This window comes from Nesoenas mayeri (assembly GCF_963082525.1).
Source record: "Nesoenas mayeri genome assembly, chromosome: 26".
Lineage (NCBI taxonomy): Eukaryota > Metazoa > Chordata > Aves > Columbiformes > Columbidae > Nesoenas > Nesoenas mayeri.
In genome coordinates, this window is record NC_137552.1 from 4,729,528 (window position 1) to 4,797,953 (window position 68,426).

At 44.7% G+C, this 68,426-nt stretch overlaps 6 protein-coding genes across 9 annotated transcripts; 1 reads left to right on the forward strand and 5 right to left on the reverse strand.

Moving 5' to 3' along the window:
• Positions 1-4,006: 4,006 nt before the first annotated feature.
• On the reverse strand, positions 4,007-19,646 carry SMARCE1 (SWI/SNF related BAF chromatin remodeling complex subunit E1). 4 transcript variants are annotated; one of them, XM_080359564.1, is made up of 12 exons: positions 19,586-19,646; positions 18,691-18,741; positions 18,132-18,175; positions 15,015-15,119; positions 11,869-11,949; positions 10,644-10,775; positions 8,934-9,105; positions 7,308-7,480; positions 6,560-6,661; positions 5,944-6,151; positions 5,345-5,571; positions 4,007-4,096 (listed from the first exon to the last, which is right to left on the reverse strand). In XM_080359564.1, the coding sequence occupies exons 2-11, from the start codon at positions 18,695-18,697 to the stop codon at positions 5,360-5,362; spliced, it is 1,236 nt and encodes a 411-aa protein (XP_080215690.1). In that variant the 5' UTR covers positions 18,698-18,741; positions 19,586-19,646; the 3' UTR covers positions 4,007-4,096; positions 5,345-5,359. The 4 variants fall into 4 exon arrangements, with proteins under 4 accessions (XP_080215690.1, XP_080215689.1, XP_080215691.1 ...); XM_080359563.1 differs by lacking the exon at positions 4,007-4,096 and having other exon boundaries at positions 5,324-5,571; XM_080359565.1 differs by lacking the exons at positions 4,007-4,096; positions 19,586-19,646 and adding an exon at positions 19,146-19,235 and having other exon boundaries at positions 5,324-5,571.
• A 2,397-nt stretch (positions 19,647-22,043) lies between these two features.
• LOC308049747 (keratin, type I cytoskeletal 12-like) lies at positions 22,044-25,937 on the forward strand (the record flags this gene model as incomplete). Its single annotated transcript, XM_080359562.1, has 8 exons — positions 22,044-22,685; positions 23,256-23,338; positions 23,554-23,710; positions 23,946-24,107; positions 24,199-24,324; positions 24,545-24,762; positions 25,011-25,093; positions 25,840-25,937. 8 exons carry the CDS (start codon positions 22,044-22,046, stop codon positions 25,935-25,937), a joined length of 1,569 nt encoding a protein of 522 aa, XP_080215688.1.
• A 3,104-nt stretch (positions 25,938-29,041) lies between these two features.
• Positions 29,042-33,195, reverse strand: KRT222 (keratin 222; the record flags this gene model as incomplete). The annotated part of the gene is made up of 6 exons (XM_080359568.1): positions 29,042-29,255; positions 30,516-30,621; positions 30,789-30,865; positions 30,950-31,170; positions 31,914-32,042; positions 33,103-33,195. The coding sequence occupies 6 exons, from the start codon at positions 33,193-33,195 to the stop codon at positions 29,042-29,044; spliced, it is 840 nt and encodes a 279-aa protein (XP_080215694.1).
• Positions 33,196-35,141: 1,946 nt separating this feature from the next.
• On the reverse strand, positions 35,142-38,045 carry LOC308049871 (keratin, type I cytoskeletal 20-like; the record flags this gene model as incomplete). The annotated part of the gene is made up of 8 exons (XM_080359741.1): positions 35,142-35,239; positions 35,339-35,379; positions 35,562-35,782; positions 35,931-36,056; positions 36,139-36,300; positions 36,450-36,606; positions 36,821-36,903; positions 37,623-38,045. 8 exons carry the CDS (start codon positions 38,043-38,045, stop codon positions 35,142-35,144), a joined length of 1,311 nt encoding a protein of 436 aa, XP_080215867.1.
• Positions 38,046-47,192: 9,147 nt separating this feature from the next.
• LOC308049753 (keratin, type I cytoskeletal 23-like) lies at positions 47,193-56,989 on the reverse strand (the record flags this gene model as incomplete). Its single annotated transcript, XM_080359571.1, has 8 exons — positions 56,431-56,989; positions 53,743-53,825; positions 52,220-52,376; positions 50,507-50,668; positions 50,290-50,415; positions 49,328-49,548; positions 47,951-47,982; positions 47,193-47,296 (listed from the first exon to the last, which is right to left on the reverse strand). Exons 1-8 carry the CDS (start codon positions 56,803-56,805, stop codon positions 47,193-47,195), a joined length of 1,260 nt encoding a protein of 419 aa, XP_080215697.1. The 5' UTR covers positions 56,806-56,989.
• Positions 56,990-60,269: 3,280 nt separating this feature from the next.
• Positions 60,270-64,755, reverse strand: LOC308049872 (keratin, type I cytoskeletal 15-like; the record flags this gene model as incomplete). Its single annotated transcript, XM_080359742.1, has 8 exons — positions 60,270-60,358; positions 60,812-60,837; positions 61,362-61,582; positions 61,718-61,843; positions 61,995-62,156; positions 62,432-62,588; positions 63,444-63,526; positions 64,228-64,755. The coding sequence occupies 8 exons, from the start codon at positions 64,753-64,755 to the stop codon at positions 60,270-60,272; spliced, it is 1,392 nt and encodes a 463-aa protein (XP_080215868.1).
• Between the last annotated feature and the right edge of the window lie 3,671 nt (positions 64,756-68,426).

The following is a 68,426-nucleotide window of genomic DNA, read 5'->3' on the forward strand; positions in this document are numbered from 1 at the left end:
TTCAGGTAGTTCTAGAGAGTGCTGAGCTCAGCTCTGAGCCTCCTCTTCTCCAGACTGAACAAGCCCAGCTCCCTCAGCCTCTCCCCATAGGGCTTGTGTTCAGGTCCCTTCCCCAGTCTTGTTGCTCTTGTATATAGAGGGGCCTGCAATGAACAAACCGACCCCTCCTGCCCTGAATGAACATGGAAGAGCCAGTGGTCACCCCAGAAGAGCAGGTGGGGAAAGGAGAGGAGATAAAAAATACAAAGAGAAGCTCCTGACATGTTATAGGAACCACAGATCATATCTAGAGAGGGTTTTGACACCTCCTGGCGCTTTGTTCCCGCACAGGTGGGCAGACGGCTGGGAAGTTCCCACAGGACACCACACATTAGGGAGAAATGAATTGTTCAGGGACATAAAGAAACAGCGTTTTGGCTCCTGAAAGAATTGAGGGTTCCGGCGTCTGCCGAACGCACCGCAAACGTCCTCCCGTGAGCCCTCGTCGTCGTATTCAGAACATGCAAGACGTAACACCCATCCCTTGTGGTCGTTGAAACAAGGCTGGGTATAGAAGTGGAATAATCCCATCAGTGGTTTTGCCAGGAGCTCATCCAGTCCTGTCTATGACAAACCTGTTGTTCTTCAACCCTGGGCTTAAGAAATGATATATAGTGATTTTTCACTTGTTTGCCATTGTTACTGTCTCTCTTGCTGGTTTGGCTTCTCCCCCACCCCCCCTAGAATGGGCACCAGGATTGAAATGGCTTTTTCTTGCCTTTTTAATAGAATTGAGTGAAAAAGGTAAATTGAAACTACCTGTTTACAGAAACTATAGACTTCTGTAAGTCACCAGTGAAGCCATACGTGATAACTCACAACAAAATAACACACCAGCCCAATAACTGCAAAACCACTTCAAAAAAAAACCCTTGAAGGCCGGGGCGGGGGGGAAAGAAGCATCAAAGTGAAAGAAGGGAACTGAGAACAAAAACAGCGAGACACAGACCCGAGCAGAGCGCATCCCTGCTCAAAGGGCTCTCGATCTCCGCTTGGTTATCACCAAAATCGCACTGGGGAGAGATTTACAAGAATCACCATCACTAATACTGTGTGTACACAGGGGAGGCTGCGGATCCAGGAGTCAAAGCACTCGATTAAGCGTTGAAAACCTCCAGCAAGTGTCGCAGGTTCCTTAGGGCACAAAGTCGCGGCTGCGATGGGTCTGGGGTGGGACTGGGGCTTGCGGGGGGAATGGGAGGGAATTACGGCTCCGTGTGTCTGATGTGATTAAACACAGCGCAATTAAACACTCCGCAAAACTGCGGTTTATATCTGGGAGAGCTTAAAGCTGGAGGCAGAGCACCCACAGCTGCGTTTCTGTCTGGGTTGGAGTCAGTGAGGACAGACAGACAGACAGCACAGTCGAGGGGCCAATTCAGAGCCAGCGCGGTTCCTGGCAGCGCTGGGTTGTTGAATGACAATCTCTCCAATGTCTCAACAGGGTTTGAGGGACTCCTGGTGGCAGCGCCGGCGCCAGCTCACGCGCCTCCGCGAGCGCAGACCCGCGCCCCTTCTCATCCCGAAGCCGCCGCGAGGGGGGTTTTGCTCAATATTCCAGCAATCGGGAGTGCTGGGAACGCTTGTGGGAGGGTGGAAGGAGGGGGAGCAACGACAGTTTTAGTGGCGCTGTGTCAGCACAAGGTCTGTAGCTCGATGGCCAATCTGGAGGCATCGTCAAGTGGCTTTTGATAAACTGAGACAAAAAAACCCCAAATAGGTTTAAAACCAAAAGGCAAAGCCGCCTAGGAAGACACCGCACTCATCACCACGTCCCCTCTGAGCCTCCCCCCCCCAGCTTTCCTGCCACCCAAACGTGTGTGTCCAGGGGTCCCTCCCTGGGCTCCGGACCCGCTCCCCTGACCCCCAAATCAGCGCAGGCTCCCTCCCTCTGCTCTGCTGGGCGTCAGCACAACACGACGCTCTGAACCTGTTCAGGTTCTCCAAAAGCTTTTATTTTATTGTTAAGTTTAAGCTGCCGCACAAACACACAATGTAGGGGCAGCAGACCCGTCCCATCCTTGGCTTAGTCCCCTCAAAGGGTATCGAGGAGCATAAAGTTCCTAAGAGGCAAAGAGCAGCGGTTTCACTGGGAGTGAAGCACTTTGCCGGTTGAATTACTCATGAACAATCTCACAAGGTGCCCAGTTTATATTTTAACACCTTCAGGCCTGCTCCATGTACCTGTTACTGTATTTCAGTTTTGTAGGTCAGGGGTGATAAAATCTGTTAATTATATTAATGCGAAAAAATATCCAAAAAAGCTTTAAGAGCAGTTTTTTAACCCAGGCTTCTTCATAACTCCTACTATTTTTGTGGTGAGATAAAAGCATATTTTTGAGAACCACCCCATAGAGAAGGGAACCTTTGCCTGCTTGATTTTTACCTAAAGAACAACCCAAGCGGCGCTGGAGATGTCAGAGCTCACAGAGCATGAGTCAGACTCTCAAAAAAAGCCTCTTTTTCTCTCAAAGGGAAAAACAAACCAAAGAAAACAACTCCCTTACCGCAATGCCATGATTTGGATTCGCCTCTTCATTTCCTCGTTGATCCTTTGTGTGTGTGAAGGACCCACTGGCTCTGACACCCCAGTGTCCCCACAACCAGGGGACACTCAGCACAGCCAGGGGAAGATGGAACCCCAAGAACTTGCACCCACCTTCCAGACAAAGCCCCCAGCAGACACAGAGCTGGCTCCTGCTGGAGCTGGTGAGCTCTATCTGCTCCACCTTCCTGTGGGAGGTTTCCTGTCGTGCTCAGGATGTCCAGGTGGGCATGTGGCTCCAATTAACAGCTCCATCAGAGCCTGGTAGATCATCAGCTGGAGGCCTCACCAGGCTGAGATCACACAGAGTGAGGTTCTGGGGGGGTCCATTGGGGATCCCTGATGCTCGTGCCCCCCGTGGGCACCACAGGGGTGGGTCAGGGGCTCACATGTTGCCCACTGGGCTTTTCGGGAGGTTCTCACGTGCTTGGAGAAGCTGTTTCACCCTTGGAGATCACACCTACCCACACGGGTACACACCCCGCGCTGCAACACACCCCGGCTTTGCCAATAATTACTGTTATTTACATATAAATCGAGAATATGGAGCAGATGAAAAGCACAAACGGCCGTTAAAACCCCCGGCCATTGCACAGATAAAGCTGTTGCACAGATAAAAGCTGTTGCACAGATAAAGCTGTTGCACAGATAGAAGCTGTTGCACAGATAAAGCTGTTGCACAAGCACTGCAGCAGCCAAGGTTTGGCTTCTCCTGTTGCACCCGAGTGCAAGAGCCTGTACTCTAGGTGAAGAAAACTCAGCGCTGGTTATTAAATAAAGCCCTTGTGGGGAGGGTTTCAGGAGAAATGGGAATTCAGGTCTCTCTATGAAGGGCTGTGCGAGTTTTTTCTCCAGTTTTGAAGCTCTGAAAGTGTTAATTATTGGCAAAGCCACCTCGTTCCTGCAACAAGTGTCTAAGTGTCTGCTCCCCGGGTTCTCTTTTACCCCGATCTCTAACCGAAGGAACTTGCACATCTCAATTTTCACGTTGTATTTCAACCAGCATCTGTTGGTTTTGGTGATGCGCGTTTCCTCAGAGCGAGTTCGCAGAACAACCAACCCTCCTTTTTAATTACGAGCTTTTTGGCGCACTTAATTACGAGCTGTAAAACCAAAGTGGGTCACTAGGTGACTCCCCCCCTTGTAAGCGCCTCAAGATGCGTTTTTCTGAAACCAATTATTTTAATTGCTGGAAGCAGAAGCTCCTAAAGCGCAATTGAAGTACAACTGCAAGTGCTTGAGCAACTTGCCCGCTCTTCAAGAAACTGGAATTTAGAATCTGAATTGAATTTTTAGGCGGGTTTCACTGCTTCAAATGCTTCAAACTCACATGAAGCAGCAGCCATGGTTTCCATTTCCCCCTAAGAGTATTCGGGTCATGTCCAGCTTCTCCAAAACTCACATTAGCATCAGAGCTCCTACTTTTCCTTCAAAGATGAGGAGAATACATGTTTTATCCTTCTCTGCGCTTGGGAAAGCTGATGAAAGCTCTGAATCGCATCCCGGCGGTACCTTAAAAGACAAGAACCAGACCACTGTCAGCTTACAAAACCAAAATGTGTTGGGTTTTATTAGTTTTAGACCATTTTTAAAAAAAAAAAGACCAAAAGGATTTAAAAAACGTTACCATCCGATATAGCCACTGTTCCCTAAAAACATCCTGGTTCATTGAAGCACCTGCATCATGTGTTCTCCTAGAGCTGTGAAGTCATGGGACGGCTTGTATCTCTTGTTGTAACTCAATGTGTTTTACTCCAGGAGGGCAAAATGGGGCATTTTCGGTACATCTGTAGAGCTCCCAGGGGTTTGAAAGGTCATGGGGAGCAAAACTGCTCTTTTTTACCATTTGTGCCTTATTTGTGACTGTTCAGAGCACACGTACGTGTGTGAACGCTCCCCTGCTCTGTATTTGCCATTTCTCTGGCTGAGGTTGTACCGGGATGCCTTGGCAGCAAATTAATTAGTTAATTGGTAAAGAACAGCAAAGAGTTGGTGAGAAGAATCCCACAGCACAGAAATAAGCCCTCAGATAAATCATTTAGTTCCAACCTACGCTCAGCCCTTTGGAAACGGAGCTCCTGCAACACTGCACATGGAACATGAACTTAACAGCTGCTCTATAAGAGAAAAAGATGACGCCAAACCAGCCCAAAGCTGTGGCTTTCAGCCCCATTTTGGAGCGGTTATCTTTAAACACCAAGAACTGGGCATCTGCAGGGGCCGTGTGGGAAGAGCTGGCGCAGCAGGGACAGCACAAAGGCTCCCAGGGTTTGGTTTGGGTTGCTCAGGGTTGGCCCCAGGACACCTCGGTGACACCCCGGCCTCTCTACAAAGCGAGTGCTCTTATATTAACTCCATTTCCTCAGCCTCATGTCACTCCCTGGTAGCAGATGTCACGTTCTGCAGAGCTGGGACAGAGGGGACACACGTCTGTCCCTCACCAGCCACAAAGGAACAAGGACCTTTGGGGAAGACGCTGTCACTGCAGCCACGGAACCAGAGGAAAGGGAAAAGGCACAATTTCTGATATAAAACCCCAAACCGATGCTTTTCTAGAGAAGGAATCCCAAGCAATACGATCTCTACATCTTGTTTTTCCTGTCTGGTGTCAGATCCTTTTCCCCTACAGACCCTTTGCTGACACCTGACAAGTTATTAAACCCAATATCCTTTGGAGACGAGTGATACAGTCGAGGGAGATACAAAAACCGCGTAGCACATTTGAAATCAAACCGGTACTTCATTAAAAAAGAGACACACGAAACGAGTCAGTATTTATTCTTTCTTCTCGCCGTCCTCCGTGCCGGGGTCTGCGGGCGGCTCCTCCACGGTCGCGCTGTTGCTCTCGGAGCCGGTGTTGCTGTCGCTGGTTCCCTCCTCGGCGGTGCTGTCCCCCCCTTCCTGGCCGCTCTCCTTGTCATCGGGGGTGGATGTTCCTTCTTCGCCGTTCTGCTGGGTTTCTGTGCTCTCTTCTGGGTGCGGCTCTTCTGCAAGAGATTTCTCAGTGTCATTGACATTTATTTAGGTTGTGCGATTACAAATTCAGAAGAAAAAGACGCACAGCAGCACGGGAAGATGTGTTGTTCTATCATCCTTGCCAGACGCAAACCCGTCATCCCTCCCAGTTGCAAGGTGAGTGATGTTTAGGAAACATATTTTTCCCCATGAGCAGATCACATACGAAGCATCACACGGGGCTTTGTGATATCTTTTCCATTTACCGCAAAGACCTGATGGAGTTCACGATTCTGAACGTTGTTCTTAAGCCTTTCTTCCTACTAACAGCAAAAAAGGGGCATCCCACTGAGTGCGGCCACCACAGAGATGCGGCAGCACCGACCCCGGTGTTCGACACTCACCCGTCTCCACGGGCGCGCTCTCCTCCTCCTTCTTCTCCTCCGCCTTGCTGGCCGCCTGCTCCTCCTCGGCCGCCGCGTTCTGGCTGCGCTCGGCCTGCTCCGCCGCTTCTTTCTCCCTCTCCTCCTGCCTCTTGCGAGCCTGCTCCTCGGCTTGGGCGATTTCAGCCACGATCTTTTCCATGTCCACTTCCACCTTCAAACTGCATAACTAGCAATTCAAAACAACGGGAAAGCTTTTACTGCTCAGTTAGGGAGATACAAGCACATTAAAGAAAAAAAAAGGGGTAAAGAAGCAACCTAAATGTTGTAACACGAAGCAGGACAGAGCAGTGTCGTCTCTGCCATCCTGGAGCTGGTCTCGAGTGAGCTCAACCAGTCCAGCCTGAGGCACTTTTGGAACCGCACGGGCTGAACGTCACCACTAAAGGTCACTGAAGGAGCGTGAAATAGCACAAACGCTCCGTGGTTTAGGACACTGCATGCTAGGACAATGCATCGTCAGGCACGTAATTACGATTAACGGAGCGCAGAACCAAACGGAAGCGGTTAAAGCGCTTGTACAAACGGGAAACTGGTGGATTCCGCGCAGTAAATGGAGGAAACGTGGGAGTTTTACCCTTTTAAGCTCGTTGTTAAAGGATTCTGTGCTTTCCAAGAACTTCCTCTTCTTCTCCTGGTGACGCTCCTCGATTTGCAGCAGCTCCGCTTCCAGTTTACGCTGGAAATGAATCAAATGGCAAGAACATTACTATGGAGTCATGGGAAGAAGCGGACAAGGTTTACAGCTACACACAAAAATACTTTGACCGATACTGAAAAATATACCCATATAGTATATAAACACCCTTATGCTTCCCTTGCTCTAGTACCCAAGAGCTCAGAGGCTCATCCTGCAAAGTATGAACAATAAATGAGTGTCTGCAGTAGGTCAGGATTGCACAGGCATGTTACAAACGGTCTGTGCTTGAAGTGAGTCTTCCAGCATAAAATAGGCATTTTGTTTCATATGATACACCCCATAGGTACATATACACACACATTAATTAATGCAGGAAGATAACAATTCAAAGGAAAGACGGGGATACCACCCCCTCCCTCAAATCTTCTTCTGTTAATTAAAAAACCCCACAAATGTTGAGCTCGTGACCTCATGAGTTTAACACGATTCTCAATTTAAAAAAAACAGCACAAAAGGCGAAGTCTCACGTCTTGCAACTTCCAAGAAAACCCAGAGCTGAGCTACTGGAGCGCACAGAACGTTGACACCCAACAAGAACAGTCATGTAGGTGATCAAACGATCCGAGACCTGGTGCGCAGCCCAACCCCGTTACAGTTTAGCTGCCCTCGTAGCGTTTATCTTTACCTGATGAACCATTAAAGACTGAACCTGGCGTTTCAGAACTTGCATTCTGGCCGTAGTGACGACGGAGCGGACGTCGGGCACCACGCTCTCACTCAGGATCTCGCTGATGAGACGGTGGTTCCTCTGGAAACGAGCTGTGGCCGTGTGCTTCATGGAAAATCCATCGTCGTAGTCTGGAACAAGAGTCCAGAGCACAACCGCTTTAATACCACAAAATGACCAATGACACTGTTACCACTAATGAAAAATAACATAAAAACCCTAAGGCCCGTTGCTGTCACGTTGCAAAGTTCATACGGACAAATATAGAACCAGGAAATCGGAAATAAAAGACAAGTTCCCCTGGCACAGCTCTGACATGGGGACAGACACATCTGTGTCACTCTGGTCTGTCCCGGAAGGGAACAACGCAGCTCAGGGCCCAGAGCAGCTGGTTCTGCCCGAGCTCACTCGACCCAGGAGGACTTTGCAGTCCCAAAACGCCAGTTAATGGAACATTACACCTATTTACACACATGTTGCAGTTACCTCGCACTGTTTGGCGTGAGCTTTATCTCAAGGGTGTGCTGTACAAGGGGGAATTAAAAAAAAAGGGTGTAACTCCAAACATTTTCCACCCTCAGGTTTCAACAGGTATTTGGTTGTGAATTTAAAAGCAGACATGAGTTTTCCCACTGGGTGGGGAGCGTTTCCTCGCACTCCAATAAACTGGCAGAATTTTCTCAACACCAAGGTTAACTTATTCTCTAAAGAATCTCAAATGACAGTTGTTGAACGTATTTGAAGTTCAGGTGCCCTTAATTGCACCAGAACTCTGCCTGTCAGAATTATGCGCTTCTAGTAATAAACCACAAGATTCTATTCAAGCTGGATTAAATCGGGCATCTAAGCCTTTTGTAACGCATGTGTTCTAGCCATTATGGTGCTGTTTGCACACTGATTTGCTCTGAACCCATTACTTCACACATAATTAAGGGCTGGAATAACTTTTGCCACCGGCTTATCACCTTAGCTTGTGGAAACAAGGCAAAGTCAGCTGTTTGCCGTACAAAATAACACGTGATCTGGATGGACTGGAAAAATGGGCTGATTCCAATGGGGTGAAGCTCAATAAGGCCAAGTGGCGGCACTCTGGCCACAATAACCCCCTGCAGCGCTCCAGGCTGGGCAGAGTGGCTGGAGAGCAGCCAGGCAGAAAGGGACCTGGGGGACTAATGGACAGGAAACTCAACATGAGCCAACAGTGTGCCCAGGTGGCCAAGGAGGCCAATGGTGTCCTGTCCTGTATCCAAAATAGCGTGGTCAGCAGGACAAGGGCAGTGATCCTTCCCCTGTGCTCTGCATTGGGGAGGCCACACTTGGAGTATTGAGTTCCATTCTGGTGCCGTGATCTAGTAAACAGACTGGAGTTGGACCAAGGGTTGGACTTGATGATCTCTGAGGTCTTTTCCAACCCAGTCCATTCTGTGATCATGAAAAATCGGTATTAAAGGCACCAAACCAGAAAGGAAATCACATTAAAACGTTGTGCAAGTTGCACGCTGGTATTTTCCACGTCCGGCTGCTGTTTCTCTATCGTGTTGGTCCTGTAACGAGACCGTCTCACGCAAATCCCTCTGTGCTTACCGTCGGGATCTTCGGCCGGCTGGATGCTCATGTAGGGCTCGCCCTTCTCCATGCGCGACTGTCTCTGCCGGCTTTCTTCTTCCAAGGCGGCCTCGGCGCGACTTTTGGCGTTGATGTAGGCGAGGTACGCGGGAGAGTTATGGTAGGCCTTCATGGACTCGTTGTACTCGATCTGAAACATGACCAACACGGTTTGATTGCACCACTGGACCATTTCGGACTCCACAAAACCGCAGGCGGTGTAACTCCGAGTGCAGTTACACAGCCAACGCTCTTGGGAATCATCGGGCTGATACACAAATATTCCCTCAGGGTTTCTTTTTACGAATGAGAACTTCTCCCAGAGTCACTCATGTTTTACAACCACTAGCTGGGCTTTGAGGTACATTTCAGCTGTAATACCTCAAAAGTCTTACAATAGCTTTGGTTTTTGAGATTTAAAAACCAAACACCTCAGAACGAGGCAGTTATCAAACTAACTTTGATAATTTATTAAAACGAGTTAACTTCAAATATTCTCTATAATCCTCTGGAGTTCTAACTAGATCTTTGCTTCTGATTTCTTCTCGTTCCTTAGTCCAGTGTGTCATGAACCAGTTTTCAAAATAACTTATGCTTTTTCCGTTCTCTGCTGCGTCCCCCACTGGGCTGACCCAGAATGCTGCAGCCAGACCAGCGTTTCCTCTGGTACGGCGACCGCATCACTATTTTCACCTTCTTTGAAGTATTTTCCCCTTCGAATCGCTTGCTTTAATCTCGCTTTTAAAACCTGCCAACTCTAGATTTTGTATAGTGATTTAAGATACTTCCAGTGAAAAATAAGGTATTATCTACAATATTGTCAAAAGTATCTAAACAGCTTGTTTGCTTTATGATCAGAACTGGGATCCTTCCACCTAGACACTGTAAAATATCAACAGGATGGCCCCTGCCCCAAGGAGCTTACAATCTAAACAGCGTTACCAAGTTAAATAGAATTCCTTGATTATTTTTGGTTTTTCCCAACTAAGAGCGTCCAGCTTTGCAGAACTTCTCTATTGCCTTGGAATAAAACCAGCTTAGACGTGAGCAGGTTGTACTGAGCCTCGGGTGCCTGCCGGGTTTAAGCACAACACAGCAGCCGGACAACTCTCCGCTTGTACCTTAAAATCACAATAAGTGTCTTGTAAAGGTCCTCAGCACTTACCAACCGAGACACACGGGGGAGCCGTCATCTTGTCACGAAGGTCAATAAAACCCAAACAAACCCACAAGAAAACCCTAAAAGCGGTAGTTTTGCTATTAAGAAACAAAACACTATATGCCATAGCGTGGAGTTACACCAGATTACACCATGAAAACCAAACCCTACGTGACTGGAAGTCTCTTACGAACACGTTCATGACAACAGCAGTAGTTGCAGAGCACCAGTTTTGAAAGAGGATTTTGGGTGTTGAGACAATCTTTTCAATACTGATGTTGTACAATCAAATCCATTCATTAAACAGTTAAAATCGACACTCAATTAATAAATACTTCATTTTGAATTAGGTCTAAAAACTGACCAGTCACAGTTGATGTACAGTTATTTAGGACATACTTCCATTTAAGTTACATACAGGCTCTCGTCAATGCCTCATACACCACTGCATGGGTAAGATGAATTTTTCTTCTCAGACCAGTTCCTAGAAGAATCAGCTGTAATAAACATCCCAGATTTCTTCCATTTACCTTTTCAGCTTCATATTCATTCAAATACTCTTGCTTCTCTTCATCAGTGAGATCTCGCCACATTCCTCCAATAATCTTGCCAATTTCCCATAACTTCAAATCAGGATTGGACGCCTTCACTTGGTCCCAGACCTTAACAGAAACAGCTGGAGCTTTACTAATGATATCTAAATACTTCCAAATTAAACATTTTATATTGTCATCTCAGAGTTCTTTCTGGAATCACCATGAAAAACAGGATTAAGTTAGGAATGAGCCTGGCTAAACTATCTGGATTATTTTCTGGGGCAGGAAGTCAGCAGGAAGCCATCTACTGAAACGGCTTTGGTTTCATGAGAATATTGCCTTTAACCCTCATAATTCTCTTCTTAAATGCACATCGCTGCATCTCGGGGAAAAAAAAAATGGCTACTGAGTACACACATCCAGCAGTAGATTACGATAAAGAGCACTGAGCTTTTCAGATCAGAATGGAACATTGCAAAATACTTTTCAGTCTTGCTGATCAATTTGAGTTCCAACAAGTTCTGACTCCACCAAAAAAAGTTCCTAACTTTATAGGGAAAAAAAAAAACACCAAAGGAGAGAGCTGCCAGTGTTATTTCTTGCTGCGCCACTTGACTTGATGGTTTTTTGCCTAAGACAGACAGGCTGGTAAAGATACTGTACCAGAAGTGGAAGAATCTCCTTCTGGCTCCCCCGCTTCAGACAGGCTGACATGCCCTCCCCATGCCCCATCAGATTCCAGACTCCACAAGAGTCTCCTACTTTCTGTCAACCAGTTCACAGAATAGCGAAGCAAACGTTGCCACAGGCTAGGGTGGTGAAGAACATGCAAAGTCCACTCATCGCTACTCTTCAGTCCAGCTACAGCACTGTACCAAGCCCAGTATACCGCAAGGAATACTTCCTTTATATTAAAAAGTTGTGGCAGTAAGTCACAGGCACTTCTGAATGTGGCAGGGTGGATCCTTGTCAGCAGAGACAGCGGTAGGAATTATCATTTTAGAGAAAACTTTTCCCCCCAGAAATTGGCAACTGTCTGAACAGACTACCGCTGCCTTTATTCTGCAGGGCAATGCATCTGTACTTTACAGTTCCCTTAAAGAATGTGCAGGCTGTTAGAAGTAAAAGTTTAGAAGCTGAAACTAAGATAATAGCAATTAATTGTTAGCACATAGGAACACTAGCTTTTGTTATTACTTGTTTGACACTGTATACCCACCTTCCGGCTGTACCTCATGTAGGGCATCAGGGGCTTGTCTGGGGGTTTGGGGGGCTTTGGAATGGTAATACCAGAGGAAGCCTATAAAAGAACCGAATAAATCCAGTTGTTAATATGATCACTAGACAGTTTTAACACACACGACTTTTGGAAAACACTCAGTCTTGTGCCATTAACACAAACCAACCACACACACCCCAAGAGAAGCAAGCAACATCACCCCAAATTACCCAAGCTGTGAACAGGCACTAACTACAGCTGGTCCTCGCAGTATTATTTTTCCAATTAAAAGTTTGTCCTTTTATCTGCAAGTTCACAGAGCAGTAACTAGAGAAATCTTCAAAAGGGCTCCATATTCTTAAAACTGAAATACCCAGCTTAGAAATCGACAGGGAAACTCCAATTACAGCATCTTGTTTTCTCCCGTCTGATGAGCAATTCATTTTACCTGTTTTGACAAATTTAATGCGGCTACTCTACAGGTGAAAAAGGAGAAAGTTTAAGATCATAAGGTTAGAGACGTATTTTCACTTTCAAATCATTTTAGCAAGATACTTGTCTGCAAAATTTGGAGCCAATTAAACTACTAATTGTAAAAAGAAAACGACCCTATGCAACTGATCTGCCAAAGTGGGCATTATTGGTACCCAAGCTGCACTTAATTGTACCAATTAGCCTATAATATCCTTCTGTGCCCTGATATTGCACGTTGCTCACACTGAACAAGAGGACACTGAGCACCAACTGTTGCTGATGGGAAGTTGCTGCATCCCCTCAGTCTACAAAACACCCATCAGGGTTTTGTCCCAAAACCCTGCGGTGACGTTACAGTCCCCGTAAACTGCAGGTTCCGAAAACCTCCGCTCTTCAAGCACTTACACATGTGAGCAGCTCCGTTAGATTAATCTGGAGTATTGTCACATAAAGCAGGTCCAAGATTTGTCAAGACTGGGGCCATAGATAAACAAATACTTTGATTTGACCAAGAAGACTCATGTTCAATATTCAGCTTTCAAATTTTTCCTCGATACTTTTTGTTTTGCTGAATTTATGGAGCTCCATGAAACAATGCATACAGAATTGTGTATATGTACATGAGGCATATGCATTACCAAAATGTATACAGATATACACATACAGATGGATTTGAAAACATTAACGGAAGTTGTTTAATGCTTTTAAATTAAGAGGAATTTAAAGACACCATACATATATTGATATATGCATGGCAGAGAAGGCTGTGTATGCTTATGACATACAGAAACAATGAAAGTTCTCAGACAAAAATCTAACTTGTATAAGGAAAAAAGTATACGTTCTGTCAAGTTCCAGCTTGTCTAGGGAAGGTCTTTTCTAGAAGCATTTTAACAAACCAGATGAACTTCTTTCAAATAACTGTGTATTTGTTCCTTGTGAAATCCTGATATCTTGATCTTGTGCCCAGTAGAAACAGTCCCTGGACACTAACCAACTATCTTGGGCCCCTTTACCTTCAAGCAGCCTTGCCCATGGCATTTCCCCCAGCAATTGCCTGAAAAGGCCAAAGTTTGCCTTGCTGAAATCCAGGGTTGCAATTCTGCTTGCTATCCCGCTCCTGCCACAGGAGATCCTGAACTCCACCATCTCATGGTCGCTGCAACCAAGGCAGCCCTCACCCTTTACCGCTTCAACCAGACCCTCCTTGTTGGTGAGGATGAGGTCCAGCAGTGCACCTCTCCTAGTCGGCTCCTCCATCCTTTGCATCACAAAGTTCTAGTCAAGGCACTGGAGGAGCCTCCTGGACTGTGGCTGCCGGCCGAGCAGTCCTGCCAACAACCATCAGGGAAGTTCAAATCCCCCACCACAGCCAGGGCCTGTGACTGTGAGGCTGCTCCCAGCTGCCTGTAGGGGCCTCATCAACTTCCTCACCCCAATCTGGTGGCCTATAATAGACACCCACAATAGTACCAACCTTGCCAGCCTGCCCCTTAACTCTCACCCATAGACTCTCAGCTCGCTCCTCATCCGTGCCTGGACAATACTCAATACATTGTAGTTGCTCTCACATAAAGAGCAGCTCCACCACCTCGCCTGGCTGGCCTGTCTTTCCTGAAAAGGACACAGCCATCCATGGCCACATTCCAGCCATGTGTGCTGTCCCACCATGTCTCCGGAATTGCCACTAGGTCATCATCTCCTCCTTTCGCCCCTGTGAGATAAACCTTTCCCACGTATCACTGTTTGGACTGGTGTCTTGTAAAACCAGCCGTTATCAAAGAACCCAAAGCCCTGCCTGTAGCACCGGTCCTGGAGCCAATTGTTTACAGACTGAATTTTTCTATTCCCTCTACTCATGTTCCAAACTAGTCATATGTTTTACATGAAAAACCCTGAAGCTATGAGAATTAAAGCAACTTAAAAAAAATATCAGGGATTTACTCTATTTGTGTTGTGCTAATTATGAACATGATACACTCCCAGTCTGGTTTTGTTTCCTAACTGCATCCAGTGCTCAGGACTTGATCTTGGCAAGATGCTGCCCCCTCCCTCATCACTTGACTTTACCTCATTTTAAGTACTCCATGAAAAACGAATGTAACATCCATTTTCCACACGCTGACAGAGTACAAAAGATCTGAAAGGATTCTGTTTTATTATCATCACACTTCTGTTGAAAGAAAACGTGGGACTTTGCAGTTATTACCAGACTAAGACTGGAAAGCAAAATAAAGGCTTGCATCTCTTGCATGGCTCAATAGGATGATGCAACTACCACCAACGATCTCCAGTTTGCAAAATATCCGTCCTTATTTTTGTGCCAATAACCCTCAATCAAATGAGCAGTTCCCTCCCTCCAAGAATTTGTACCCACGCTATAGAACTTTGCCCTAAACATGCGGCGGCCACTGAAGACCACGAACTGTCTTTGTGGAGTTCTGCATCGTACACAATTACCACATTTTCTTTTCTCTGCGGAGTAGAAATCAATTTTCCTGCAAAAGGTTTCAGAGTGAAAGGGAAGGGGGGAAGAGGTGAGGAATAAGAATCAGGGTTTTTTCTTTTGATAAAGAAGTGGCAGCAGCCGAGACTCAGAAGAACCTGACTCTAAAGCCATTTTTGGTCAATTCCTGTTGTTTGCCGGATGATGTAATAGTTGATTCTCCTACCGTGACCCGGCTGTTGGTGCCCGGGTTCCCTCCCAGCCTGTAGTTGTTGTAGGCCAGATGGCTGTATGGATTGTATCCCACAAACCCTGGGGTGCTGGGCATTTGCTGATGGAAACAAATGAGACAAAAACACGAATGAGAAATGAGCTCAAACGAGGAAAACACAGAAATGAAAATGAACTGCAATATGGCATGCAAAAGCAACCAGAATTTAAACAAGCAAATGAGGTGTAGCAGTTGATATCTTCTCAACACACAAAACTTACTCCAGTATAAACCTATTAAAGAACAGGATTTATAAGCAAACGTGTCACTACAAATTTGTCTGAAGTCGGTGATTTGATTTCTTTTAAGTGTGTAACTCATTTCACCAAGCATTCTATAGATCCAGCTCATAGCCAATGAAGTTTTCCAACATAAGCCGCCAAGTAATTCAGAAAGACTCTTACACCCAAAGGGTTGAACGTACAAGGCAACACAAAACATGGTAATTGGGCAGAAATTCCCAGTATCAACATTTCCTACACCAATGAAAATCCCCATCTGCTCGTTTTCTCATCCTTCTGCCTTTCCAACAAATATTACACTATCAATAAATAGGAAAAGAAAAAGTTCTCTCAAAGCACTATGTACCACCAGCAACATCTGAAGACTTGCCCCGTTGTTTGCAAAATGTCATTATTTGGGGGAAGTGGGATTAGAAAGCTGGGAGAGCAGACAGTTCATAGACATCTCCTGTTGTGAGGCTGCAGACTGAGTTGAGGAACCTCTGCAATCCAACCTACAGGTGAGAAACTACAGACTAGTCTGAACAGATCACGGAATCCAAGACAATTTCAGAAGTTAAGCAACACCTTCATTCATTCCTGACAGTAGATCAGTTCGTTCTAACCTCAGTAACATAAAGAACGTAATTTCTTTACAATCCCTTCTTACCCATCATCCACACACAATCAAGTAGCAGAGGGTTTCACTGTATTCCCTTCCTCACATAAATTTCTCTTGTCTTTTCCCATTATCTGCCACTTCCTATGCCAATTGTGTTGGGAAAAAGAAAAAAGTATCAACTATTTAACAGCAATTGTGATCAAGTCCTGACTGTGGCTGTCCCATAACTCCATGAGGATTCCCGATATCCCATAGCATTTCTAGGTATCTAAGTGTCACCTGCAGTGTCCCACTCTTTAGCAGCACCTTGGCCCTAATAAGAAACATGCATTGCAATGGTCTTTCAAAGTGATGCACTGACTGGACCCATTCTAGATCACAGTCACAAAAATTCCACAGCTACATTCAGGATTCCAAGAACAAAAGCACAACAATTAGAAATACTGAGCAAAAATAACCTGTAAAATTAATCTACATTAATTTGTGAAGTTTTCAAGTACAGGTAGACATGCTGTAGTTAGTTTATTTCTAAACATACAGAGTAAAATTATCCTTTAACAGTCAGCCTTCAAACACATCTTTTATTGCCAATCTTTTTAACCTCAGTCATGACAGCAGTCAACGTTTACTCAACGTGTAGCCTGTGATCATGACGTACGTACACATTCACTATTTAATAAGATGCCATTTTACTGAAGTTTTCTGTATCACCATAGCAACAGGTTTTGACTGTGCTGAACTACACCTCTTCAATAAAATCAGATAACAAGTGTAATCTCTGTCTGCTCAATTCTTTATTTCTGCAAGGAAGGATTTAAATGTTACCAGAAACTACCTTGCATTACACGGAGAGTTTTTACTCCAGCTATCACACCAAAGTGGTGAGAACTACTGGTGTTTTGTTGACCGTAGTAACTGGAACGAGCTGTGGAAGAACAAGCAGGTTATTTGTCTGGTTTTATCACTTGCATTAACAGAGCACAGACCATCACCTCAAGGACTGTATAGAACATAAGTCATCCAGAAGATGCTTGAAAGATGCGTAACGCATGTCACTAGTTCCAGTTTCAAAATGTGTTTCATGCGTCCTTCTGCAGGCTTCTATAACTTGACTAAAGGATGTACCACACGATATAAACCATTTAACCACATCTGTATCCGAAGGGACCAAACGTGGACAGCGCTCGATGCAGGAATCCCGTTGTCAGCGATGCCACCGCGTTCTTTCTAACGCTGGCACAAATCTATTAAGTTGTGAGCAAAATGAAAACTCTGAACAAACTATGCAAATAAAGTTTTATTTATGTAACTTTATAAGAGCAGAACTTCTATTTATACGTTAGGTACTTTTCAAGCTGCTTTAAATGTAAAGTGTGGCACACTAAATTTGAAGGATTGCAGCTCATCTAAACCTCATCCTGTGGTTTTTATTCCAGACGGATGAAAAAAATTCACTGTAGCATCTTCGCTCATCTTTCTGTACAAAAGATTTGTATTTTCTTGTGTGATTATATTACTCCTAAAATGTAAGATAATTAGGAATGCAAACACTATGGAATAGGTGCATTTGCTTCCAAATGCTTTCCTGCCCACACACAGTGGTGTTTCAGCACCTCTTTCACTCGCAAGGATGCACCTGGACATTGATTCAAAGCTGCTGTTCGCGTTTTCCTTGGTGTCACTCCAAACCATTTTACTAAAAAGTACAATATTTCTCATGCCATAGACTCCAAACTACTACTGATTTCAAGAAATCCGAATCCGACTGGCATCATGAGTGTTTTATTACCCTGATCCAATAGAAGAGAATTGCCGCGGATTCCTGCATTCCTCTGAAAACCGGCTGTGTACAACAGAAATGCACAAAAGAACCACACTGTCTGCCCACGATCTGGGCACGAGTGGGAAGTTTTAGAATTAAATAGATCAGTTTGTTCTTAAATAATCCAGTGTAATGTTGCAACCCATCATGAATATCATTTTAGACCAACTGCTTACAGAAAATTACAGATCTGCAGAGTCTAGCAACTTTATTCAGCTTCTCTTTTACAGACCGCTTAAAAAAAAGAAGGAATTAATTTAAACAATGCATATCATATTAATAACGAAAAACGACTAGTTTGTGTTTCCAATACAGGAAGGAGATGCAACTCCGTAATTATTGCTCTGGTAAGTTATTAAAGGCTGTATTACCAGCGCTGTGTTAATGAGAAAAATCACTATACTTACAGTTGCAGGAGCTGGGGTAGGAGGTGGGGCATAAGATGGCCTTTCTGTTAAGATATAAATGTAAGCAATTTTGTTTTTGAAAATTGGAACAAGTTCTTTACAAGGCATCTGCTGTGGCGTTTTTAAGCAATTTACTAAAACAAGACAAATCCTACTCTCAAAGACTTTGTGTTTTGCCACTGAGGAGTGTAAAGCAAAGGACACAAGAGAAAGAAAAGAAAGAAATGAAGGCCACGCTACTGCTGTATTTCTAGCCTTTTATTTAGGCGTAAGACTGAAGAATATGAAAAGGGTTTATATGCATATCAATTAAAAAGAGGGTAAGCTAAAATGTAGTGAGCGGGATTTAGAAGAATATGTGATATTTGGATTTCCTACGAGAACTACATGCCAGAAATCAGCCACAGCAGGATTTAAGGCCAAAGAGTTTGGTCAGAAACAGCTACACTTCGTATCATTCCTTTTTGTGCAAGGAATAATACGAATATCTCACAAACAGGTTCTGCTGAACCGGATCTTTAATTAACCAAATTAAAGGAAGAAAAATCTGAAAACTTACTTGACATTTTGACAGGCAAATTTTCAGCCACCTGACATTATATTTGTACTTCTGAAAGACAAAAGAATACCACGCTATTAAGTATTACGCCTTGGCTTCCCCAAATCTTTGAAACTTCAATTATTATATTTACCATTAATTATTCAAAAGTTTGCCAATTTTGAAATAAAGACAAGAGTTTCTCAAAACAGAAGTGTTATCTCTTTGAAAAATGAATGTACTTTCCAAGTAATCTGGCCTTAAATAGCTGTGAAATAACACTCGGGTTTAGTACCTTCGTATTAAACTATATGTATTTTTTGCCTTAAGAAATAAAAAGAACACACCCCAAGATTTTACCCTGTTTTAGAAAACTGGTATGAATGCATGAATGACCAAATTAAATAGTGTCTTGAATCACTGAACCCAACAGCAGCACCATCACAGGCCATGGGACGCGAATAAACGTTTTTAACCTTTTAGCAACGAGCCCATCGGTGTGTATGGAAAAAAGCGCTACCACAAAGAGATGCTTTATCTACTTTTCTCTTCAAATAACTCCACGGAAGTTTCCACAGAAGCCGAAACTCCTTTTGAAACGCCCGGTAATAACGCGCTGAGCTCCGGACTCGCACGAATCCTCCTCAGGACGGGAGTTCAGGGGGAGCCGGGACGGGACGGCGGCCTCGCGGCTCCCGCCGCGTCTCCCTGAGGTAAACGATCCCCGCAATGGGGCCCTGGGCCTGGCCGAGCTCCGGGACCGGCCGCGGAGGCCGCGGCCCCCTCAGCTCCCGCGGCCGCTAACGGGGAAAGCGCCAAGGCCCCCGCACCCCCCCCCCCAGCTCGGCTGCTCCCCGGGCCGCGGCTGGGCCAGGCCGGTCGGGCGGCCCGAGCGAGCGCTCCCGCCCCGACTCACCCGCTCCGGCCGCGTTCCCTTTGTTCCTCACCAGGCCGGGCTGGCAGCGAGGGACGGCGCCTGCGCGCTCCGCACTTTCGACACACCGTCCCCAACCTCCTCCAGCCTCCCGGCGGCGGGCCCGGCATTCAAGGTGGAGGGAGATCCCCTACCCTCCTCGACTCGGAGCCCCCGCCGGGCCGATGGCTTTTCCGCGCCCCTCTGGGAGAGCGGGGGCTGGAAGAGTTTGTGGCGAATCTGCGGAACGCAAAGGGTAAAGACCCGGGCGCTACGTGCGAGGCGCGGCCCCGCCCCGTCGGTACCGGGGAGGCGGCCCCGCCCCGCCCGGGGTGGGGGGTTCGCGGCCCTCCCCACGCATGGCGCGGGTGGGGTCGTCCCCGCTTGACACCCGCAGTTTCCATCACCGGGGTCGGTGCTGTCGTCCCGCCCGCCTTCGGCTCCTGGCGCGTTTGGCGCCGTTTGGCGCCTTTTTCTCCTCGGAGGCGCTTTTGTCCCGGACGCGGGACAAATTCTGACCCATTTCTGGATCAGTTTCTGGATGCTCAACAGCCTTGGCTTTGCCTGGTGTAAACAGAAAACACAGAGTCCCAGGGAACAGAAAGCAGGCTGTAAGCAATGAGTATTGCAATGCAAAGAAAAAGGAAGGTTTTAAGTTGCATGTCAAGTTCTTACTTGCTTAAATACATAAGCTCTTCCTATTAATGCTTATACTGCCCTAAAATATAATATCTTATGCTTGTTTGATGGTTTCCTCTTGTTTTTATTATGTGACTGTGCTCATACAATCAATGAGAAGCACTGTCATTATTTTGGTTTTAGAAGCACATAAAACCAGTATAATTAAGAGAATTTAAGAAGACAGTGGACAACAAAACTTTCTCATCCCAGTGCAGGTCAGCTGGAAAACAGCCAGCTGAGAAAAATCAAAGCAGAACACAGGATCCTTTTACATGTGCCAGCGGACAGAGCCAAGAACGAGGGAGCCTTTTGCATACAAGGAGACTTTAAAGTGGTCTAATACTTTGACTCTTAAAAAGATGAGCGTCTTGTAAAAGTTCACTGCCTTTTTTTCTCGTTTTACTGATGCACATTCTCATTTGGAGCCTAAAAATGCATTCTACTTAGTGAATTTTTAGTTTTTACTGACACAATGGTAAGTGTAGAGTCTTGTATCTGGGCAGGAGCAACCCCAAGTTCCAGTCTAAGTTGGGGAATGACCTATTAGAGAGCAGCGTAGGGGAAAGGGACCTGGGGGTCCTGGGGACAGCAGGGTGACCATGAGCCAGCACTGGGCCCTTGTGGCCAGGAAGCCAATGGGACCTGGGGTGGGTTAGAAGGGGGTGGTCAGTAGGTCAGAGAGGTTCTCCTGCCCCTCTGCTCTGCCCTGGGGAGACCACACCTGGAATCTTGTGTCCAGCTGTGGCCCCTCAGTTCCAGCAGGACAGGGAACTGCTGCAGAGAGTCCAGCGCAGCCACCAAGATGCTGCAGGGAGTGGAGCATCTCCCGTGTGAGGAAAGGCTGAGGGAGCTGGGGCTCTGGAGCTGGACAAGAGGACACTGAGGGGGGACTCATTCCTGGGGATCAATATGGAAAGGGTGAGTGTCAGGAGGATGGAGCCAGGCTCTGCTGGTGACAACCAGGGACAGGACAAGGGGCAATGGGTGCAAACTGGAACACAAAAGGTTCCACTTAAATATGAGAAGCAACTTGTTCCCGGTGAGGGTGTCAGAGCCTGGCCCAGGCTGCCCAGGGGGTTGTGGAGTCTCCTTCTGTGCAGACATTCCAACCCGCCTGGACACCTTCCTGTGTAACCTCATCTGGGTGTTCCTGCTCCATGGGGGGATTGCACTGGGTGAGCTTTCCAGGTCCCTTCCAACCCCTGACACTCTGGGGTTCTGTGATATACCTCTTCATACTCTTTTGTTGATCGCTTTTCTTATTTCTTATTCCACATAGAGAGAGCACTAATCCAGTAGAGTTTCACACCAGAAAATTATTATGAATAGAAACACATTTCTGACACGCACAGCGGGAAGTACGACATGAAAGGCATCATTCCACTGAGTTAAGAATCCTTCTGTAATAATAGCCCCAAACCAAGAAAGCAATGAATATGTACTGACAAAAAAAATTATTTAGAAGGGATTTAAATGCGAAAAGAAATTTTTGCGCTCCATTGCACGTGGCAAAACCTTATCGTGATGTCTCAGCTCTACTCCACCCATTTCCCCTCACTCAGCAAACACCTGGAGGGCACCAGATTTCCGCTCCCGTTGGCACAGATCATTTAGTTCGGTCAGGACACATTGAAGTGACTTCCTACCAAACAAGAGGGAGAGGAAGAATTAAAGACCTTCCTAGGAGGAGGGGACTAATCCTGAAACACCCGTCGCGTTCCCTATATAAGGGTTGGACTGTTGTCGATCTGCCTGGCTCGGTGTTGGGTACTTGAGCACCATGGCCCTTTCCGTGCGCACAAGCGGTGGATCGCGGCAATTCTCTTCTCGGAGCGGGCTTGGCGGGGGATCGCTGCGGATGTCCAGTTCTGGCGGAGGAGGCTTTGGTGGCAGCGGGCTTGGGTTTGGTGGCGGATCTGGCGGAGGTTTTGGTGCCGTTTCCCTGCTCGGTTCAGGCTCTGGCTTCAGTGGAGGGCTCGGGAGTAGCTCAGGTGGAGGCTTTGGGAGCAGCTTAAGCAGCGGCTTTGGTGGAGGCTTTGGCGGTGGTTTAGGCGGTGGCTATGGAAGTGGCTTAGGCAGTGGCTTTGGTGGAGGTTTAGGAAGCGGTTTTGGCAGCAGCTCAGGCTCTGGTTTTGGAGGTGGCTTTGGCAGTGGCTCAGGAGCTGGTTTTGGAGGTGGTTTTGGCACTGTCGGTGCTGGAGATGGCGGCCTTCTTTCTGGCTCAAAGAAAGAGACAATGCAGAACCTCAACGACCGTCTGGCCGCTTATCTGGACAAGGTGCGGTCTCTGGAGGATTCCAACACCGAGCTGGAGCGCAAAATCCGCGAGTGGTATGAGAAAAACGGCCCTGGCACTTCTATCCCTGGATCTGGGAACGACTACAGCAAATATTACCCTATAATTGAAGATCTTCGAAACAAGGTAGCAAAGCAATGTACTTAATGTATCTTTATGTTTGTAATTCGCCTCATAATATTTTGGATAAAAATAACAAATTTCTTTCAGAAACCAGGAGCAAATTGATTTTACAGGACTAACGCTTGTAATAATCCTCTGCCACATTGCACTGGTATGATGTGTTGAATTTTTCCTGTATATCAACAGTGGTTCTGTAGCTGTATTATACAACGCTGTATGACTTGTTCTAATTTGAATAAAGGAGAAGGCAGTGATGGAATCCAGCTCTATAAACTCTCATAGACTTTCTTATATCTCAAACTCAGTTCCTGAAATAGGCAGACTACTAGGCGAGGTCTAGAGAGCTATAGACTACCTAGGCATAGAATGAGAACTGGGATCCCACCAGTAAGTGAAGCATTTGCAGAAGCCGAAAATCTGCCCTACATATTTTCATAGTTCAATATACAAGAGTCTAACGAATCATATTTAATATTATAATCATATGTAGGGTTACAGATATATAAATAGCTATATTGAGCTGCAACGCCATTTGGCCGTATAATAATTCCCTGAACATCGTTTGCGTTCCAGATCATTAACGCAACTATCGACAACGCAAGAATCATTCTGCAGATCGATAACGCCAGACTGGCTGCTGACGATTTCAGACTGAAGTGAGTATATCTTAGTATTATATCACTGATATTTTAAGGAAAAAAATACTTTCCTTTCACAAATCTCTTTCATTATAGAATGCTTTAACATAATTATTAGTATTACAATTGTGTGTATTGAGATTTCATAGTAACAGCTATACAAGCACACTATAATGGTTTGCATTTGCCCTCGTTAAGCGGGTAAAAGTCCTATTCAATGGCTTTCTTTGCAGATATGAGAATGAAGTGGCTCTTCGGCAGAGCGTGGAGGCCGACATCAACGGCCTGCGCAGGGTTCTGGATGAGCTGACCTTGACGAGAGCTGATCTGGAGATGCAGATCGAAAGCCTGAATGAAGAACTGGCCTATCTCAAGAAGAATCACGAAGAGGTTACTCAAATTATTCCCGTATTTATGCCAGTGGCAGTTCCTTGGTTTCATTATTTGCTTTCTTTGCTCGTCTTTTCTGAGTTTACTAAATGAAAGAGTGAAAGAACCACGCACACAATCTATGGATTCTTGTTGATACAGAGCGTATATCGCATATATTTCTTGACATATGTTTTTGGTAGAGCTATTTTGCCTTTTATTAAGAGAACCTTTCCTATATTTTCAATCTCTCCAGGAGCTTCAGGGCATCCAAAGCAGCACATTTGGTGAAGTCAGCGTTGAAATGGATGCTGCCCCAGGAACGGACCTGACCAAGCTTCTGAATGACATGAGGGGCCAGTACGAGGTCATTGCCGAGCAAAATCGTAAGGAGGCTGAAGCGTGGTTCAACGAAAAGGTACCAACAGCAACCGCAGCGAAATGTGTGTAAAAATGAGTTAAATATTCGGAATAGTAAAACTGCACTCTGTTCTTCCTTGTCGTTTCAGAGCGGGGAGCTGAAAAGGGAAATCTCCACCAACACTGAGCAGCTTCAATCGGGAAAGAGTGAGATCACGGATTTAAAGCGGACTCTTCAGAGCCTGGAAATTGAACTCCAGTCTCAGCTTGCCATGGTGTGTTCCAAGGAAGCTGCTCACTAGTCCTTTTCCAACTTCAAGTGTTGTTAGATCTTATACTACCCTACAGGATTTCAGATTTGCATTTCCTATTAAATTCCTGTATTAAGTTCCAAAATAGCAGTGATATATATGCTTGGATTGCAAGTGGCATGTTATAAAGTAGATGAGCTTTTCTACTGGCGTGTTTATGCAACATAATACCCTTCTTACACAGAAAAAATCCCTGGAGGACACTTTGGCAGAGACAGAAGGAGGTTACTGCGCTCAGCTCTCACAAATCCAGCTGCAAATCGGGAACCTGGAGGCCCAGCTGGTTCAGGTCAGGGCTGACATGGAGCGCCAGAACGCGGAGTACCAACAGCTCCTAGACATCAAGACTCGTCTGGAAATGGAGATCGAAACCTACCGTCGCCTGCTGGATGGCGAGTTTGTGTAAGCAGCTCGTTTACAGAAAATCCCTCCTTCGTTTTATTGTTTTGTAGCAATACCCTTTCCAGAAAAAAAGGGGTTGAAACAAGTGGGATGCTCACCAAAAGGCAGTAAGGCACCTATGATGCTGCAATAATCCAGACCTGCTCTACCTGAGGAGAATGAAGCATTCTGCTCAGTATTTAGAATATTGCGATTTCTCCTGATCCTGACAAACATTCTGCAAAATTGTCTGTGTGATTCACTTCCAGGAGTGCAGGACAGGGAGTTACACTTGAAAGCTCATCCTTGTCAGGGTCCAAATCACAAACACAATCACTGGATTCTTCTCAGGGTAAGTACAACCCAATTGAATAAAATGTTGTTTCTAAAGTCACTCTTATAAATACAATAATACATGCTATTCTGTTTAACTACATCATAGAGTTCATCATAAAAGAAGCCAGTTTGAAAGGAAAAAATCTTTGACACAGTGTCCCACAGCATCCTCACAGCTGAACTGAGGGAGTGCGGTCTGGATGAGCGGGGAGTGAGGTGACTGCGAACTGGCTGAAGGGAAGAAGCCAGAGAGTCGTGGTCAATGGGGCAGAGTCCAGTTGAGGCCTGGATCAGTGCAGTGCCTCAGGGGCAGTGCTGGGGCCGGTATTATTCAATATATTCATCAATGATTTGGACGAGGGAATAGAGTGACTGTCAGCAAGTTTGCTGGTGACACCAAGCTGGGAGGAGTGGTGACACTGGAAGCTGTGCTGCCATCAGAGACCTGGACAGGCTGGAGAGCTGGGCAGGGAAAAATGTAATTGAATATAGCAAGGGCAAGTGTAGAGTCTTGAATCTGGTAGTGGAGGCTGTGGAGTCTCCTTCTCTGCAGATATTCAAACCCGCCTGGACACCTTCCTGTGTAACCTCATCTGGGTGTTCCTGCTCCATGGGGGGATTGCACTGGATGAGCTTTCCAGGTCCCTTCAACCCCTGACATTCTGGGATTCTGTTAAAAGGATGTAACTGACCACGTGCTGCTCTCTTTTATAATTTTTAAAACTTTGATAAACATTTTTTTGTTCCATTTATGATGTTTAGATCCCAGCAAAACTAGGAAGATCAAGACAATTGTCGAAGAAGTGGTAGATGGAAAAGTTGTTGCATCCCACGTTAAGGAAGTCGAAGAGAAGATATAAAGGCACAATCTGATACTGCAAAGGATCCATTCACTCCATATTTCTTTCAAAGCCAAATGGATGAGTAATTTTGTCCTTTTGTACGAAGTGATAGAAATAGGTTGGCTTTTTACTAAGATTCTTTTACATGAAACAAAGCCTGCATTTTCATTCTTAGCAGGCATGCAATGTATTTTCTGCTTCAATCTACTACTATGACTTGTATTATTTTCATGATGTTCCTTATCATCAATTCTTTGTTCAATAACTAGAAATATGGTGCACACATTAGGCATTTAATTACATATGCTTTTTTGTAATTTTTAGTAATTAATAGATAAAATAATTTTGCTATTCTAACATCATTTTCCAGTTTTCTTGACTAATAAAAGGACTCAACAAACTTTGAAGTATTATGTCTCCCTTTATTCTTCATTTAGGACTGTTGCTCCTGATCAATATTTGCCATTTTGTTGGGTATTTTGTCCAGCCCACACTCCCTCAGTTCAGCTGTGAGGATGCTGTGCAGACTGTGTCAATGTCTTACTCAAGTCAAGGTAGATCACGTCCACCGCTCTGCCATCATCCATCCATCTTGCTATGTCCTCATAACAGTCAATGAGGTTGGTCAAGCAGGACTTCCCCTTGGTGAAGCCATGTTGACTGCCCCTAATGACCCTCTTATCCCTGATACGCCTTGAGATGGCACCAAGGAGAAGTCATTCCATCAGTTTCCCAGGGATGGAGGTTGGGCTGACCGGTCTAGAGTTACCCGGTCCTCCTTCTTGCCCTTTCTGAAGACTGGAATGACATTTGCTGTCCTCCAGTCCTCAGACACCTCTCCCGTTTCCCAAGACTTGGCAAAGATGATGCAGAGTGGTCCAGCAATGACCTCAGCCAGCTCCCTCAGCACCCGTGGGTGCATCCCATCCGGACCCATGGATTTATGGTGTCCAGATCGCCCGACTGCTCCCTAACCCAGTCCTCATCAGCCCAGGCAAACTCCTCCACTGTCCTGCCTTCCTCTGGGGCCTCAGCGGTGCGGGATCCTCAGGACAGACTCCAGCAGAGCAGACAGAGACAAAGAAGCATTCAGTAACTCTGCCTTCTCTTTATCTTCTGTCTCCAGGGCACCCACCTCCTTCACCAGTGGCCTACATTGCCTCTGCTGTTAGTTTGATCTGCCACGCACTGGAAAAAGCTCTTTCTCTTGTCCTTGACCCCTCTCACCAGGTTCAATTCTAAGGAGGCCTGAGCTTTCCTAGTTGCCTCCTACACCCTCTGGCAACAGCCTGATATTCTCCCAAGTGGCCAGACCCTCCTTCCATGATCTATGATGTGAGGGCCTGTGACTGTGAGGCTGCTCTCAGCTGTCTATAGGGGCCACATCAACCTCCTCACCCTGACCTGGTGGCCTATAATGGACACCCACAATAGTATCACCCTGGCCAGCCTTCCCCTTAACTTTCACTCATAGACTCTCAACTCGCTCCTCATCCATTTAGATCTAGTCAGGGTCACTGTATTTACCAGAAGAAGTGTAATTTTTGTAGCAGGAGGACGCTCACATATTATGATAAAGATTTTTAGGGATTTTTTGTGTATCTAATTGTAGAGCTGAGCTTAGAAAAGACTTGGTTGCACTGCTACGGATTTTCTTACCTACACCTTCTATTTTGTATTTCTTCGCGACGTCTTTCCTTTTAAGTCATACACATTAAAACTCATAAAATATGCATGGGCAAACTCAATTTCAATACCTTTTTATTGTAGTACTATCATTTACTTTGGTAAATTAATTTCCCTGTTTAAAGTGCCTTAAAGCGATTAAAACTTAGTTTAAATTCAAGTATTGTAAAATGTACCGAGTAGAAGCACAAAAAAAGCTGCATAGTATAAGCACAAAAAAAAGCTGCATAGTGAAAATACTAGAGCAGGCTAATACATTCAGGAGGCCAAATACCCACATATTAACAACACCAGATCAGTATTAAGGTTAATGATAATTATCCAGCTTCATACAGTAGATATAGAACTGTGGGCAATATAAATGCGTTGTTCTTACCGTTAACAGAAGAGAAAAGCGTAACTTAACACTGAAAGAATTTGTGGTATCGGTTTTTGTAACACATGCCGTGAGTAATGAGGCAAATACCGACACTGAAATTAACCTTGTACATACTGCTGTGAATCCAGCAAATATGGTACGTGGTTTATCAAGATTCCAAGCCCCTGCAATGCCGGTGGTTCCAGTGGGAGCTGGTGACATCCATCCCTCTTAAAAGTCCTCGTAATCATTGGAATTTCTCTCTTGGTGATATAAAGCAGCACGTCTGAGCTTGTCTTTGTGTTTTTCTTGCTTACAGATGCAAGATCATCTGCTGTACTTTGTATTTGCCCATAGTTACTTTAAGGAGTAGTCAGGAGTATTTAATGGGTATGGTAGACTTTTACTTTGAATTTGTAGCCCTTACTTTGTCCACTTAATTGGAAGCTACAGTAGTTGTACCCTGGCACAATAGTGACCTGTGTGCTAGATGAAGAGCATGTGTAAGGGAAAGACACTTTTGCTCCGTTGTTGCCTAAAGAAATTTATTGCAAAATACCAGCCGTGTTTCAAAGGAAATTCTTTGTTAACACTTGATGTGTTTTAAGAGCATCTTTGTATGTAATTTTTGCTGTTAGAAAGTGTTCTTTTAAAATACCCTTCAAGAAGTATGACAGTCGTGATATAAATTGCAAGGATTCATCAGTCATTATGTATAGGCAATATCGAATAATTAAGAGAATGAAATACGCAGTTCTCATTTCCAGAAAGAGAAAACAAGTTCTCTTTTACAAAGGTGTAATATGTCAAAGTATAAAGTTATCATTTAATTTTTGGTGAAATCCTACAAAACAACAGCAAGAATGAGAAAATTAAAGGGCTGCACCCAGAGTATAAAACCAGTAGAAGTCAGGTTTCTTGGCACCTTAACTCCCTCGCTCTTCCCCCTTTCTTTTGAACGACTTGTATGCTCTTATTGTATTAATCAAAGTACTTAGTAAGATGTTGTAGCAAGATAGGAGGCCATGGAAGTCCATCTAGAGTTTATTTCCAGGGCTTTGGGTGAATTTGCCGTGGGTTAAGGTTTGATGGAAGGAATACTGCAAGATCGCCTCATCACCAGCCTGACCTCGATGTCGGGAAGAGCTTTCTTTCTCGTGTGCAAACACCCTTCGTCCGGCGCTGCCAGGTGGAGATCAAAGCGCAATGAGACAGACTTTTTCCTTAAGCGAGGGTTGTCCTTAAAGAAAGAACCTTCCCATTCTTTAATAACTTCATCCACTTTTTCTGTCCTGAAACAATAAAGCAAATGTTTTTATGATCCTTCAGGCAATATGAGATATCTGTCTTCAGGACTGCTTTAAAGTAAGAGTAATTGCATAATCAAGTGTCAGGTTACTTTAGATGAGCGCTGAGACGCTAGAATTCTCTTTTTTTTTTGTCACAGGTTTGTTCTCCAGAAAAGCAAAATAAAGGCTGAGGGTTCATTGTGCTCTTGGTTTTGCACTTTTAAGTAGACATGGATACAAACCACTGCTCCAAACACGGCCAGCAGTTTGTTTCCAAGGGGAAAGTTTGGAATCCCAGCTCAAAAAGCTTGCAAGAAACCTCCCCCTAGGGAGTGAATTCCTGCGCCTGAAAGCCTCCAAAATAGGGAGGAGAAAAGTCTGGTTCAGATCCAAACCTCAGGATGCCGACCTACCTTAAATTAAAAAAGAAAATAAGGGCAGAAGTAAAATGCGGAGACTTGAAAACCCATCTCATTTAATAATGTTTAGGCACTCAAATCCTATTGATTTAAGTCTCTCAGTACGTGCCACAGAATCACAGAATCCCAGAGTGTCAGGGGTTGGAAGGGACCTGGAAAGCTCATCCAGTGCAATCCCCCCATGGAGCAGGAACACCCAGATGAGGTTACACAGGAAGGTGTCCAGGCGGGTTGGAATGTCTGCACAGAAGGAGACTCCACAACCCCCCTGGGCAGCCTGGGCCAGGCTCTGCCACCCTCACCGGGAACAAGTTTCTTCTCAAATTCAAGTGGAACCTTTTGTGTTCCAGTTTGCACCCACTATCCCTTGTCCTGTCCCTGGTTGTCACCAGCAGAGCCTGGCTCCATCCTCCTGACACTCCCCCTTTCCATATTGATCCCCAGGAATGAGTCAGCCCTCAGTGTCCTCTTGTCCAGCTCCAGAGCCCCAGCTCCCTCAGCCTTTCCTCACCCGGGAGATGCTCCACTCCCTGCAGCATCTTGGTGGCTGCGCTGGACTCTCTGCAGCAGTTCCCTGTCCTGCTGGAACTGAGGGGCCACAACTGGACACAAGATTCCAGGTGTGGCCTCCCCAGGGCAGAGCAGAGGGGCAGGAGAACCTCTTTCAGAAGCATCATCATGATATTCAATATGACTTGAAGAACTGTCATTGTTATTCTGGAGCTTCTTGGCTGTATAGCCATGATACAACAGACACTAAATAAAGGAAAACTCCAAGCCACTGAAATATAATGCCCACCATTTGCTTTCGGCTGTTATTTGGTTAAATACATGTTTATCTTACTGTACAGTGCCATGAGCTTCAGCACTTTCCTTCATAATATTTCCATCGAGGACGGCTTGTTTTGTCATCAGCTCCACCTTCTCCGTTTCACGCTTCTTTACACCATCTATAAAGGAAAATGCAGAGGAGTTAGATCAGGGCACAGGACCTAAAGCTGTTTTTCCTCCTGCGGCATTGGAAGAAGATCCCTTTGGCATATCCAGTAGTTAGTCAGTCGTTAGGAACACCCTTTAGGGCCATGATTCCCCAAGGGGGAAGTGTCTAAAAACTCACCTGAAGGCAGCGTAAAGGTGATTTTACTGGTGGTGGGCTGTTTGTCGTCCTTCCTGCTGGGCACAGAGCAACGAAACCTGCAAAAATAGAAATGCTCACAGTCACCTAGTCATACTGAATTACCGAAATGGAAGATAAATTTGAGTACTTTAAACAAGTACCTGTTCTCTTCCTGCTCGAGCAGGCTGCGATATGTTGCTATCTCCTCCTCCAGTTTCATCCTCGTGTTCAGGAGAATTTCATGTTCCTGGAGCTGTTTCTCAATCCCTCTTCTCACTTCCAGGAGCTCTTTCTCTAAGCATTCGATCTCAGCTTCTAAATGTTGGAGCTGCATGTGGTACTGCTGCTCTGTGGCACGCAATGAACGCTCCAAACCCTTTTCCTGTGGAATTCAACGCACATTTTAAGATCTGGAAAGTGCACGTGTGAAGATGTTATACTTACTTTTCATTAACAATCTGTATTTTTACGTCAGTTCTTTTAAGGATATTCTTTAGGAGCTGGAGCAAAGCTTTCAAGATCACACTTTTGCTGAGAAATTTCCCAGTAAAATCTGTAATAATTTAAGATAAAAAAGCACAGCCTTCTGTTGTACCAGCAATACGCTGCCATTGATTTTGCAGATCTCTGGGTTTACCTATATGGTTAAAATTATAGCTAGCTCAGTACCATATGAAAACCACACGATCTGGGTGCTCTTGTAGCTTACCTGCATTGCTGAATTCAGTAAATTGGGGACATGTTTTACCATGAGTGAACTGATAACTTGGGTCCACACGTTCAAAAGGAGTTCTAAACCTGATGTGAATTGGGTGGGCGGAAGGACTGTGAACTCAATGAGGGAGCGTCACGCAAATACACATTTGGCGGGTGAGAAAACATGAAAACACGTGTATTTTGAATGGCAGATCCTGAATCCAAACAGGCGATACTTGTAAATGGGAGGAACCAGCTGTGTTGTCGCTGGTTGGTCCGTGCTCTGCGCAACCAGCTGAAAGTCCACGCAAAGCCGCGCTTCTTTCTGTGGGTTGTATTTCTGCTGTATAGCGGATGTGATTGTTACATAAACTGCAAACAAGGTTTCTTTTTGCCAGGAGATTTCCAGTTGTGTTTTACGGTGCTTACCACAGCGTGGAGAGACTCGATTTCCATCTGCATGTGGTGCCACTGCCGTCTCGCTTCACACAGTTCTGCCCTGGCTGCCTTTAATGCTTCTGCATCTTTGTCCATTCTTTTCACTGTAGCTTCTTCTAGCTACAGGGCATGGAAAGAAAAATATACATATATAGTCAAACAATGAAAATAAAATAGATACATAAAAATCTCAAGTTGGAATTATTTGAGAGACATATACATTTGTTAAAGCTAATGGTGATGAGGTGATATTTTACGTACTGTGTAGATGGGAAGTCCTTGTCCTGCTGTGTTTGATGGGAAGTAGTTGGCCGCATCTTTATCTCTAATGTATTTCTTGTCGAGGGATTCCCTTACAAATTAACCAGCTGTATTCAGACCTTATTTACCTCTAGAGTAAATGAGCTTAACTATGTAGTTCACAGCTGCCGTGTGTCACTGGGTGGCTGTGTGGATCAGCCAGATTGCAGCAGAAGCCTGGCCTGAGGTTATAAAAACCCTCCAGAATTTCTGCATTACCTAAGAAGTACAACGGGGTGATATAATACCTGATTTCCACCCTGATTTTATGGATGTTTGATGGCCAAAAATTGTTTTGCCAATTCATTTCAGAGTTCAGTTGGGTTTTAGAGATGTTTTGTATATCAATCTGTAACAGCAGCATTGAGTGTTGATAACATTAAATCAATCTGTCTGAAAGAGCAAATTATATTTGCTGAAGAGTATAACGTAGTTTTACTGTGAACGATATAAAATAGATCCTGAAAAGGTACAGTTTTCTTTTACATATGTGCTAAAAACGCTTTCTGTATATAAACAGATTCTTTACGTTGCCTTTGATGTTCAAGATTCTCTTCCTCTGGGATAACTAAATGGTGCTAGAGGTTACCATGTTCCAGCATATGTCATCATTTACAAAATCACAACAGTATCACTGCTGCAGGTGCAGGAAAGCATCCAGATTACACAGCATTCCTTCAGTGTAAATTTCATACCCCAAACGAGACCTACTCCCCTGTCTTCTAGTTCACATCTTACTGCGGTAAAATCCAAATCCCTTCCCCAATAACCCGCTGCGTTGCAAAGGAAATACTGTACCTCATAGAGGCTGGGGGAGGAATTGTCTAGAGAGGGGTTGCCCCCTTCCTCGGGAAGGTGTGTGTCTGCATGGAGTCATTACCTGGGTCCTTGCTGTGCTGATGGTCTTTATCTGATCTCTGGTGCTGAGCGTTTCATACTGTGCCCCGACCGCACGGAGCGGGGACGGTTCCATCCTGCTCCCATCCTCCGCGCTGGCTCCGCGGCCCGGGCGCTGGGACGAGCCGGCTGCTGCAGCGCCTTAAAGCTGCAGAGCTGCATTTCTGGGGAGCTCTGGAAGGTCAGAGCCTTCCCGTGGCTTCTAAAAGCACATTCAATAAAGCAAAGCTCTGTCGCTTACCTAAATGATGCGCTGAAATGAATATATCCAATGTGGAAATGTTTTTGGTGCGCTAAAATGGTGTTTTTATTTTTATGTAACCTCAAAAACGTGAGGGTAAGAAATAGAAAGCAAAGGACGAGATTACAGCTGCTCAGTGTATGCAGTCTCAAGGGTAGGGAAGGCGATAGCTTGCCAGCAGTTCACCTGCACCGGCGGCCGTGCTGCCAGGCAGCTGTGCAGCACAGGAACAGGTTGTTCACGGATCACAGGGTGTCAGGGGTGGAAGGGACCTGGAAAGCTCATCCAGTGCAATCCCCCTCCATCCTCCTGACACTCACCCTTTATATATCTGTAAACATGAATGAGTCCCCCCTCAGTGTCCTCTTGTCCAGCTCCAGAGCCTCAGCTCCCTCAGCCTTTCCTCACACGGGAGATGCTCCACTCCCTGCAGCATCTTGGTGGCTGCGCTGGACTCTCTGCAGCAGTTCCCTGTCCTGCTGGAACTGAGGGGCCACAACTGGACACAAGATTCCAGGTGTGGTCTCCCCAGGGCAGAGCAGAGGGGCAGGAGAACCTCTCTGACCTACTGACCACCCCCTTCTAACCCACCCCAGGTCCCATTGGCTTCCTGGCCACAAGGGCCCAATGCTGGCTCATGGTCACCCTGCTGTCCCCAGGACCCCCAGGTCCCTTTCCCCTACGCTGCTGTCTAAGGAGGCTTTAGCTTTCCTAGTTGCCTCCCTACACCCTCTGACAACAGCCTGATATTCTCCCAAGTGGCCAGCCCCTCCTTCCATGATCTATAAACTCTCCTCTTCCACTTGAGCATCCCCAGCAGTCCCTGTTTAACCACACAGGTCCCCTGGCTCCCTTCCTTGATTTTCTACATGACTCACACTTGTGAAAGCAAAGGATTATTTTCTTTGGCGGGTGTTTCTGTACAGTAAATAAGACACAGGACAGGTGGGATTTCAACAGGAAGAGTTTTCTGTGTTTGTGTCAAGAGGAAGTTCTGGACTCCTTGGCCTGAAGGAGGTTTGGACTGCGTGGGGAAGGGGCCGCACCGTGAGCGCTGAAGCTGGAACAGAAATGGTGACCTGCATTTCCAAACTGGAAGGCAAAATATATTCTTATTGATAAAATGTCTTTGCTTGCTGTAGCCTCTGGTGATAAAAACATTCACAGTGAATAATAATAAACAGGCTTCTTTGACTTGACACTTTGATTTATTATGAGATGAAAAGTGACACTTATTTATTTTAAAATAATTGTTTACTGAAGTGAAGCTGCATTACATTGGAATGGGAGTTCGAGTTCAGAAGAGGTGCACTGAATCAACATTTTAATGTGTTTTTAGAAAGAAATCTACTCTAAATCTGCTAGTACACATGAGAAAAAATAGATTACTAAACTTCGGATTGCAGTCAAACTAACATATTTGAGTCTATAAGCTGTACCTAGTAAATTCTTTCTTATAGAGCTTAGACGAGGTGTCATCAAGGTTTCAGAAATAGCAGCTCTATTCTAAAGGCTTTTGTTAATGTGTTGAAAGCATGAGACAATGTAAGGCACCAGCTGTTAGAGGGAACTGTGTGATACAGTTAAACATTTATAACAGACTCTTTTTTCATCAAGATCTTTATGTAAGTAACTTACAAAAAGAAAAATATTGTTTGAGATTGGATAGTCTGGCATTTTTCAGCCCTTCTGGGTTATAGGGAGAATGAGATTGGCTTCTTCGTAAAGTTTAATCTCTAAGTTTTGACGTGGGCTCCAAGAAGCTCAGCAGCTGGTGCCATTCACATCTTCTCTTCGATCTCCTTGACCTCAGAGGAGACGACTCTGCCATCAACCACCTCTTCAACTATCGTCTTGATCTTCTTAACTTTACTTGATTCTGGTAATGAAATAGAACCGTGAATTAATTTAGTGCCACTTAGTTCCGTAACATTTCAACAGGCAGCCGTCAAAGACTAAGGAAGTTGGTGTGACGTACCTTTTTCAATCTCTGCCACCGATTCTTCCACTTGGAAATGTCTGTCCAAATTATAAATGAAAAGAATATAAATATATGGCGTCTAACACACAGTTGAGAACTGGGCAACAGGCTCCCCCCACCCCAAACTAGTTGAGAAGTGGCATATTTGACACTTTCACGGTATTTGCGATGTTGTCTGCTGTCATACAGAACTAAGTCAATGAGCAAAGTATCTCCTTACCCAATGTCCTCTCCTTCCAACAGACGACGATACGTGGCGATCTCCATTTCCAAGCGAGTCTTGATATCCAGTAATATACTGTACTCGCTACTCTGACCCTCCATGTCAGCTCGCAGTTGCCTCAGTTGAGCCTCCAAATTGGCAACTGCCTCCTGGATTTGGGCTAGCTGGTAACTGTAACGTGCTTCAGTTTCAGCCAGGGTGTTTTCTAAGGACTTTCTCTACAGCCGATGGAAAGAAGAGAGATGCATTATCCAAGAGGATACATTTTTGTGCTAAAATAGCATCTTGATTGAAAAGCCTCTCGGTATATTTATCCTCATGTTCTACTAAACATAGTCTTTATTTCAAGTAGTCTGTATTATTTACCATGTTAAGCACGGACTGTAATTCCAGCTCCAGACCCTGCAAGATCTGCCTCCGGTCGGTGACCTCTCTCCTTTGGACCTGGAGCTGTTCGACGCTGATTGTGACTTCCCGGTTCAGTTCTTCGGTCTGAAATGCAAAAGCGAAAGGACCGTAAACTGCGACTCCACGGGACTGAGGTTCGTACTGACACTTCGGTAACCGACCTCACCTGCTTTTCAAACCGTTGTTTGGCTTCTTGACGGTTCTTTTCTGCCATTTCTTCATATTGCCGTCTCATGTTTTCCATGATAGTTGCAAGGTCAATGCCTGGAGCAGCGTCCACCTCTACGTTAACAGACCCACCCACTTGTTTGCGCAGTCTGTCGACCTCCTGCAGCAATGAGGACTGTGTTAGCAAGCTCAACATCTACAGACATAGAAGTCATTCTTAAACAGCACCTCGGGGCAAGAGAACTTAATCACCTTGTAAATATATCACTTAAAAAACCCCTCTCCGTGACAGTATTTGGCTGCACTCACCTCCTCGTGGTTCCTCTTAAGAAAAGCCAGTTCTTCATTCATACTCTCGATCTGTGACTCCAGATCGGCTTTCGACAAAGTCAAGTCATCGAGAACTCGGACCAGTCCATTAATGTCGTTCTCAACGCTTTGCCTGAGCAGGAGTTCGTTCTCATACCTGTAAAACAAGGCTTGTTTTGTCACCATGGAAATGTGACTGATGATGTAAATGTTACAATCGGTAATGACTACAGCCTTACTCGTAAAATTTTTCTTTATATTAAACTTCAGATTAGAAAATGTTTACTTCTCAGCTTTGATACTAATAACTAGAAGCTTTCATCAATAAGAGGATCATGGAAGCCAATGGATGAAAGGATCACGTAACTTACTTCAGTCTAAAATCATCAGCAGCCAGTTTGGCATTGTCGATCTGCAGGACCAGCCTCGCGTTTTCCAGCTGCGCAGCACTGATCTAGAAAGGAATGGTTGAAAAGCAACGGGTCTTCGCATGTAAACACTCACTTGATCCATTTCTGGAAATTAATCCTTCATCTTGCTTAACTAGTCATTTAGGTTTAAGTTAAGTTCCCTTTGAAGCGCATAGAAGGAATCAGGGTTTTCCAAAAGGCAGATTACCTGGTCATAAAATAGGTATATAAAATAGTTGGAATGAACTGGTCTCTGGAAGGGATCGGCTTCTAGAGGATGGGAAACAGAACTAGTGAAAAGTACGAGTAAATTTGACACATTTGTCAGCTGATGGCTGTGGGGATATTTTATTGCTTATAGTTGACCATTTCAAGTAGTGATCTGCCATTTTTTCTGAGCATTTGGCTGGCAGTCTTTCCTAAAAAACCACTCTGAAATCCACAGCTGCTAGACTATATTTAAATATGTAAATTACCACCCGTATTTTCACTCACTAAAATTACCTAAGGCAAATAGAATAGAATTAATTACTTTTGATTCAGAGATTTTGCACGTATGACATTACTCAAGTCTGCAGACATATATCTAATATTACAAATCATGTGAAATCTGTCACTAATTTGGATCGGATTGAAATAAAGCATTTATTTTTCTTGCCTGAGAAACTGTAATTTGGAAAAGTACATTTTCTGCAATAGATTATGATGCATCTCCCCAATACTTACAATTAGTGTATTTATTGATGGCTGTATGATATCTTACCTTACTCTGGAGATCTTCAATTGTTTTAAAGTATGAGCTATAGTCCTGCCTCACGTCTGTGGTGTTCTTCGCATACCACTCCTTGATCTGCTTTTCGATCAGCGAGTTCGCCTTTTCTAGAGAACGCACCTTCTCCAGATACGAAGCCAAACGCTCGTTGAGATTTTGCATGGTTGACTTTTCATTACCAGCAAGCAGAACGTCATTACCGGTAACGTTAAGCTGGAGGCTCCCACTGAAGCCTTGTCCGGAACCGATGCTGGCGGACACACGGGTGCCGGAGCCACCAGCCCCCCCATAGACACTGGGTGCCTGGAGCCTTTGGATGCTCATTTTCCTGGAGGTCAAACCACTGATGCTGGGTGCAGTAGATTGGAAGCGGGTGCTTGTACCCATCTGGAAGCTCCGGGTAGAAAACGCCATTTGTCTTCTTCGCCTTCTGAAGTGCAGCAGCCAAACCTACACAGAGCGCGAGCAGCCGATGTGAGGAGCCGTGTGTGCTCTGTAAACCTTTATACCCTGTTTCCAAGAGGAAGCACAATGGTTATAAACCCCACCTCTGTTGACACATCGTGGACCTGGTGTCAGCACAAATAGCACGCACCATATTGTCCCCACGCTCCAAATAATGTAAAAGGGTTTTCATCTGTTCGTCTGTGCTTGAGAAAAGGCCCCCAGGCAGTTTGGCTTGTTGTTATTTTGAATAACAAATAAAACACAAATGAACTGTTGAATCATTTATAACAGTACAGCTGCAGCCAACCTCTCTATAGCAATGACCTCAGCCAGCTCCCTCAGCACCCGTGGGTGCATCCCATCTGGACCCATGGATTTATGGGTGTCCAGATCGCCTGACTGCTCCCTAACCCAGTCCTCATCAACCCAGGCAAACTCCTCCACTGTCCTGCCTTCCTCTGGGGCTCAGCCCATGAAGAAACCCAACCATCCCACTTCTAATTGTACCAAGGTTCCTGCACTGACTCTGGTATATACTTTTGATACAGAAATGCAGAGGGAAAATGGGAAGCAAGGGAAGAAACTGGTTGCTGGGGGTTACTGGTGCAGCAGGCAGCAGATGGGCAATGGGACCACATGTAGGTGTAGGTCCTTGGGGCATTGCACTCAACAGTACTTCTGTGTATTATTCATGTGCTGCCAGGCAGGTGGAGCAACTAACACATTGATTGAATTAGTGAAAACAGCTGCTCTACATACTGATCTTCAACCTTGGGGCAAGGAAATCGGTGGGACACTAAGGGCATAAAAGGGGCATAAAGCTGTATTGGAAGCACCTTCATGTTTTTGAGGACACTTAACCTGGGATATTGTGGAATCAGTACTGGTAAGTTTTTAAAGTTACTGTGCTACAGATTAGTCTAAATAATATTGGATCAAGGTAAAGAGTTTGTCTGTCATACTTAACTATGCTGCAAATACATTTTCTCCAAACCAACATGATCAGCATTCAGGGCAGAACTTCCTTGCAGGAGGATGCTGTGGATTGTCTTTGGACCTTGACCTTCTTTGGGTGTAACTGATAATGAATAACATTTATGATCGTTGAAACCAAAGTACAGTGGCCATATCGTTTGGTCTGTCACTATGGAAACCCAAGGTGGCTCATCTTTTGTTTGTTAAAAAGAGTCAGACTGCGTTGATTGTGTTGGTAGGGCCGACCTTACACCTTTAAAACTGTAAGAGGAATACAGCAAGAGATCCTGCTGCACTTACATGTCTTGGTGATATATTTCAGTGCCTGTTTCTCTGACTGTGTTATATGATAGTCTATTTAAGAGTAAATGTTTTGCGTTGTCGTCTTTGTATTTATTAAAATCAGTTTCCATGTTACCTTGATGATATTTCTGATAAGCATCACTTGCAGCTTTCATTTTTTCTGTTACTGAGCAAATGACAAAGGTTATTTGTTGGCTTTCATGTTTGCCTCTAGATGCAAAAAGTTGTCATGGAAGGTCTAGATGGGCTTTTGGTGGTCAAATTCCTAATCTTTGTTGTCACAACTATCTCACCTCCATGTGGTAAAGCAGCAAGGTAGTTTAAATATCAAAAGCTAATTGCATTAAGAATGTATTACCCAATGTGTGCAGTTTTGCTCAATGTTAAAGAAGTGGTGCTGACACTTTGGTTCAGCAGTTGACTCAGCTGGGAATGCTCTGTAGGAACAGTCTGCGACCCATGCTCAACACTTCCCTCCAGTGACGTGTGCGGATGGAGTGGTTTGTGTGTACCGGCAATAAAACATTCAGGGCAACGCTCATAAATTGTTCAATTTCATGAAGAAACCCCACTGGTGTGGCAGAAGTTTAGTATGTACTAGAGAGTAATGAAGATAAGTCGTGTGGAGTTAAGATAACATGTGCGTGCCATTCAGTATTACTCACCTTTACTAACCAGTTGTGGTAACCGGTGTTGAGAGTCCAAGGAAAAAAGACACACCCAGCTTTGGTTCTGCATTTATGCTGCTTTTAGGAGGTACACATGCTGACCTAGAGAGTTAAATGAAGAAAAGTCTTGTAGTTCAGTCTCTAGTGATGATCCGTTCAATGAGTGAAATCCAATGCCTGTTAATTAGTCCCTATGTAGCTGATCTCAGTTTGGATGTTGTGTTGTAATAATGTGAATGTGAAAGATCTCTTACAATGCAGTCCTGAAAGGACTCCTACTGTACAAAGTGCACTCAGGGAAGAGGAATTCCTTGTTGAATATTCCAGCCATTTTCCAGTATTCAGTATTTCTGTGTCTGAGACATTCCCAGCCTTCTTAACCCATTTGTGAGAAGTTACTTCCCAATTTGTGCCATACAACTGGTTTACAACCAAGGGAAGGGTTGTAAGATGAGCTTTGAGGGGAAAATCAAAGTGAATTCTTCATGTAGGTGTGAGCCAATAGCAGGTTTTAAATTAAGATTTTTCTGAATGAGTGAAAAAAAAAAAAGTGCTTAGGACAATTCTCCACCTGGAAAACAAACTAAACTACCTTTGCACCGTGTGTTAATGTGGATGCTGCGCCCTTGAAGACTGCCCAAAGAGTAAAGATGTTTTGTGCTTTGCTGAGTGTGATCAGACAACAAAAAGATCCAGATGATGAACTCAGGTGGATTCATTGAAGCTCTGAACATTTGCAGCATAAGATCTTACGCTGTATTCCTGGGAAACTGATGGAACGACTTCTCCTTGGTGCCATCTCAAGGCATATCAGGGAGAAGAGGGTCATTAGGGGCAGTCAACATGGCTTCACCAAGGGGAAGTCGTACTCGGGCGGGGGGATTGCACTGGATGAGCTTTCCAGGTTCCTTCCAACCCCTGACATTCTGGGATTCCTCACGTATATATTTTTTTCCTCATTTCCCTCTCCTTTATGTCTTTTGTCCGATGAAAATATCTTAATCATCAAAACACTCCATCTTATTTCTTTCTCTTTTGAGCTTTTGACCAGAGAGGTATATTTATAACATTAAACAATATGGAACTTAAAGAAGTGTTCCAGGTCTTGGAGTGATGCTGGAGTCAATGTGTTGGTTGCATCCTTCCCCAACCACAGGGTGAAAATGAGAGTCAGGAGCTGCCTTTCCTGTCTTAGCTGCTCTCCTCGAGTAGGATCAGATGTCAGTGCCAACAACAACAGCTCCGGGCCATACAAATGAACCTTCTCTTTTTTCTACCCTAAAAGTATCATTAATACCAGCTCTAATATAATCCCAGAGACTACCAGGCAGATCTTTTTCCCTTGTAGAAATGATGTGCAAGCGAGGTGTCAGTGGAATGAGAACCTGTAAGATGGGGGGTATTTCAGCTCACTGTTTTTTCTCAGTTCCATAATGCTGAAATAGTTACTGAACTGAATCATTTTTATGATTCAGTTAGGCAAATACAATTTTCATGGCCCCATGCAAATATGTGCACACACCAATAATAAGCTATAGTGGTTATGTACGCTCACACTGTATTGCATGTATTCCTATTTGTGTAGGTTGTTGGCTTTGTAAAGAGAAGAAACCTGGGATAGAACTCCAGCTTCAGGATCTGTGTCAGGCAGTCATGTATTGAAAAGCAATGAAAAGAGGATGGAAATACATCTCTTGAGAAAGCTGTGCGCTTTTAGGAATGTCCACTATACAAAAGCTTCACCAGGAGTTTCCAATTAGGAAACATGGGGCACGGGGACAGGAGGAGCGAGTGGTTCCTGGGGTCAGGCTCAGACCACACTTGGTCGCTATTTGGAGCAGAAACACTGTGTGTCGAACAGTATAATATCCCTGTTTGTCACTAGAGGCCACCACACGCCGTCTTAAGAGAGTTACATGTGCAAATCTGCTTGTTGTGCGCCGCAACGGGCAAATCCGGGCTGGAACCTGAACGCGGTTAATGCCATTCACACATTACATAACAAAATTTCACGTATTACCCACTTTTCTGGTCTTATATCCAGAAGAGAAATTTTTCGCATAACTCTCGTGGCCAAATGTTTAAGGTAATGTTTAGCTTTGCAGCCACAAGCCGTAATTACAGGAGTTTAGCGTTGTGTATGGTGGTGAGTTTGTAAGCAATGGCAACAAGTATTATCTGGCTTTCTAAGTCTTGAAAGCGGAGTTTTTGGGGACAGGAATGTTCATTATCCTTTCAAATCACTCCCCTTTCTTTATGACTGATGCTCAAGCGTCTTAATTTTTAGACAGCAATTTTTTCCTGCATAGCAACAAAGTTATTTCCAGTGAAACGTGTCCATGCGCAGAATGTCTTGGATTGAGACTGTGCTGTGGTGAGATGGACTAAGCAGCAGCAAAATGCCTTCCAAAAATTGATAATTGGTCTCATTAATAAGGAATGAAAATGTGGTGGGTTCATTTTCTGCAGCTACTTCAGCTTGGTTGTTTCCCCCTCTTTTCCCTGTCCCAAATTATTATTCCTCTAAACTGAAATACATTTTCTTAATTTTTGTTGCTTTCTATAGACCATAATAACAGCCTAGCAACTTAACTCCTATTGACTTGTGCTTAGGACGCCGGGAAACAACAAAAAAGTCACCCCTGAAGTCTAGATAGTTATTGAAAGTGGTTTTACCACAGCTGGTGTTATGGTTTTGTACCTTTAAGCTTCTGATGCATATTCAGACCTTGCAAAGGCAAATGAGGGTGTCCAGAAGCGGCCGCCACACACCTGTTTCACCATTAGGTCATGTCTGGTACATCATCAGCTCTGAGCTCCTACCATAAGGAATGTCCAAGCTGTGTTTTGACGCTTATGTTTAATGTGATATTTTTGCAAATGATTCTTTGATGCCAACCCATGGACATGTGGCTCGAGTAGGTCGTTTTAGCACAGCCATACAATTAGAAATATCACAAGCATACAACGTGAAAAGAAACAAAAGAACTTACTGAGGAAGGGATTATAAGGAAGCAATAGATAATGAAAAATTACTTGTGATTTCACAAAGCCAAATGGACGAGTAGAGTGAATAATTGGGATGCTCTTGCTGTATAATTCAGGATGTGGGGAGGCCGGGGGGTGCTGGTCTCTCCAGCATTATTCTTTCCTTGCTTCCCTGTTTATAGATCTTCCCTTTTCTAATGATTCATACACAGGAACAGGCATCTCCCAGCAAAACTTTAGAAACCTTTATAGGTCAGGGTGTGGACATTGTGAAATATTTCACCAGCTCTTGTGCCCATTCTCTCTGCTTCAATAACAGCATGCAAACGGTGTCTTTAGCAGTGTTATAAAAGCAAGATTTTCCCTCCTTCTGCTGAAATGACTTGATTATTTTTGCCTCTGTATTAACAAGGCGGGCAGAAAGCATAAATTTTGCATTTTGCATGAATGTCTTGTTCATAAATAAGAGAGAAACGTGCCAACGTGTGGCCACATCACCAGAAAGAATGTGTGATGAACAGCACAGACCGTGACTGCATTACCTCACTGCAAACTTCTCCCAGAGGATCAACAATTCACCTACCAAAGCGCCTATTGTAATGCACCTTAATAAGTTTGAACATTTCTACAGGTGAAATGAGCTGTGACTCACGCGCATTCTGGAGTGCAGTCAAGTCTGTTATAAATCACGTTGGAGGATTATTTAGTGCAGGACTTCCTTAAATGGCAGGTGAAACTACCAGAAGTGATTTGCGAATGCCGATGGTTTCAGCCTCCTTTTATAGTCTGTGAGTTCCTGTGGCTTGTTAGTTTGCAAAACTTTCGTTGCATCATTCGTTTAGACTTAGAAATGACATTATCTCCTTCTGATCCTTTTTTGCTGTCCCATTCCATTTATGGGAAATAGAATATATTCACTTTGTGTTATTTTTTTTATGATACTCCAAATTTGACATTGCGATTTCTTTGGGCCTGAGTCAGTCATTCCCTTGTTGTTGAAACAGCTCTTCTGTGTATATTTAATAATGAAGTAGAATAAACACCAGCTGGCAGAGTTCAAGCAGTTTCAGTACAATGAGCGTCTCCCAGGTTGGGGAACATCTCTTTAATAAAGTTTCCCCAATATTACAAAATCACCAAAGAGACTCAGACATAGTGTTCTGTACAGGACTTACTTCAGTAGGGCTATAGGCACATGTAGGTTGAAGAACATACGGAAGGATGTGTAGGGTCTTGACCGGTAGTTCGCACTGGAGACGAATCCATCTAATTCTCTCTCCAGCGCAATCAGATACAGAAAGAATTGCTGTAACTGCGCGGAAGTTCTGTTATCTAATAGCTGTGCTAAGTAGAAGCTGTGAAGTGATGAATTCTAATTTAGTCGCTATCAGGGCCTTTCTTTGCAGCCTTAAGCAAGTTGTGTCATCTCTTTTTCTAATTTCTCAAGCAATAAAATAATACTTCCCCCTTTTGTTATCTCCCTAAGTTCATCTCTCAGCGTGTCGTGAGAGTGTAATGTTGACAGTGCATGCAAGGGGTAAATATTAATATCATTGTTTATTATTCAGGGTGCAGACCTACCCTAAATACATTTAGAAATGCATGGCTTATCTACCAGAACACAGATTCCGAAATAATGAATAACCAGTAGATACAGGACAACATATGGCCGGTGACACAGGCTCATAAGCTGTTCAACAAAGAGAAAATCTGCAATTATACATATTCTGAAACCATGAAAAACTCCCCAGAAATAAGCAATTTTTACCATAGAATATAACAGGCATGTGGGGACAGCAGGACATGAGGAAAGCCGGTGAAATAAGGACACGTGTGGTCTATAAAGCACTTAAACTATTCATTCTTCCATCTTTCCTTGTACATCAGCAAAATCAAAGCTTCGCACAAAGCACAGCTACTTTGATTTAGAAATAAGGGGCTGCTTAGAAGTTTTTGTAGTTATTTGTATCACAGCAATGCGGTTGTGCCCTGTAAATTTCATAAGAGAACTAAGAGAACTACAGCTTTAACACAGCAAACTGTTCTCAGCAAACCCAGGCACATTTTGTCCAGATGCTGCAAATACCAGGTCTTGTTGCATCTGGTAAGCCATAAGGAAGGACATTGTTAATTAGCCAAGAGTTACTAATCCTGTATTACAAGTTTTACCCAATTTAAAGAAACCATTAGGTAATCCATTCAATGCTGTTGGGATCTCTTTCTGCAACAAGGGTGGAGAGTTGAGGAGGGAAGGGGAATAGTGAACTGGTCCTAACATGCCGGTAAGAAAACATTGTATAGAGATGGACTTTGTTTATGTTAAATCTGCATCTTCTTTGAAATTGTCACTTTTGTGAGCCTTGTTTCAAAGCAAAGCAGGCGAGAGGGATCCTGTATGGATGTCCCTTATGAGTAGGTACGAAAGAGTGCGATGACAATTTTGCTCATGAATATGAGACTGCCCTGAACACACCAGTTTATATGCAAACGTTGACTTTGGAATGTAAATCTGTACAGACAGTCATTATGCTCCATTTTGTCTGTCTTCGTTCTGCTTTACAGTCTTCCTTGACTAAACAGTCTTCCAGTATAAGTTGGAGAATGACCTATTAGAGAGCAGTGTAGGGGAAAGGGACCTGGGGGACCTGGGGACAGCAGGGTGACCATGAGCCAGCACTGGGCCCTTGTGGCCAGGAAGCCAATGGGACCTGGGGTGGATTAGAAGGGGGTGGTCAGTAGGTCAGAGAGGTTCTCCTGCCCCTCTGCTCTGCCCTGGGGAGACCACACCTGGAATCTTGTGTCCAGCTGTGGCCCCTCAGCTCCAGCAGGACAGGGAACTGCTGCAGAGAGTCCAGCGCAGCCACCAAGATGCTGCAGGGAGTGGAGCATCTCCCGTGTGAGGAAAGGCTGAGGGAGCTGGGGCTCTGGAGCTGGACAAGAGGACACTGAGGGGGGACTCATTCCTGGGGATCAATATGGAAAGGGGCAGTGTCAGGAGGATGGAGCCAGGCTCTGCTGGTGACAACCAGGGACAGGACAAGGGGCAATGGGTGCAAACTGGAACACAGGAGGTTCCACTTAAATATGAGAAGAAACTTGTTCGTGGTGAGGGTGGCAGAGCCTGGCCCAGGCTGCCCAGGGATGTTGTGGAGTCTCCTTCTGTGCAGACATTCCAACCCGCCTGGACACCTTCCTGTGTAACCTCATCTGGGTGTTCCTGCTCCATGGGGGGATTGCACTGGATGAGCTTTACAGGTCCCTTCCAACCCCTGACATTCTGTGATACATTCTGTGATTCTGCGATATTTCTCTTTCTTGCTCAGTTTTTAGCTTTGTGTATTGCTGGAAATTATCTTTTTGCTGCCGGGTCTCCTGCTGAGTCAATGATTGAGCTCAAATGGTTTTTTGAATTAAATGGGTCACTGAGAAAGAATTACAGTATCTGGAAAGTACTTATAATCTTTGAAGGAGTGTGTAAAGACAGATAAAGCTGAAGAGTAAAGTGTTTCTAGGGTGACTGTTTTAGCAAAGTGGACTTTACAACAATCCTGCTGATGCTGTTTTAAACAGCGGCATTGAAAAGTCGTATACAGGGAAATCAAATAGTTTTGCTTATGTAAACGTCAACTCTAACTTGTGTTGACTCTTTTCTTCTTTTTTTTGCGTCCTTCCAGTTTTAAACCTCCTGCAACAATGAGGCTTTTGCAGCCTTGACCGATGTTAGTAGCGCTGCTGCATATATAAGAAAAAGCAAAATTGGAAATTCCAACAACCAGAAGGAGTAATTGAAAAGAATTTATTGGCTGCAGTGAGGTATATGATGAGAGCCATAAGACCAGGAGAAAAGCTGAGAGATTATTCACTTTAAATTACACTTAATTTGCAGAGCAATAAATGAATCACAGGTAGAGATTCATGCCCCCGCGAGATGTGCTTAATACATACATTACCAGCTCAGCCAGTCATTTTCAATGAATAGCTTTTCTTTGGCATTTTGATGTCTAAAAGCTCTTTAAAATAACCATACCAGCTACACCTAGCTCTGTATGGCATTTTTCCCTGTTAGGCTTCAAATCATTTTAGGGGAGAGTTCACTGTAGTGTCCCCATTTGACACATGGGGAGACCAACGTGCAGCTGGTGGTGGCGCAGAAAACCAGTCGTCAGCAGAACTTTTGATTTCACGCTTGCTGGTGGATCTCGTTGATGGTGGATGATACCACCTGCCCGTTCACGCTGTCATGGACAATCGCTTTGATCTTCCGATTAGCCAGCGCAGCGCGTTCTGAGAGAAATCATAATAAAAAACAGGTTAATTAAACAAGAAGCAATGCTGAGACAAGATGATGCAGGGAAAGCTTCATTTACACTAATTTACCAGCTGCCTCCTTGACTGATTTATCTTTACATGTTCCCCTTTAAGTCAATACTCATTATTGTCACCCTGTGTCCTGCCCAGGTCATGGCAGATGAATAAGCCAGCTGCATCCCAGCCAATGCAAATCCAACTTCAGAGCACATTATCCGGAATGTCTGCAGGTCATGCTCATGCCAGAATAGGAGTTTGCAGACATGCAGATTTTCTGTTTACTCTCCAGCCCTAACACTGTTTTAGTCACCGCGCTTAGTCTCTGTGCCTCCTCATAGACCATGAAAGCTTTAGGCTCGAGTCTGAGCTTTGGACAATGTTTGACTAACAGGGCAGTCTGAAGATAGTCCACAAATGGGCAGACACAGCAGGAATGTTCTCTGAAGCGCAGCACTCCATGAGGCCCATGAATCACTGAAACTATTCTCAAATATGGCCTACATGAGAATTAACTGCTGTGCAAACCCTTCATAGCTCGTGAATGTAAGATTAAAATTTTTCTGAGTAAAATTTGGTTGGAAGTGACAATAATTAAGAGGCACTATAGAGAACAAAATAAGGGACTTTTACCTGTAGCTTTTGATTCAGATTTTCTTGCTGTCCTGTAAATATAATAAAACAGAGAAAAAATAATGATTATACTAATTTCAATAAGTTATTCCTCCCTTTCTTCTCACTGATTTGAAGAAGACCTCATGCTACTATGATATCATGTTTACAGATCTGTAAACATGAATGAGTCACCCCTCAGTGTCCTCTTGTCCAGCTCCAGAGCCCCAGCTCCCTCAGCCTTTCCTCACACGGGAGATGCTCCACTCCCTGCAGCATCTTGGTGGCTGCGCTGGACTCTCTGCAGCAGTTCCCTGTCCTGCTGGAACTGAGGGGCCACAACTGGACACAAGATTCCAGGTGTGGTCTCCCCAGGGCAGAGCAGAGGGGCAGGAGAACCTCTCTGACCTACTGACCACCCCCTTCTAACCCACCCCAGGTCCCATTGGCTTCCTGGCCACAAGGTCCCAGTGCTGGCTCATGGTCACCCTGCTGTCCCCAGGACCCCCAGGTTTCTAATTCCTCCTGCTTATTCCCCATGCTGCACACATTGGTGTGCAGGTGTTTCCGAGAGCGAGCTGAGCACACCGGTTTCACTCCAGGGCTATGGGAGGTCTCCCAGCCTTCATCAGCTCTAGAGTGATGCCCCACTGATGCAAGCCCAGCTACAACCCCATAGGTACAGATATTCCCATGGGAACCTGTTCCTGTGTACATTCATTACTGCTTTTATTGGGGCAGTTGCACAGTTTTTCATATGTTCTGAGTTGCTCAAGTTGATCTGATTTTGGCTTCTGAAAAATAACCCTGTACCTGGTGCCATACTGTCCTGCCTCCCTGAGATTTCTGGTTATAAAGGCTGCTAATCCTCCCTTTTCTGATTTTCTATGACATACTCTGTATATACAAAGAGAATAATAATAATAATAAGAAGAATAAGGATAGAGAGATGCAGAGATTTCAGACCAAGCCCAGAGCCATGAGCAGAGGGGTGTCCTGTCCACACCGTGACCTGCAGCTGACTGGCCAAAAATCACCTGAATTCATCTCCAGGCTTCTTTTAGGTCTGGAACTTGTTTTGAAGGTTGGAAATGACTGCGAATTTTGCTGAGATTGGCGTTTTTCCTATGCTGAGATAGGCATGCTGTGGGAATGTAGATTTTTTTTTTTTTAATAAAAAGTTATATTAATTTAGGTGATCCAAATTACATGGGTACAAGTTTCTCTGTAGACTAAGTGGCTCAGGCTTTTTATTATGACCCATCACATTAAAATACCAACCCTTGATGTAGTATGGAACTCGCAAGCTTTCATTAAGCATAAACAAACAAACAAATAAATAACCCAAATATGAGAACTGTCTTCTCATCTATTCCAGTCCGGGCAGCTTTTCCTTACCCGTCAACATTCCCTTCCAGCAGCAGGCGGTAAGTGGAGATTTCCTTCTCCAGCCGGGTTTTGATCCCAAGAAGCACCTTGTATTGGTTATTTTGCTGCTTAGTGTCGTGACGGACCTGGCTCAGCTCTTCCTCACATTTGGAGATGATCTGCTGCATGTTTTGAAGCGCAACAGCGTAGTAATTCCGAGTGTCAGCTAGGGTGTCTTCCAGCATGTGTTTCTGCCAGAGCAGAGAATACCACGGTTACTATTTATGGGGAGATATAACGCAAAAAACGCCAGGAAATTGGGTCTCTAGCTAGAAGATTGCAAAAATTAAGACTGTGGCGGTTGAAACACTTATGCATGTGCATGACTATTCATGTGAAGACAGCAGGATCATGGAGCTGCGTCATGTGTGCATAATGAGAGGCAAAACCTGAGTGATTTACCCCTGTGTGTTCTGTCTGCTCAGAAGCTGCGCTCCTGGACCTGTTGGCTCTTTTACCAGCTCTGCATTTACTGTCCAGAATTGCTCCAAAGTCTTCAAGTCATGAGTATTTGAGCTTTAACCTGTGCAAGAGCCGAGGAATATTTTTGAAGATTCCCTGTCAGTGTTTTTCACACTTCATGTATTTCATGTGTTATAGCAGGGGTTGTAAATACGGAATTTGTATTCCTGTCTGTCTTCTTGGACATTTTTTCTTTCTAGATCCTGCAGTGAGCTATCCTATCTCTTCTTTTTCTTCTCCCCTTTTTTTGTTCTAAGGAGAGACACATATTTTTCACTCCTTGGGGTTGCTTGCTGAATCTACTTGGCATATTCTGGCAAATCCAAGAATGGGCCAAATTCCCATTTCACTGATACTTTAATAACTACAACAAATTTATGCTAGGCTGTGGATTTAAATGTAGAGTTGGTCCGTGGTGGTTTCTGAGAACATATGAAAGGACAGCGCCAAGAGATGCCGACAATAGGTACCTTGCTCATCTGCGCCTGCAGCTCGATGTCCAGGGACTGCAAAGTGCGTTTGAGGTCCTTGATCTCGTTCTCGTTGCGCTGGATCTGCTCGGGGTTCGGCGTTGCTGCCAGGGCCATCGCTGTGCTCTGGAACCAAACGCAGGAGAAGAGCTTAAATGACTCTGACCACTCACAGACGGCAACAGGGGGCTTGAAGTGAGCAGAAAACAGCTGTTACCTGTTCTCTGTACCAGCTGTCCAGGCTTTGACGATTCTTTTCGATTATGGCTTCATAATCTTCTCTTATTTCTGCTAGAATCTTGGCTAAGTCTTCGGGAGGTGCCGCATTTACTTTTACATTGACTTTGAAGTCTTGTGATGAGCGATTTGCTTCCATGTCCTATTGAGATATTAGCAGAGGAAACAAGCGAACTTGTGTATGAAAGTGGGAAGTTTTAATTCCTGTTTTCTTCAGTTCCATCCTCTCACAACACCCCAAATATTTTTTCCTTATGGTAGGTTAATTTTTACATATATTCATGTATGGATAGTACTGTGATGTGACTTAAACCAGTGACTTGTATCTGCTTTTCTGTGCTAGAGAACTTAGTAAAAACCATTGGAAGATCTTTTCATATAATGTTTCTGGAAGATACAGACTTAATGAAGAAGCACTAACCTTTTTTATTGATTTATGTATCAGGAACCCAAAGCCTTTGATGAGAATCTAACAGTAATTTAATCTTTCTTACCCTGTATGTTAATATTTATGGAACTATAACTAAGTTTACAGGGGAGTAATGTAAAAGTTCTATGTAATTGTTAAAGCAATAATTGGATTAAAGCGTATAATTACTGTGTAAACAACATAATTACAGGGCAAGTCGAGCAGGTACGGTAACATTCCTTTTGGTGTAGCACAGTCTTGTGTGCGAGGTGCCATTTTCCAAAGCGCCCGGGCGAAGCAGCATTGCAGGGAATGACATCACGGCCTCCAAACTGGGATCGACTGGGCGCACTGGTGGCTCCGCTGGTTGCTGCTGTGTTACAGCTCTTTAGGGGTGTCCTTGGCCAGAAGGGGTCAACCCAAAACAGCTTCACCTACTGCTGTGGAACCCTTGTGTTTCCATTCTCCATTTTAATAACCCACAGATACTGAGTAGGATGTTTGGTTCTGCATTAGGTAATAACTGAAAACAACAGCAGATCACGCAAGCTGACAACAGCACCGTGTCAAGCAGTGGTATTATATATGTGGGAATAACAGACACCACTGCGGTAGAGCTGCGGAAGGATTCAGAGCAGCATGTTTTTTGACAATTATTATTATAATAAATTATTGTGCTTAGGCTTTTGCAAGGATAAGTAATTTCACTTTACTTCACCAACCGTTCTTTTAAATTCGGATCCTTCCAGAACTTGAGGTCTGTTCAATTGCGGTCAACCTGCCCTGGGTGTCCCTATTGGGCTGGGAGAGTGGACAAGGTGACCTGGAGAGGTCCCTTCCAACCGCAACCCCTCCGTGTTCCTGTGGTGCTGTGAACTGGTATATCCAGAGCTGAGGGGAAAGTCTGTGATAAATAAAACTGAACAGCACCCAGCAACATTTCCTATTGACTTGAAATCTGTGTATTTATATCTAAGTATTTCTGAGAACATTTTCTGTTGAATGCGTAAGTTATTATTAGCTACGTATGACAGATGGGCAGGTGACTAGAAAAGAGTGGGAGAAAATAAATACAACCACTTGTTATCCTTCCTGAAATCCCAGTTCACTTGGTAAAGTAGCACCCAAACTTTGTGTCTCATCTGACTCCTATTGGCTTCCTTAGAAGCACGATTAGGTTCTGAATCATCCATCCCATTTATAGATTGTGGATCTTACTCAAAGTTAATTACATGGTAGTGAAGATTCGTATGATAGGATTTTACCAAGTGGAACGTTTTCTACCTCCTCGTGGTCTTTCCTCCTGAGGATGTGCTCTTCTCTCAAGCCTTCGATTTCCATTTCCAGGTCTGTTTTCACTATGGTCAGGCCGTCGAGCTCCTTGCGCAGGTTCTCGACATCGAGCTGCACTCCCTGCCTGCGAGTCTTCTCTGCTTCGTACCTTCACCAGGAGAAAGAAGATAACACATGCTCGTTGAGAACAGACCCGTTCTCGCCTTTGGCTGAGGAGTATTGAACAGAAATAGACTTGCTAAAGTCCTCCTGGTAGACTTGCTAAAGTCCTCCTTGTATGGAACTAGGGACAACAAAAATCAAGGAAACAAATTCTATTTCTAAAATACGTCATTTGAATATTCTAGGATAATCTTAAAAAACAAGATGGGTTTAATTGTTGTTTTTCATTCTTCCTCACAGCTCCTCCTATATGGTATGAAGTAATTGCTCTTTCTTCCATTTTCCATTTTTGCATTTTAACATCCACCAGGTTGTGAGAGCTCTGAGAACATGGCTCTCAAAAACTTGCCAATGAAGGTGCGAAACAGTATTGACAATAGTGCTCTCTGTAGTTTTTCCAAAATTATGACTTTTCAGGAAAAATGTCACCAAAGCCAGTTATCACCATTCCTCTCTGACCTCTTGCAGTTTGGCATCTGTAGTGAGCCAAGGTCAGAAGGACCCTGTCCCATCTTCCCTTGGGCACATGAAGCATTTTGCTCCTCAGTGTCTCTCCCTTTACCTCATTTTTGGGGGGGTTATTAATGTTTCTACATTCAATCCATCAGCTTCTGTTTCCTTTTTATGACAGCATGGATTGATAACAAAGGCAAGGATAGATACCGCCTGGGGTTCCGAGTCTAAGTAGTGTATTTGGCAATACAATATTGCCAAAAGCTGAGATTTTTTTTATTTAACAGCTGATCATCATCTATTGAAAATAAGACAAATCTTCATGATTTCTAAGGCTAACAAATTCCTTTCCTCTGCAAAGATCTACCTGCAAGTTTTCTTTCCAAATATTTTGGCTTTCTGAGAACTTCCAACAATGTACAGATATCAAACTGTGCACCGGTCACCGAGGCAGCACTGGCCCATTTACTGTGGCAAAACTGGGGCTGCAAAGCAGAAATACAGCAGGACGGGTGTTCCCTGCGGAGCTGGAGGTGATAAGTACAGGAAATGGGTTTGGGCTGGACTGGGGAAGGGTGCAGAGAAGGGTTAATTTGTGTTGCCAGATGACAGTTTTAAACACCTTTTGTCACAGGTATCAAATGCCTGCTGTAAAACCTGCTCTTCAGGACCTGAACTAAGTATCATAAACAGGGTGACTCAAGATTGTTCAGCAATCATTTGTGGTTTGTACATCCTTTTTATCCTTTCTGGGATTTTTTCTGTTCTACATCGGTTTTATTTATCCAGTATCAGCAGCAAGCCTCAGTAAAATCAGTTTCATATTGGATTATCAAGAAAAAGCAATATTTTGCTTAATCCTCTTTCAAACTTAATCAGGAAACCAAAGAAGATCTTACTTGAGCCTGAAGTCTTCTGATGCCATGTTAGCATTATCAATTTGTAAAAGGATACTGGCATTGGTGATCTTGCCATCCTCAATCTGGAAAACAGAGAATCCAACAGCAGACTCAGTGTTGCCATATGGTGAGGATGAATAATGCTGGTTTAGACTCCCTGCTGCTCTTAGGAAGCATCTAGAATCCCCATGTTAAGGAGAGTAAATGAATAGAAGCAGCTTAGTCCACCGCTCTGCCGTCATCCATCCATCCATCTTATGTCCTCATCAAAGTCAATGAGGTTGGTCAAGCAGGACTTCCCCTTGGTGAAGCCATGTTGACTGCCCCTTATGACTCTCTTCTCCCTGATATGCCTTGAGATGGCACCAAGGAGAAGATGTTCCATCGGTTTCCCAGGGATGGAGGTGAGGTTGACCGGTCTAGAGTTACCCGGTCCTCCTTCCTGCCCTTTTTGAAGACTGGAGTGACATTTGCTTTCCTCCAGTCCTCAGACACCTCTCCCATTTGCCAAGACTTGGCAAAGATGATGCAGAACGGTCCAGCAGTGACCTCAACCAGCTTCCTCAGCACCCGCGGGTGCATCCCATCTGGACCCATGGATTTATGGTGTCCAGATCGCCCGACTGCTCCCTAACCCAGTCCTCATCAGCCCAGGCAAACTCCTCCACTGTCCTGCCTTCCTCTGGGGCCTCAGCGGTGCGGGATCCTCAGGACAGCCCCCGGCAGAGCAGACAGAGGCAAAGAAGCATTCAGTAACTCTGCCTTCTCTGGATCTTCTGTCACCAGGGCACCCACCTCGTTCATCAGTGGCCTACATTGCCTCTGCTGTTAGTTTGATCTGCCACGTGTTGGAAAAAGCTCTTTCTGTTGTCCTTGACCCCTCTCGCCAGGTTTAATTCTAAGGAGGCCTGAGCTTTCCTAGTTGCCTCCTACACCCTCTGACAACAGCCTGATATTCTCCCAAGTGGCCAGACCCTCCTTCCATGATCTATAAACTCTCCTCTTCCACTCGAGCATCCCCAGCAGTTCCTGTTTAACCACGCAGCTCTCCTGGCTCCCTTCCTTGACTTCCTACGTGTCGGGATGCTCTGATCTTGTGCCCGGTAGAAACAGTCCCTGAACACTAACCAACGATCTTGGGCCCCTTTACCTTCAAGCAGCCTTGCCCATGGGATTTCCCCCAGCAATTGCCTGAAAAGGCCAAAGTTTGCCTTGCTGAAATCCAGGGTTGCAATTCTGCTTGCTATTCTGCTCCTGCCACAGGAGATCCTGAACTGCACCATCTCATGCTATATTTCCACCCATTTTACTGGCAGTCATAGGGCTAATTGCAATAATTTAGAGAGAAAGTGACAATTCTGGGTTAGGCCACTGAATTGTCACTGGTGAGTGATCGTTGCCCAGTTCAGTGGATCAGTGGCCACAGGTGCCTGTGGCCAGTGACAGATATCTGAGTGATGAGGGTTCAAAATAAGAGTTTTGGGTACAACCTGCTCAAAAGTGATGGCTTTACCTCAACCAGCATTATGTTTTTCGTCTCATTGTCTTCCTAAATCTTCCTGATTCATTGATTCCAAATCAATACGAACACATTTATATTCTTGACGAACAAGTTTTTATCTCTGGATCAGCTAAAGAAATAAAATAAGGTGCTGAAGCGATAGGTCTGGAGATGGATGACCTTTCTTTATCCTCAACGCAGAAAGAGGTGATGACAATCCTGGCTCTCCCTACACGCTGGCTGTGGTCGGGATGCCTCATCTTCTGCCTGGAGGCAACACTTTTAACACTGAGCAAGTACTTTGATTAACTCTCTGGCCTCAACGAGCAAAGATACTGGATAACACCATTTCCAAGCCCTTTTGAAAGCAAAAATACTCAGGGTCTTGAGAATGCCGAGTAACTGTATTATAAAAAGTGGAGGGAAAACTGCGACGTCGCGTTTGGAATAGCTTTGAATTTTGCCCCATACGTCTACGTAAAGTTAATTACACTGATTAGTCACACAGACGATTACAGTGCTAGGTATGCTCATTATGAATACAGATTAATAATATGCTTAAATTTGAAGACACGTGAGTTTGGGAGATTGAAAGAGTTACTGTTGAACATTAATATTAACTACTGGCAGGAACCAGAAATTCTCCTTTTAATTACAGTGAAAACATCCACAAGGAATTTGTCACTGCTATTTTCTTAATTACAATGAAGTATTTTTCCATCTGATTACATAAGCTCATTGGACCCAAAACTCCTGCAGTTTCATTGTCTGCTACCGCAGGAATCAAAGAAATGGAACGCCAGGGTACGTCTGCAGACCGGCGGCGTGAAGAACGCAGCCTCTTCACATCGCCGGCTTTGTAATTCGCTTGGGTACATGTGCAGTCAAAAAGGTTGAGTTCTGCCAGATGTAGTTACTCAAAGCGCAGTTTCATGTACTGAAAGGAACACTTGACAGCAAAAAAACCTCCTTTTAGCACCAGTCTTTGCAGAATCCCCCTCGCCTCCTTTTCTTTCTTGTATCCCGTTCTCCTTGTTTATACCCAGGTCCTGTAACCGCTTTCATTAGTATCTCTAACATTTAAAAGGTTTTATTTAACCTTCTTTAAAGGAAAGCCATCAGCATAAGAGAGTCCCCAGATTCCTTAAAAGAGCACAGAATGATAGTCACTTGCAGCTCTGACTTACCTGCCTTTGCATGTCGGTGACATTTTGCTCGTATTGGTTCAAGTCATGCCTCTTGCCGTGGGACTTTGTCCTGTGCCACTCTCGGATGCAGCTTTCCAGCTGAGCGTTGGCCGCTTCTAAGGAGCGGACCTTGTCCAGATAAGCAGCCAAACGGTCATTCAGGTTCTGCATGGTCTGTTTCTCATTCCCCCCCAGGAAGATGCTTTCCCCATGGCGCTCGCCAAAGCCTCCCCACGCTGCCCCCCCCAGCCAGAGGGGTCTGTGGGAGCTGCTGGCACCACCACTGTAAGAAGTTCCTTGCTGGGCCAAAACACACCCTGAACTACCCCTGAGGGACCCAGAAAAAAATTGGAAAGGGCCTTGGCTGGTACCCATGCTTAGCTCTGGTGTGAATCCAACCCAATGTTTGACTGCCTAGCACTGAGCGGCTGCTTAGCCTTCCCTGAGCAGCTTTATGCCTTTTCCTGTGGGAGTTTCCCTTCGATGAATGACTACAGCAACAAGATTGTGTCATCGCGAAACGTGCTTCCTCTTGGTCAATTCTGAAGCATTTATGAGCCTGCACACATTGTTGTTATTATTTGGAACCGGAGCCGCATACCGGGTTGCTTCCCTTTTGGTTTTGGTTCTTTTTTTCTTTTTCTTTTCTTTTTTTTCTTTTCATATTACAATAGCGAGGTGTGGCTAAAATCAGTAGGTGTGGAACAGGATCAGCTCTGCCTCAGAGCTTTTTCTAGCCCTGTAGTTAATATGTTATATTCTTCTTCTTTGGAGGGGAATCCTATGGTCCATTACAGAATAACTGGAGAGCTGGGACAGGGATGTCTCTCTCAAGATCTTTTCTGTTGTTGCTTTAGTATCACAGTAGTCTATAAATCCTGAAATGAAGCACGTGGAACTGTCATTAATGTACCAAACAGCTTCAACCTATGTGAGACATGAAGCTTTAATGAAATTATCCAACCTCTGTCACTTGACTGAAAGTCCAGTCCAAAGTGAGAAAGGCCCAGCTGCTCATTTCCAGTTGAAATACATGAGAATTAGGTATTTAACAATATTTTCTAGTGATATTTCATGATTCAAGGTGCAGTCATATTTCAATAGTCTTGTTGAAACCGTAATGCAGGAATTTCTTGCTCTTGCTAGTATTAATACTAGTAAGATATTTATATGTTTAGCTATAGAGAATATTCAGAATGTGAGTTTGTAGCAACACTTGAGAAGTTCAACTGATTATTTGAAGCTACCAGGCCTAAAAAGTGACCTGGGATCATGCAAAAATAGCCTTTCTGCAAAGTTTCAGTGACCGTCAGTAAAACTTCTCCCATCAAATACAGGACAGGCAGGTCTGGATTCTGCAAAGGTTTCCTTATTCCTGGTGCTGGAAAGTAGGTGGTAAATTGGGACGCGTTCCCATGGCACAGCGGGGTTGTCGGGTCCCCTTGTCTGTCAGGGTGGTTCTAGTTGGTGAGCGAGGGGTACGACAGCGGATTTGGGGAGCAATGGGGAGCAGGGATTCTTTTTATAGCACTTGGCGGCTCATCCGCAACAAGATCTTGGCACAGTTACTCATTCCAAGCGCTGCGGCCGGTGTGACTGTATGAACCAGAGTTATCTACCCTGGAACAATCCAGAAGGAATCTTCTGTTCTCTGTTTCATTTGCAGTTTTGCAGTAATAAGGAACGCAGCCCATCCTTTGCTGGGATGCCTCCCCATCTCAGGCCCTGCATTGGGCAGGTTTTGAGCTCCTCCTCGTGGCTTGGAGTCAGTTCTGCTCCAGTGTATGGAAACGCTGACATTGAGTTGTTTGGGGAAATTAAACATTAAAGATACTGTTTTCCAATAAACACAAGCTATGGCTATCACAAAATATTCTCATAACAGCTACTTTTAACAGCTCTGGTTTGGCATCAGCCCTGCTGCTTGAGAGTACCAGAGAAAATATGAAGGTCTAAGTTGGAAAAAACCCCGAATTATGATAGAACCAATGATATCCTGGGGTTCAGTTCATCCCACCAGAGATTAATTTCAGACTGAATTTCCTAGCCTAGTGTAGCAACTCATGTTCTTTGAAATATAAATACATAGGTATGTATTATTACATGAAATGAAATGGATCCTTTGTTTCATGTGCAATCGCTCAATGAGATTCCCAGCCCAGCTGGTGGTGAGACTGACAGTTCATGAGGCAGAATAACCTCTGTCTCCCCACTCAAAGATTCACCGAATATCATGAAAGACTGAATTGTATATTTTCTGGCAAGTAATACAAAGCGAAGGTGATCTGGGGCATGGGAAGAGTCTCCTCTGGAGCTCAACCTTTCAAACTGGAAGAGGTGCCACACAGTTTTCATCAACACATGTTCAGGTTCCATGGAAAAGACCAAAAACCTTAGTTCCAACCCAGACAGGGCTCTGCTTTGTCAGGCTGACACTTTGGAACCTGCTTTAGCCAGCTGTGGAATGCAGAGTGCAGAAAGTCAAACCTTGTCAGCAGGTGGCACCATGAGATGGTGAATTCTCCTTGTTCCACGGAGAGCTTTATTTGTGAGCCAAACTTGTTTTACCGAATTGGAACATGAAAAGCAGTCGGAACTGAATTTATAGGCTGCGGTTTAAGTATAGGCAGAATATTTTGACACCTGCTTTATACAGGTAAATATCCTGTGACCATCACTTGTTGATTCAGCTCCTCCATCTGAAATACGAACAGATATACAGGAAGGCGTCCAGGTGGGTTGGAATGTCTGCGGAGAAGGAGACTCCACAGCCCCCCTGGGCAGCCTGAGCCAGGCTCTGACACCCTCACCGGGAACAAGTTTCTTCTCAAATTTAAGTGGAACCTCCTGTGTTCCAGTTTGAACCCGTTGCCCCTTGTCCTATCACTGGCTGTCACCGAGAAGAGCCTGGCTCCATCCTCCTGACACTCACCCTTTAGATATCTGTGAACATGAATGAGTCCCCCCTCAGTGTCCTCTTGTCCAGCTCCAGAGCCCCAGCTCCCTCAGCCTTTCCTCACACGGGAGATGCTCCACTCCCTGCAGCATCTTGGTGGCTGCGCTGGACTCTCTGCAGCAGTTCCCTGTCCTGCTGGAACTGAGGGGCCACAACTGGACACAAGATTCCAGGTGTGGTCTCCCCAGGGCAGAGCAGAGGGGCAGGAGAACCTCTCTGACCTACTGACCACCCCCTTCTAACCCACCCCAGGTCCCATTGGCTTCCTGGCCACAAGGGCCCAGTGCTGGCTCATGGTCACCCTGCTGTCCCCAGGACCCCCAGGTCCCTTTCCCCTACGCTGCTCTCTAATAGGTCATAGACAAAGAAGGCACTCAGTAACTCAGAGTCTAATAATCTAATCTAATCAGTAATTCAGTATCTAATGACCCTTATATCTGTCCATTTATCATATTTATTATTATTATTAAAGTTATTATTGTTGCTATCCAGTGAGCATCTCTTGGTTTGTGTTAGAGGAAGCGCCGTGTTGGGGAGGGTGTATGTGCATGTGTGGCAATACCACACCGACTTCAAAAAAAACCAACATTAGACTGGACGTATTTGCACAAGCAGAACAGAAACTTTATTGTGTAGGTTCTTTCGTAAGGAAGCTCTATAACTACTGACAGAAAACCAGCTTGTCATCTGACCCATAGAGCCAAATGATCGTCTGAACGGGGAGAACAACTGTGAGGAAAGACGTCAGGCTTTTGCACGCTCTTGGATTACATTCTTGTGATTTGGCGAGAGTAGAAGGCTTTTTCTCTTAGCATTAGCCCATGTGTAGGCTGCTCGGGTTCCGTATGGTGTCAGATGCAAGAGGAGATTCAGTATTTCTTTATTAGAATCTCCTATCAAGAGGAGTAGTAGTAGTAGTAGTGGTAGCTCTTCTATCAACTTCCACGCTCCCGTGAACTCTTCCAGACGCTGCTGTAAGAGGGAGAACAAAAAGCAAGTCAGCTAAGGACAATAAAACCCACTGGGAACACACTGAAGAGCTGTGTGATGGGCTTTTCTGTTTGTTACCTCACAAGATCTTTTTCACATATGAAAGGGGGAACCGCCCTCAGATATCTTAAGATATCATATTTAAGAGTGCACATCACATATTGGATTTGGATTTGTCTTGTGTCGTGTGAATTGGCAGAGTAACTTAGGGAGATTTCTGTGGTTTAGAATCCCATGAGGAGTTCATGCAGTCGTTTTGGCAAGCTACTGGTTCCAAAAGTGCACATAAAATAAGATAAAGGATTAGATTTGTGTCTCTAGATGATAAAGAAATCGGTCACAGCAGAGAGAATGTAATCTGTGCCAGAAGGAAGAAATCCTAAGTAAAAAGGTTTATTTAATCCTATTTTATCAAAAAGTCAAATTTTTTCTTACCGTCCTTCGGGTTCACTGTTGACAACCTGTAGAACAGAACAGAAGAAATGTGTGATTAGTGAGCATCACTGACCTCCTCAGGAATCAAGTCATTCTATATGTAGGTGGAAAGCAGATTTTACTGAAGTAAGCTCTGTTCTGTACCAAGCTCTTTTCTAGCTGAGAGTACTGCTGCATGATGACAATAATCTTCACTTCTGAGCACAAGTGTAAAAAAAACAAGAGCTAAAGGCATACCGAGACCAGGTTTTTATAGGTTATTTCAGGCTGAAGGCAGCCTGAGGGCTGTGTAAGACAGACACGGAGCCTGGTGCCTTCTATAATTCAATGTAGTCAAAATGGTTGCATTTATATTTTCAGATCAGCACAACTGATCTGGAGGTTCAGCCTGAGTTAGAGCATCTGTTTTGCCAGCACCCCAAAGCCCGCGTGTGCAGTGATTGTAATTAAGTAATCTGGAGTCAGCTTGACAACCACAAATTACTGCTTTACAATGTGTCATGTTATTAACCTTATCTAATCATCACAGGATTTGTATATAGTAACGTACAGGGAGTCCTGGCCCTCCAGCAGCTTGCGGTACGTGGCGATTTCCTGCTCCAGGCGACTCTTGATGTCCATGAGCATTTTGTACTCGTGGTTCTGGTTCTCCATGTCGCTCCGGAGTTCGCACAGCTGCTCCTCAAGGCCGGTGATGAGGGCTTGAATCTGGGCCAGCTGTGCGCAGTATCGTGCTTCTGTGTCTCGCAAACTGGCTTCCAGTCCGGCTTTCTAAAGCGGAATATCATCAGAACGCATTAGCGCATAGATTTGTCCCATAGAGAGTCAAAAGAGAGGCAAGACAGAGAGGGAGGAAGGGGAGAGTGTGTTAGCAGTGATTTGTGATGTGCTCGGGATGCTCCGTACCATGCTGAGCTGCGACTGCAGCTCAATCTCCAGACCCTGCACCGAGCGTCTCAGTTCTACGATCTCCGATTTGCCGGTCTCTATCTCTGTGGTGTGGGTGGCTACTTCGTGGCTCAGCTGCTCAGTCTGAAACAGAAAGAAAGCAACTGTAAAACCACATATATATTGTATATTAAAAAAAAAATTAAGTTGTTTTGAGAAAGGAAGGGCCCACCCCATCTGCTGGGGCAGTAGCAATGAGGCGCTGCGTCATTTTGCTGGTTTTGTGGAGCTATACCTGGGTCACGAACCAGGCCTCAACATCTCTACGGTTCTTCTCAGCCAGAGCTTCATACTGTGCCCTCATCTCTGCGAGAATTCGGGTCAGGTCGACACCAGGAGCAGCGTCAAGGTCCACGGTGACTGTTCCAGTGAGCTGATTGGAATACTCTTTCATTTCCTGCATGGGCAAAAGGCGGAGGACACAAGATTAAACTCCCTCTTATTTACTTACTGCCACCCATGCAGTGGGATGCAGTACTTTAATTATTGAGTATCACATGTGAAACGCTACTCTATGTATACTCATACACACACAGATGTAACTTATGGGAAAACATCATTGATGCTCATATGTTATGTTCCTTTTACTCAACGTAACTATCTCAGGAACCTGTCATATGCTTATAAATGCCAAAGGGAAGTGATTTGCTCTGTGCCCTGTTCTGGACTCACCTCCTCGTGGTTCTTCTTGAGATAGGCCAGCTCCTCCTTCAGGTTCTCGATCTGCATCTCCAGGTCAGTTCTGGACAGGGTCAGCTCGTCCAGGACCCTGCGCAGCCCGTTGATGTCGGCCTCCACATTCTGGCGCATGAACAGCTCGTTCTCATATCTGCAATTTGAGAAAGAAACAAGCACTGTAATATGTGCAGGTTTGTGATCAGTAGAGCCATAAACCCATGAAACTTTATATTGAATGTAGGAGGAACAGTGGGCTATAAATGAAGTGTAAACTGGGTAAAGATGTTTTTTTTCCCAGCATCCAGCTATGACATATGAAATACATGCATTGCCATCCGATTTTATTCTTGAGGAATATATGGCATTTCACTTTGCACAATCTAAGAATGATTATCAGCATGAACAGACAAGCTGTCACACAGGACAGGCCGTTTGCAGTGTCCTCTCACATCTGGTGCGAAGGAAAGCACCGATTCTAGGACTCAATGTAAACCTGCAGGTGCTTCACTGCAAGATTAATCAGTTGCACAAGTTCCTTTATCATCTTTTCAGCAGTGTCTAATGCACTGCTGAGCCCATCAGCTGGGTAAGCCCCGAATTAGGCTCTACTGGAACCAAACAGTGATCTCTTCACGCCATTCTGTTCATTTTAAGTGAAAAGCCCAACCTGTTCTTGTCTTCTCCCGTGTGATTTAGGCTGGTAAAAACAGTTCAGAGCATCACTGAAAAGCTAAGACATGAGCTGTACTTGGTTGTGTGAACAGCTCAGTGATCTGGATATTATGTTCTCTCAGCTTGATATTCCCAGCTGATCCTTCATCACATTGAATCTGTTTGCCAGGGGTTTTTGTCATCAGAAGTTGTCAAGGAAAAATACCTATCCATAATTTCAAAATGTGTCCTTCAGCGACTGAAGAACTTTATTTTCTAGATAAAAAGTAATGCTAAACTTCAAAAAAACTGTTTTGAGAGAGGGAGCGGGCAAATGCGCCCCAGCTAAACTTACTTCATTCTGAAGTCATCTGCAGCCAGCCTGGCATTGTCCATCTCCAGAACCACTTTGGAATTGTCCACAGTAGCTGCGAGGATCTGACCATTAAGAAACACAGAAAAAAGGTCCTGTGAGCGCTGGTGAAGTATCACGGTCCTGAGTACACAGTCGGTAGCTATTGAGGCTGCAAACCACCAAAGAAGGTACAAGGAAACGGACCCTTGTTGTGGTGTCACTGGTTAAACCTGATTTTTGGGAAGCAATAGCCATTTCCATCCATTATGTTGCTCTTTGGCCACACTGTGATTCTTACCACTTCTATAGAGAAAAAACAACAATGCTATGCTCTTTGCACATTCCACATGCAAATCAGAGAGCTGAGATACCTTTGTGTAACACAAATTAGAAACACAATTAGAAAATACGTTTGTACAACACCTGATCTTATCTGTAGCTAGCAGGGTTGTTCTTCCAGCCTTCGAGGCCTACCTGTCACATTCTTTATTACTTGACTGAATAAATGTATTGATCATTCTAAACACATTTAGCCGCGTTTTGCTAACTTTTAGTGCAATCATTTGAATGTCATCAAACACCACGTTTTCAGGTTATCATATCGAGCTTTTCAATTGAGAAAAATCTACTCTTTTCTGCTAGAATGCTCATGACCACAATGGATTTGAGGTTGAGGAATTCAATATTGATTTGGCAGTTATTTTAGCTTATTTTAAAGAGGTGGAACATGCAGTTCCACAGTTCTAATGCATTCTTATAACTCCTCTACGTATGAGCATCATACCTTGTCTCGGAGATCTTCAATCATCTTGTAATAGTTGCTGTAGTCCCGGGCTGGGCTGGTGGGAGCTTGCTTCTGATACCACTCCCGGATTTTAACTTCTAACTCTGAGTTGGCCTCTTCCAGTGCTCGCACCTTGTCCAGGTACGAAGCCAGGCGGTCGTTCAGGTTCTGCATAGTTATCTTTTCATTTCCAGAGATAAGGCCATCACCACCACCAAAGGTCACACCAAGATCAAAACCTCCACCAAAGCCAGACCCTCCACCAAAGCCAGACCCTCCACCATAGCAAGCCCCTCCACCGAAGCCACCGTAGCCTCCTCCATAACCACAACCAAACCCATATCCACCTCCTCCAGAGGTGACACACTTAGCCGAGGAGATGGAGACACCCCTGCCACCGGATCCTCCGTGGATGCTCGGAGCTCGGCAGGTTCCTCCTGCTCGCACCGAGGACAGGCGAGTGCTGCCACCAGCCCCAAAGCCACCACCGTAGGTTGAAGAAGAGCTGTGCATGAAGGAGGTGGCCATAGCTGAAGGTGCTGAGCTCAGTTATTCAGCTTGATGGGGAAGAGGAGAGGATGTGTCTTCACTGCCCCGGCGCTGCTTTTATAGCCACAAAACGGGGTGTTCGAAGACAAACCCAGCCTGCAGCCCTCCCTCCAAAATTTCTCCTCCCTAGAGGTGAGGCCAATTATGATGACATTCCTCACAAATGGAGCTGGCTGCACATCTCAGGGGCTTGGGCTTTCTATTTTTTTAATTAAACAAAAGGGGTGATTCAGATGAGTGTTTTGTCTCCAGGCTATGCTTCTGAAACTTGGAATTTACTTCTCTGACATTTAAGAATGGAAAAACAAAGTGAGTTCAACCACACCCACATACCCACTTACAGCAATCGCCAGGGCTATTTTAAGAAAATCAGCCTTTTCTAAAAATGAAGATTAAATAAAATTCTCCTTTCATTGTAAAATGTACAATCATCAGTTAATCTCACCGCTATTCCTTCTTTTCTATCCATATTTTTTTCCCCTTAAAAAACTAGCATTGAATTTGGTATATTCTTATTCCTGCTCTTTGCTTGGAACTAAAATCTAGATTTTGGAGGCTGAAATTTTAGTACAAAGCATGTAATCCTAGCATTGCCTGAGGAACGAATAGCATCCTTCAGTGTACAAGGGGGAGTGGGCACAGTTCATTTCCTAATATTCGTGAAACAGTCCAGAAGGGTAATGCAAGATTGAAACAAAGAAATGTGAGGGGACTAAGTTCCTGTTACTTTTGGGAAAAGTGAACAAATTTGGTTTTGGATGAAACTTTTCAGATAGCAATAAATGTGTTTAATGCCGGTAGGCACTATGAAATGAAGTAATCATTGAAAAGAAGATTGGAGAAGCACTTAGAAGGGTCATCTTAATCTGTCATTTAAAGTGGGAGCCTGAAACACTAGTATATTTCAAATCTAATGGTTTCCTAGTGAAATTCAAAAGGCTGTAGTAAACGCAGCTCAGTTCAATGCTGCGTAATTGTGTGAAAACGTATTTGGGAGATTTTAAAGGGGTATTAAGTGGTTGTTTGCCCTGCTGGGTGTGTCAGCGGGGCTGGTGAGCGGCAGTAGCGTGGGGTTGGAAGAAAAGCCCCCTTGTGTTTGCTCAGCCAGGTGACATTGTTCCCATGGAAGCCATAGGGTGCACTTGAAGAAGTTGGAGTGCGGTAAGAGACTAAATGGGTGGTGAGGCACAGAATGGTTTAGGGAAATAGGGGGTTGAGAGGAGGGAGAAAAGCAGCGATGAAGTGAAGGTGGGAGGAATTTCCTTTGGTCTAGTTCGGAACCACCAAAGTTACTTTAAAATCAAACCTCAAAATGAAGAAGAAAAATGCCACGTTTGCTAGCAACATGGTAAGGAGAGCTTTGGTTTTAGCACAGCTTTTGATGGTACATACCAACAGAAAATGAGCTTAAAATTCAGGATGGGTGACTTCAGATGAACTGAGGCTCATACGAGGTGTTGGAATAGACTGAGGGGTTTGCTCAGTTGAGGCTTTAATGTAGTGTCAGGGAAATGCACAGTCCTTTTACCAGGAGATATGGGCTCGGGAGGGAAGAAACAGCAGAAATCTGGCCGTGATAGTCAGCGGAACAACCTGGTTTTGAGAACTTCCACTGGTTCTTCAGCTGATCAGAAAACACAGGGTGTTTCGGAGCTGTGGAAACATGTTTCCAACCGAACCTGGAGCTTTGCCACGGCAGTTTAGTTTTGCTGTGGGGCAGATTAATGGTTCTGCTTCGTTTGCCAGATCCATGTGTCTCCAAGAGTTGAAACACAGAAACACGTTTAGACAAACTCTCCTAAAGATAGAAAAATTTCTTTGAGACCCCAGCAATGGAAATATCCTGAGGTGCGCATGCTGTTCAACTCCGAGTGATCCCACAATAAGCAGGATCAAACTCAATAAATAAAATATTGCAAAACTGCTTCTAGAAAACACCAGAAACTTTAACGGGAAACCTTGGGGATTTTCTCATGGAGTCGTCTTTCACCCAATTCTTTGTAACTTCTTTGGAAGCTCGGTGGTGAAATACACGTTGCTGCTTCTTAAAGTGCCCTGTGTGTTATTCTAGATTGTTATCGGGTGAACACTTGTAAAAATCAGATAGCAGATATCAAGCTGCTTCTTTCCTGTAGAGTATTTACCTTTGGGAATAACAAAAATAAATCAAGCAGCCAATACAGAGTGCGGTCTGGATGAGCGGGTAGTGAGGTGACTGCGAAATGGCTGAAGAAGAAGCCAGAGAGTCGTGGTCAATGGGGCAGAGTCCAGTTGAGACCTGTATCCAGTGCAGTGCCTCAGGGGGCAGTGCTGGGGCCGGTATTATTCAATATATTCATCAATGATTTGGACGAGGGAACAGAGTGACTGTCAGCAAGTTTGCTGATGACGCCAAGCTGGGAGGAGTGGTGACACTGGAAGCTGTGCTGCCATCAGAGACCTGGACAGGCTGGAGAGCTGGGCAGGGAAAAATGTAATGAAATATAACAAGGGCAAGTGTAGAGTCTTGAATCTGGGCAGGAACAACCCCAGGTTCCAGTCTAAGTTGGGGAATGACCTATTAGACAGCAGCGTAGGGGAAAGGGAGCTGGGGGTGCTGGGGACAGCAGGATGACCATGAGCCAGCACTGGGCCCTTGTGGCCAGGAAGCCAATGGTACCTGGGGTGGGTTAGAAGGGGGTGGTCAGTAGGTCAGAGAGGTTCTCCTGCCCCTCTGCTCTGCCCTGGGGAGACCACACCTGGAATATTACTTTTCGTGACTGGTTTTCTTTCCTGTCACAGTTTTTCTGTGTCACAGCGAAGCCACTGCCTAATGCTCCCGTGTGAGGTTTCCAGAGGCTAAGCCGGGATTGTCTGTCACTGATGTTGACGGCTCACCTGAGTCACTGCTGAGCAAACCCGAGCACCAGCGTCCCTTCAATTGAATTGAATTGGATCAGATTAGATTGCCCAACCTTGGCAGAGCAAGCCCACAGCTTGGGGACGCTCCTTGCTGTGCAAACACTTCATTAATCTGTTATGGACATCTGGTTATGAACAAAGGTAAAATAATTGTTCCCTCCCGAGTCCAAAGACAGAAATGCTGAAGGAATTGATGGTGTCTCCCTGAAACAGGCTGCAAGGTGGTCTGCTCTGGGGGTGCAGCGTTGGGTACCTTTAGTCTGGGCACACTCTGGGTGTGATTTTGAGCTCAGCTGAGCTGCCCCGTGCCTGTTGTAGCCGTGGGAGGTGGCAATGTCGTCGTTAGGCTACAGCCTTTTAGCACAAACCCTGAAGAGTTTCCTGCCTGATTAAACCTAAATTTCAGGAACAGCGTCACAACAACACAGAAGAATGCAAGATCATCTTTATTAGAGTAGATACAGCAATTCAGTACATGAGAGAACTAGAAATAATCAAAAAGTGAACACAATTAGCAAATTAAACACCACTACGTGGATGAATCTACCTAAACTTTGTGTGGCCAACAATTTTCCGTGCTTTAAGATAGTAATTTCCATCAGTTTTGAGTGATTCAGTTTCAGTTCCTGCGTGTTGTTTGCTTTCTCTCCTTTTGGAGATGATGTTTGTAGGATGTTCAATGTTATTTTCCATCTGCCAGCTTGTCTCTTTTGTCTACAACAATATGGAGAGAAAGAACAGCAATGACT

Bases quoted from the DNA above. Each gene is read 5' to 3' on its own strand.
- SMARCE1 (XM_080359564.1), bottom strand. The intron at 7,481-8,933 runs GTAAGCACAGAG...CTCTTGTTCCAG, and splicing joins GCCGGCCGAAGATCCCGACG to ACTACGACGATGGATTTTCC. The intron at 6,152-6,559 runs GTAAAACTCCCA...TTGAATTGCTAG, and splicing joins TTAACAACGAGCTTAAAAGG to TTATGCAGTTTGAAGGTGGA.